General features: G+C 34.1%; 5 protein-coding genes and 1 long non-coding RNA gene across 11 annotated transcripts in view; 2 read left to right on the forward strand and 4 right to left on the reverse strand.

Annotated features, from left to right (window-relative positions):
- The window catches only part of LOC105763029 (embryogenesis-associated protein EMB8), a 4,871-nt gene extending 2,771 nt beyond the window's left edge, over positions 1 to 2,100 (reverse strand). The window contains exons 1-7 of one of the 2 annotated variants that reach the window (XM_012581051.2): positions 1,695 to 2,089; positions 1,498 to 1,587; positions 1,367 to 1,428; positions 1,160 to 1,266; positions 994 to 1,083; positions 737 to 859; positions 123 to 200 (exon numbers count right to left, since the gene is read on the reverse strand). In XM_012581051.2, the coding sequence (XP_012436505.2) occupies positions 123 to 200; positions 737 to 859; positions 994 to 1,083; positions 1,160 to 1,266; positions 1,367 to 1,428; positions 1,498 to 1,587; positions 1,695 to 1,948 (804 nt within the window). In that variant the 5' untranslated portion in view covers positions 1,949 to 2,089. Of the gene's footprint in view, positions 1 to 122; positions 201 to 736; positions 860 to 993; positions 1,084 to 1,159; positions 1,267 to 1,366; positions 1,429 to 1,497; positions 1,588 to 1,694 lie in introns of both variants that reach the window. The other variant, XM_012581052.2, reaches the window with a different exon arrangement.
- Positions 2,101 to 25,388: 23,288 nt separating this feature from the next.
- Positions 25,389 to 32,979, forward strand: LOC105763031 (uncharacterized). 5 transcript variants are annotated; one of them, XM_052625028.1, is made up of 14 exons: positions 25,389 to 25,677; positions 25,912 to 26,514; positions 26,671 to 26,748; positions 27,131 to 27,374; positions 28,004 to 28,333; positions 28,886 to 29,122; positions 29,425 to 29,559; positions 29,876 to 30,061; positions 30,420 to 30,805; positions 30,889 to 31,092; positions 31,203 to 31,295; positions 31,391 to 31,498; positions 31,617 to 31,973; positions 32,749 to 32,979. In XM_052625028.1, the coding sequence occupies exons 2-14, from the start codon at positions 26,008 to 26,010 to the stop codon at positions 32,776 to 32,778; spliced, it is 2,895 nt and encodes a 964-aa protein (XP_052480988.1). In that variant the 5' UTR covers positions 25,389 to 25,677; positions 25,912 to 26,007; the 3' UTR covers positions 32,779 to 32,979. The 5 variants fall into 5 exon arrangements, with proteins under 5 accessions (XP_052480988.1, XP_052480987.1, XP_012436512.1 ...); XM_052625027.1 differs by having other exon boundaries at positions 25,390 to 25,677; positions 30,396 to 30,805; XM_012581056.2 differs by having other exon boundaries at positions 25,392 to 25,677; positions 29,879 to 30,061; positions 30,396 to 30,805.
- A 157-nt stretch (positions 32,980 to 33,136) lies between these two features.
- Positions 33,137 to 36,729, reverse strand: LOC105763030 (leucine-rich repeat receptor-like serine/threonine-protein kinase BAM3). The gene is made up of 2 exons (XM_012581053.2): positions 33,897 to 36,729; positions 33,137 to 33,681 (listed from the first exon to the last, which is right to left on the reverse strand). Exons 1-2 carry the CDS (start codon positions 36,460 to 36,462, stop codon positions 33,296 to 33,298), a joined length of 2,952 nt encoding a protein of 983 aa, XP_012436507.1. The 5' UTR covers positions 36,463 to 36,729; the 3' UTR covers positions 33,137 to 33,295.
- A 9,148-nt stretch (positions 36,730 to 45,877) lies between these two features.
- LOC128035303 (uncharacterized) lies at positions 45,878 to 48,127 on the forward strand. The gene is made up of 2 exons (XR_008191667.1): positions 45,878 to 45,948; positions 47,900 to 48,127. It is a non-coding gene; the product is annotated as an uncharacterized LOC128035303 (long non-coding RNA).
- Positions 48,128 to 50,092: 1,965 nt separating this feature from the next.
- LOC105763033 (MACPF domain-containing protein At4g24290) lies at positions 50,093 to 55,349 on the reverse strand. Its single transcript, XM_012581060.2, has 8 exons — positions 55,052 to 55,349; positions 54,286 to 54,572; positions 53,763 to 54,001; positions 53,208 to 53,409; positions 52,480 to 52,548; positions 52,196 to 52,382; positions 51,571 to 51,737; positions 50,093 to 51,129 (listed from the first exon to the last, which is right to left on the reverse strand). The coding sequence occupies exons 2-8, from the start codon at positions 54,544 to 54,546 to the stop codon at positions 50,443 to 50,445; spliced, it is 1,812 nt and encodes a 603-aa protein (XP_012436514.1). The 5' UTR covers positions 54,547 to 54,572; positions 55,052 to 55,349; the 3' UTR covers positions 50,093 to 50,442.
- Positions 55,350 to 56,791: 1,442 nt separating this feature from the next.
- On the reverse strand, positions 56,792 to 60,481 carry LOC105763035 (phosphoribosylamine--glycine ligase). The gene is made up of 4 exons (XM_012581061.2): positions 59,959 to 60,481; positions 59,304 to 59,674; positions 58,503 to 59,033; positions 56,792 to 57,341 (listed from the first exon to the last, which is right to left on the reverse strand). The coding sequence occupies exons 1-4, from the start codon at positions 60,227 to 60,229 to the stop codon at positions 56,925 to 56,927; spliced, it is 1,590 nt and encodes a 529-aa protein (XP_012436515.1). The 5' UTR covers positions 60,230 to 60,481; the 3' UTR covers positions 56,792 to 56,924.
- Between the last annotated feature and the right edge of the window lie 467 nt (positions 60,482 to 60,948).

Genomic DNA, 60,948 nt, shown 5'->3' on the forward strand with positions numbered 1-60,948 from the left:
TTGTATGATAGAATCTAACAAAGAGATATGGGGAGGGGCCATTGGTGAAAGAAGAGGATCGACCTCCAAAACTGAAAACTGCGGATAAAAGAGAGCTAAGAAATACAGAAAGAGACACTAACCAAGAGGTCCCAAGGAGAGCATATGGCTGCAGCCCCGACAAGGGGAGTGTTAGTCCCATCCTCTCCAAGATATTTTACCTGAAAGTGGAACTCAGTCTTAGTGAGGAAAAAACATAAATTTGGGACTGCAAACAACATACAGAACAACTCTTTATATGGAAAAGCAAAATATATTAGAACTTTCCAATATGAATAACAACTTGTCGAACAGGACAGAGTTTCCTGTTTGGAGGGCGAATCAAACACAAAAAAAAATGTGCATTTGCATCTAGACAGCATGAAAAGAGAGAATTATAATGCAACAGATAAAATGGTTTAATTCGTCCTCCAAACAGGAAACTCCAAATTCAACTGAGTCTCAGAATTGAAATCTCCTTTTACTTAACCTGCCAGGAGCATAGCAACAGAAAACTAAACATTAACGTAAAACTTTAAGCACTAACAATTCTGCAAAACTGCATAGATGTTCAAGGCAGAAGCAATAATAAAAGCTAAGTAGAAGCATTACCACTTCCAAGGAAACTTTTCAAAATGACATTCAAGTTCTAAGACTCAACTACATTTATGATGCCCGTGAACATAAAAACCAAGAACATCGGAAAATTTTCCTTTACCAGAATATTGGCACCAATGCTAGCTCCAACAGCGAAAAGAGGAGCTTCAGGATATTCACAATGAATATGGTCAATGAGTTTCCGTAAATCCTCTGTGTATCCAGCGTTATAAAAGCAATCAGACTGAAAATAGATGTAGCAAAAAGTTATGAAACCATGTAATCTAATGGAGTTAACAAATTAGAAGCTGTTAATTTCCCATAAGAATCAGATTAACAGAATCTAGGCAAAGAAAAAAAGTTCCAAAACAAACTCACCGTGAGTGATACACCTCCCAGCCCACGATGGTTGCTTACAACAACATTCCAGCCATTTCTTGCCATGTTGAAGGCAAGATGCTTCGCATACTGTCCGCATAGCATAACTTATTTAAGTAGAACCACATGAGATGAAAGAAAGAAAGAAAAAATGAAATGAACATACAGCGGAAGAAGAATCGCTGGTTAAACCAGGAATCACAATCATAATCGGAGTTTTATCACGTTTAATAGCAGCTGAATCATCAATCACGCGGGAGCGACCCTCCGTAACTGTAATGCACAATACTGAAAATCAGGCCATACTGCAAATCTAAAATAAAATCACGACGAGAAGAACAATATATATATATATATATATATATACACTGACCATCAGAATAAGTTAGCCAGTCGAGAGCAATGGTTCCACCATCCGAAGTAAGGAACAAATGTCTGAGAATAATTAATACTTAGCACGTTAATATCTATGCAAACAACAAAGATGTAAAAGAATTGACCAACCGTCTATAAGTAACCGGAGGAGCCCTTCCAAAAACAGACAAGAAAACTGTCTGAAGATGAGGACCGGAAAGCCATGGAGTCACGGAGTACCTGTTCCATAATTTCACAAAATACAGAGACAAGTGACAAATGCTGTAAATTCGAATTTTTAACGTATCGATGGAAAGATTTTCACGAAATGAGAAGATTAAAATTACCGGCCGCGAAGGATATTACAGTTGGAAAGGAGTGATTGGCAAAGGTGGGAGGAAGAATTGTAGGTCAAAGTAACAGGGTAGCCTCTGAAAAGAGTGAGTAAATCGTGAAGAAAATGAATCTCCAGAAAAGTGTATAAAAAAGCGAGGAATATAAAGAGAGCAGCGAAGAGATAATAGGAGATGGGGATTAAAGCAAGTGCTTGGACGAGACGATCGTAGGGAGAGGCATTTGCCGCCAACATTCCGCTATCCATTGACGAACAGATTTTCAAAAAAAAAAAAAAAATCCAATCGAAAACCAAGACTGAGTTTTTTTTTTCCCTTTAATCTATGCAGAAAGAAATAAGAACACATTTTTTTTTAAAAAAGGAGAGAGAACATGTGAATGTGGGACGTTGGGTTTTGAGTGGCCGTTGAAAATCGATCGAGTGATGAGAAACCAAAAATCAGAAAGTGAAATCTAAGGTAGAGACAAAAAAATTTAATCTACTAATAAATCGAGCTTATGTTCTTGCATAAATATTTTTAAAATTTTAAATAAAAAAATCAATAACTTTGATGTTGTTTCTTTTGAAAAATAATTTTATATAATTATTTTTTTATTATTTTAAATATAAAATATTTATTTTACATCACAAAAGTTAAATATAAATAAAAATATTCGATTTAATTAATATAATTTTTAACTTATAAATTAAAATTATCCAAATACTATAAATTCAAATTGATTTTCGATCTATCCAAAATTATATTGAGTGAACAAATTGTCTCTTGAACTTGCTTGTCGAATGCTATGTAAAGAAGTTTTGTACTTTTTTAATATATATGAACAAAAAAGTGTGTATACTACAGGGTAAATTATATCAACAGTTTCTCAACTTTAGAGTAGCTGACAAAACAGTCACTCAGATTTCAATTCAGTCACTCAACTTTTAAAAAATAACAAAACAAAACAGTCAACACTAACCATTTTTCCTTATGTCTGTAACAGAGCTATTGTTTTCCGTTATTGACTTAACAGAAATGTCACTTTCCATCCCCCTCCCTCTTCCCCACCATCCCTACCCCTATCACAAGCCCCTTTACTTTTTTGCAGACCTCTCCACCATTGTTGTCTCCCCCTCTTCCCCATATTCCTTCTTCACCATCATTCCTCTCACCCTCAGCAGAGCTTCCAATGAATTAAGGATGTTGAAGTATATACACTTGTATTAGTTAACCAACATAACCGGTAAAGACCTTCTGCAACCAATGCCGAAAGGAATGCTTCCCTAGCTTCGTGATTGAGCATGCCTGCAAAAGAGCAAAAAAGTTATCTTCATATGTATATACTACTCATGACCACAAACAAATGCACCATACAGTTTGAGAACTCTAATTAGATAGCTTAACCAGAACTTAAGAGAAACGGTTCTTACGTTCTATCACAGAATTTGAGAATATAGGAAATTCTTCCTCAAGCATAATTACGAACATCATCTGAGTTCTACAATAATCCAGAACCAGTTCCTTTCAAAGTTGTATTTGTTTCTCGCGAACCTCCCTCACTGGCTGCAAACTGCATATAAATCAATCTCGATCCTTGAAAAGCTCGTTAACAATTCAGGTGAAATAAAATGACAAAGATGGTGACAATGGTGAAACTTTTCTAAAGACAAAACTTTTCAGCTCCACTTCTATATCATGTTCTAGTACACATTAAAGAGTAAGAAATATTAATGCTCTGTCCGGAATATACTTTGGACATGGCAGCTTTGCTGAGGGTGAGAGGAATGATGGTGAAGAAAGAATAGGGGGAAGAGGAGGAGAGGGCAATGGTAGAGAGGTCTGCAAAAAAGTAAAGGGCATTACGATAGGGGGAAGGATGGTGGGGAAGAGGAAGGGGGATGGAAAATGGCATTTCTGTTAAGTCAATAACAGAAAAAGATAGATATGTTACAGACGTAACGGAAAATGGTTAGTGGTGACTGTTTTGTTATTTTTTGAAAGTTGAGTGACTAAATTGAAACCCGAGTGACTGTTTTGTTAGCTACCCTATAGTTGAGTGACTGTTGGTGTAATTTACCCTATATTATATTACAAAGTAAACAACTAAAAAAAAGACAATCTTATGTAGCAGTATATAATTCCCACAAGTGGCTGCTCTAATTAATATCAAAACTAAAATTGGATTTTCGAAATTAATCTTTAAATTTTGAAAATTTTTACTTCAATTATTTTTCATGCTTGAATTTTTCAATTAGGTCCATGTAGGTATTAAAACTTTCATTATGTTTGACTATATATGATTTGATAATTAATAATGGAGATTTTGTTTTGTAAAGTGTATATATAATGATTGTTGAATTTTGTTGTAGCATCTTATTACTCGGGTCTGGCGATTGGATCAGGTAAGGGTGTTACATTTATTGGTGTCCATTGAATATCAAAATAATAGTTAGGTTTAGTGGTGAAATTAAAAAAAAATTGGAGCAATAGAATTTGAATTATAAATTTTAGAAAGTTTAAAATGTAATGTCACTATAGTATTAATGAATTTTACAATTTTTAAGGGATTAAATAATAAAAAAATTTTATTTTTGGAGAGGGCATAACTTAATTGTAAATTTTAAGATGTGTCAAAATAAAATTTTATCATTAAATTAACTTAAAATTTTGTAAATACTCAAGGGACTAAAAGGGCAATTTTTTTTATTTTTAAAGGCTAGGGGCATGCTTGCTCCTTGTGTCACGGGTTGTAGATCAAAACCCATGACGAATACATGACAGAACGTCCCATGGAGGTCAACTAATTAAATAAGGCTCATTTGACCCATTTTAACTGTCCCGATTCGTGAAATATATGGAGAAGCCCATCTACGTAAAGCATCGGTGGCCTAATAAAACACCCCACTAAAACTAGAGTTACTAGGGCAATTATTGTAAGTCCTAAGGGATAATATTGTATAGAGTTTAAATCCCTTAGATTCTCACCTTGTAGGTAGGCTTTAATTTTGATTGTTGATGTAATTTAAATTGTACCATTGGATATAGGGGAGCTCGACTATAAATAAAGGTCTTCTCCCTCATTTGTAATCACCCCTTGTACTTCACTTCATTCTTGAGCTAAAGAATATATTTGAGAGCATTTGGTGTGCATCGATTTCTTGTGGCTTTTTTGTTCAATTCAAGCTCCTTTCTCTTTTGAGTTTGTTTCCTCTTCATTTCGATGCCTTAGAGAATTTCTATGAGAATTCTCATATTTCAAAAGTTAGGCTAACTTAGGAAAATTTGAAACAAAGAAATCACCTAATGCCACGTGATTCACTAGACTTTAGTTCTAGCCCTGGGACAATTGGTATCTGAGTCAGTGTTCGAAGACGTCGATTGAGATGACGAAATGAGTAGATGATTTTTCATAATTTGATATGTCAAATTAAGCTCTTCAAAACACTTGAGGAGCTTATTCTCAAGAAATTTACAAGTTTTTTACATACTTTTGTTGACTTTTAATTTTTATCATTAATAATCATGTTTGCTTAGTTTTACTCCTTTCGAGACCCAAATTGGAAAAATGTTGTCATGGGGAACCTAACAATGTGTTTTAGTTATTGAAGGGAGACGACAATGGCCTAACATTGATGAAAACAACATTTAACGTGGGTGTCGCAACATTGATGCTATGGATGTTGTAACATCAAGTCCCTTTGTTTCAAGAATGTAGTACTTGAACGAAAAATCAACCTGGAGCAAACTATCGACAGAGTCACGACATTGAGGGAGTGGTGTCCCAACATTGAGCCCAAAGTCGTGACACCGAACTTCCAAGGTCGCGATATCATTGAAGGTTGTGAAACGGAGAAATCGTGGTCATCACCAAGGTTGTCACGACACCGGTCAGTGGAAGTTGCAACGTCAAGAACACCAAGAGCCACAATTGTGCCACTGTCGAAGGTGTCACGACACTAAAGCTTGGATGTCACGACACTACTGCCTAATGGGGAGAAAAATTTTACAGGGGTATTCTTTTGTCCAACACAAACCAAAATCAACACACACTTTAAAGATAATTTTGTCAATGTTAGGGTTGAATTTCTCAGCTATTAAAAAACCTTTTTTATTATCAACTTAAAAGGAGCCAACTTTATTTCATCTTTTTAGCTTAGTTGTTAGTTTCTTCTCCACTTTTAGGTTTAGGTCATTTATTTTTCTGAGCTTAGTTGGTGTGGTTGGTAGTTTAGTTAGTTTTTACTGTAGCTTCGCACTTTCTTTGCAATTTAGTACTTATGTTAACTTTGTATTTTGATTTCTATTTAAATCCTTCAGTATATTTCAATTTTATTTACTTTCAAAGTATAAAAATCTTAACTTTAGTTGTGTTTCCACCTCCATTTTTGTTGTCAACATCTTCTTCAAAGCATCTATTAAGAAATTCCTAAGCTTTCTCTAACATTGCTTTTGTGTTTATTTTAATGAACTATTTAAGCATGTGTTTGACTATTATTTGCATGATTATGATGAGTGATAACTATTTTTATGGTGGTTGGTTAATGGAAATAAGGGGTGAGCAAAACTCGATTCGACTCGAAAAAATAAAAAAAAATTTGAATTTCGAGTTAAACGAATCGAGTTAATCGAGTTATTCGAATCAACTCGAATTTTTTTTCGAATTTCGAGTTCGAATCGAGTTGAGTTTTCGAATTCGAATAATTTAAATAATTCGAATAATTTGAATATCAAACTATAATATTTTACATTTTTACCCCAAACTCCCAAACCTTTTTACTTTTCCTTCAAAACTTTTACTCCTTCCCACTTTCCCCCCAAAGCTTTTACTCCCCTCCCCTCCCAACCCCCCAATCTACCCAAAATTCATTTCCCACCAAAATTTTACTCTCCCATATACTTTTTCTCAAAATTTTACTCCCAAAAACCCTCAAAACTTTTTATTTTCCCCCAAAATTTTTACTCCCTCTCACTTTTCCCCTAAAACTTTTATTCCATTCCCATCCCACCTCCCATCTATCCCAAACCCTCCCTCCAATTTTTTTTAATATTTTCCTCCAAAATTTTACCCCTATTTACTTTCCTCAAACTTTTATTCCCAAAACTTTTATTTTTCCTCTAAACTTTTACTTCTCACCATTTACTCTCAAATAAAAATCAAAATTATCCCAAAAAATCACTAAACATAAATAGTAATAATTTTATTTATATCTACTATTTATATTAGTAAATTAAATTTCACATTTTATGTTATTTATATTATTGAATTGTTTAGTCATATTGAATATTTATATTAAAATTGAATTATTAATTATGCCATAAAATATTCGTGTTAAAATTTTATATTGGTATCAATTTCACATTTTATTTTTAAAATAAATTTTATTAAAAATCATATTTTTACATTTAATATATTTTTAATTCCAAAATACTTAGTGACAAGAATCTAAAGATAATCTGAAACAACTAAGCAAGCAAAGAAGCTAACCAGTATATAAAAAATTAATAAATAAAACATGAGGTGATGAAAGTTAATAAAAAATTTGATTAAGGTGGACAAATTTTATTACGATGGGTGACAATGATTACAAGGATCCAAAATTATTTTTTAAAATTTAACTCGAACAAATATATTCGATTCGATTCGAATTCCATCTCACTCGACTCGATTCGAGAAAACTTCAAATAAAGTTAGGATGATAAAATGAGATTCGAAAACTCGATTAACTCAAAATTTTTTGATTCGATTCGATTCGATTTGATCGAATGCTCACCCCTAGATGGAAATGTTGCTTGGTTAGTTTTTGGTAGAGGGACTAAATCGTAAAAGTTGGACTAAACCAAATAAACTTCAAAACTTAGAATTGACGAATCTAAGTGAATATTTAAGTAGGTTAAACCGACAGGAGAGCCTATCGAGAACCAATTTGATTGTCTCAATTTAGTTTGATGAGGTTGAGAGATAAACCATTTTAAATTGTCTAATTTGGTAAAATGGTGACGAAGAGGTAAAATGGAACCAATTATAATTTTAAACATTTTAGATCCCTAATCCAACAACTAATCATCAATATGGAAATCAACCAACCGCTTGTGTTTATTCAATTGTTAATTATGTAATTTTCACTATTTTGTAATTTAATCCTTATTAGTATTAGCTAGTCAATTAGTGTAATTACCCCCCTTAAATAGGATTTTTCATAATATGATACTTAACGAGTAGTTGGCTAGACTTCCTTTTTGCATATTTTTTCCACATTAATCACTTTATCCCCGAACTCTCTTGGGTTCGATCCTTGGAATACTCGAAGTTTTTCATTGTAACACTTAAAAATATTACAACTGACCTGTCACACTTGTAGTACACCACTAGATTTTTTATTGTATTTGTGTTCATTCATAACCTTAGCACACACACGCTAGGGCATGGTCAATAGACAAGCAGGTTGAGCCTAAGGAGACATGTGGTAAGGGAGGCAGGAAAGCTAGCAAATCGAAGGATATGCTGTCAGCTTTAAATGGTAGGGTTATCAAACTCGAAGAATCCATAGGTGATGTAAGGGAGACCCTTGAAAAAGTTGAGGGACATACCACAAAACTAGAATCGAGATAAGATTAGCTCAAAGGGCAGGTGGCATAAGCCTTTAGTGCTAATATAGATACGATGCAAGGGATCCTCAATACCAATGTGGATGAGATGACTGAGAATAATGATGCTCTCAAGGCCATGGTGTCGGTCTTGAAGGAACATATTCAAAAGCTCAAGGGGGAGCTCATTATCTACAAAACTGCTTTGGGTAATGAAGTGTTGGCTACGACACCCAAGCTTAAGGTAGATGTCTCAAAGCTGAAAGAGTTTAATGGGATGAGGTCTGCAAATGATGTGGACAAATTCTTATGGGGAATGGAATAATACTTCCATACCAAAGACATAATTGATTATGCTGCTAAGGTAAATACTACTACTATGTATTTGACTAATGTTACTTTGTTATGGTGATGTCATAGGTCCATAGATGAGAAACGGGGTAGAGCTACCATTGGGACTTGGGAGGAGTTCCAAAGTGAATCCAAGGGGCAATTTTACCTAGAGTATGCCAAGGATGAGGCTCAAGCTAAGTTACGTTGACAAAGCATAGTTAGGGAGTATATGAAGGAGTTCAATGAACTGGTGTTCCAGATTTTTGATTTGGGTAAGAAGGAGGAATTTTACTCCTTAATGAATAGGTTGAAGCCTTGGACAAAAACAAGAGTTGCAACGTCGAGGAGTCAAAGAACTTACAAAAGCCATGGCCATAATGGAGTTCTTAATTAGTCTTGTTCCGAGGAAAGACAAGTTCAATTCTTCCAAACCTAATGAGAAGGGTAATGGTGGGGGAGATAAAGAATGACAGGTTAAAAACGGTAATGGTGGTAATGGGAAACCACATAATGGGAAGTGGAAGTCCAACAACAAATCGAATGGGCCATTAGGATACTTTCTTTGTAATAGTCCGCATATAGTGAGAGACTGTCCAAAATGATCTGTGTTTTCTGCCATTGAAGGAGAAGTTGATGTTAGGAAATGTACCCATATTGTGTAAACATGTAATTATTTTCTATGCATTGAACGATGAATAAATAAATAAATTTAATTTCACATTTCACTATTATGTCTATTATGTTTATGTCTTTCATGTTTTGCATGTATAGCAAAATTGTGAGAAGCAAATATTAGCTCATTGATTGTCTAAGTTCAAATTGATGATAAGTGGCACTGTAAGAACGTTTACATTATGAAAAAAACAACTTACTTTGATAGATAATCTAAACGAGTCCGTAATCGCGTAAAAAAATCAAAGTGAGCTTTTGATTCAAATACTTAGAAGGATTATTATGTCGTCTGCAATTCCAATTGGGGAGATGACTAGTCTTGACTATCGGAGCGATTGACTCCAACGATAGAAACATAGATGTATTCATTTGAATAATAATACATTGGACTAGACCCAAGTTGAATTAATTTTGAATCCATTTTTGAATTAATTCACTTGTGACGTTCATGATGTGATTTACCTAAATCTTGAGTTAGTCACTAACCATGCATATGTAACTCATGTGCTTTAATATAAATGGAGGCTTATGCTCTAAAGATGATCGAGTTCATAGTCAATATGTTGGGTACATGACTTTTGTATGGCATGGCTTTACTAACAATAATAGAATTCATAGTTCGATTAAAGAGTTAGCGATATCTTCTCATTGGCATTGTGTAGATTGATAGATATGGATGGTCACGGGTTGCTTATTCTCGAACGAGAAATTTATCACAGTCATTTATTGATAGTGATCATATTAATCATTAAGAAGACACAATGGTGACAATGAGATAAAATAGGATTGTATTGAGTGAACAAATTTAACTCAAAGGAATCAAAGATATCATATGATGGTAACACACACATGATAAGGTCAATGGACAAAGTAGTTGGATGAATTGCTTTCGTAAAGAGTACACAATAAGGAGTTTTCAATCATGGCACTTCTGGTGGACTGACTCCATGATTATATAAATTACAAATTATCGGAACGATGCTTCTGGACATAATTCCAACTACTAAAGCCTAATTGTATATGTCTGATTACTCTCTCTACTAGCTCAAAAAAAACTCGATCGAACTACATTTGAATCAAAAGGAAATTCTACAACTTTGGAAATAATTTAATTGAGTCAATTTACTCGGTGAGGAACTAAATAAGGCGGTCGTGAGAATTATTTAACTAGAGAATTTGATTAAAAATTTTCTTGAAAATTAATTTAGAAAATCTTAGTGATTTTTGAGAAAATTAATTTTGATCACATAAAATTAAATTAATAAAATTAAAATTAATATAATATTTTTGGAAATTAATTTTCAAGTTAGAGAATTGGCCCAATGGGTAATTGAATATGAAAATTGGACTTGAGAGCGAAAATTGAAACTGAAAACCTAAAATCGAGACTGAGACTCAAAAATTGGTCAAAGCAAGCCTGGTATGTGAAACCAGGTTTACAGTCCAATCGATGGCAGGATCGGACTAGTCGGGCCATCACTGGCCCGGACCGAACCGACAACAGTCGAACTAGTTTGAGGTGTCGTGAGGGTGTCACACTTGCGATGGCATCATTGGACACGATGGTGCCGACGACGGCGACGGTGACATTCCGGTGGTCGACAGGTGGTCCTTTGATGGTTGAGTAGTGGAGAAATCACACTCCTACTGGGACTCTACTGGATAATTTGATTTCAGATTAATTATTTTAAAAATAATATTATTTTAATAAATTTAATATTTAATTTAATTTAATAATTATGTTGATAGTATTTTATTAATTTGATATTAAAGTTATTATCTTAATATTAAAATTAATTTAATATTTATCTTGTAGATAAATATTCTATTAATTTAATAAGACTTAATATTAAATTTAATCTAATATTTATCTTTATAAGTATTATATCAATCTAATATTATAGTGATTAAGTTTAATTATAGTTGAACTTTCTAAACTCTTCCTATATAAAGAGAGTCATGAGTCATATTTTTCACACACTTGAATTAAAGAAAATTTGTGTAGAGAAAATTATCTAAAGAAATTATTTAAGAAAATTTCTAGAGATATTTTTTTATTTACAACTTAACCCCAAAGTTTTAAGAAATTGTGAAACTACCCTACTGTTAATTCTGTGAAAATTTTTCTGATTCAAAACGAGCCCACACTCAGCAAACGTGAGCTTGAGGATAGCGGAGAAGACTACTCGGTCGAAGCATTAATCCTAGATGAATCAATAAGGTACACTTTTGATTAAGTGTTTATTACTTTAGATATCATAACCAAGTTCTTATTTTTGGAAAAAAAATAACTCTATTTTTTTCCTTAAATCTATTTTTCGTTATGTTTTCCAAACTCATTTTTCTAGCAATTGGTATCATAAGCCAAGTTGTGCTCTATCTATAAGTATAAACAGATAATCAAAATAGATTTATCTTCTTCTTGAATGATTTGATTACATAGAAAGTGACTTTTTAGATCTTATGCATGTTTTGAATTATATATAGGAATGAATGTGATATTATATATTTGTTATATAATTATTATTTTTTGTCAATGTTGTGGTTCTTAAAAAATAGATCGTGGATTATTATCTCCGCATAGGATTGTTTTTTTTAATTCATAGAATTCTTGTGAGCCAAAAATAGACAAAGGACTTAGATGTAATTTTTCCAAAATGAGCCCATAACGAGGAGAAGATGAAGCGATGGCAGTTGAAGACCTAAGGAATATCTTGTGGTGAAAAACTGTGTAACTTTTTTCATTTATTTTCTAGAAATAAAACCTTGGAAACCTTAGCTGACAATTTTATTTTAATTACTCATCTCCTTATATATCTGTTTTATAATTGTTTATAATATTTATATTATGTAACGTTATAATTGTGATATATATGTATGAGATGATTCATAGTTGATCGATTAAAGATAAGAAATGTGGTAATGGGAAGGTGTATGTCTAGGATTGGCTCTGGTAATGAAAGGCTTGATTTTTACGCAGTCAAATAAGACTCACCTCCCTTTCTTGTGACCCTACCTGGTGCACGGTTCACATTCACTTCTTCGATCATATAAGAATCAACATTGTTTATTTTTATAATTGATTGATTCTTATGAATGAATGAATGAATGTGAATATTATTAAATTGCCATCGTATCTAATGCATATATTGGAAGCATGTCATATAGATTAGGTAAGAACGTCACTAGGACTATTGTATGATCATTCTTAAAAACTAGTATAAAAACCTTGCATATTTTTAAAATATTGAGTGGGAGAATATGCCTAAACAAGACCTATGGCATTCATTGATGGTCTCTAAGCGATAGTATGATAAAGTTTCAAGCTGGTTCCAACCTTGGCCTCACCCGAAGGTAAACTTTATCATGTGGGTTCATTGGATGAGATTTTCTTTTAAGAATAACTAGTCATGCGTGACTCTCAGTGAGATTGTCCCAAGAGATGACTCACAAATGAAAGTATGTTCATGATGGGCATTGAGTCAATGGTTACACACTCAAGATCCTCTCCTATTAAATAGTTTCCTAAGAAACAATATTTAAGTTAGAGATAATGGTCAAACGTTAAACGACCATTGGTTCGTGTGGAGTCTTGAGAATTAAGATTCACAAATTGATTGGATGTAATTCATGTTCTTGTTATTTAATCATGAGACCCTAAGATGACATGATTGATGGGTGTGAGAATAATCATAGCAGTGAAAAAAATATTTTTCAAGGTTTTAATACAAGACACATGCATCATACTGCATTCTTGATATATTGCTAAAATTGAAATATTTCTCAATAAAAAAATAGTAATTAGTGAATCTTTATTATTTTTTAGTTCAACTATGTCTCATACTCTTCTTATTAGCATTCTTACTGAGAATAAATTGAATGGGGATAACTTTCGGGAATGGAAACAAAACTTGCTGATTGTTCTCAGCTATGTGAAACACAAATTCGTCCTTGAAGCTTAACCCAAAGCGAGAAATCGCTGGAGAGATTCTGACTCGATTGCTCTATGTTATATGTTAGCGAGCTTGAGTAGTGTGCTGCAAAAGCAACATGAGAATTTTCATACTGTCAAAGAGATCATGACAAATTTGGAGGATTTATTCGGGGGCTAAGTCGTATTGGCTTAACAATCTATTATTACAAATTTGATGAATTCTTAGCAAAAACTTGGCACTCCGATCAAAAAACATATGCTTAAGCTTATGGGATTGTTTGCAGAAGCAAAGGACAATGGGGTTAACTAGACATGAACAATCAAATTAAAATAGTGTTCAAATCCTTGACCATGTAGTTCACTGACTTTAGGCACGCTTATAACTTAGGGAACAAAAAACTTACCTTGACTTAAATCATGAAGGAATTACAACCCTTTGAGTTGATGTTGAATGGTGGTAAGCAAGTTTAGAAGAAAACTAAGGCAAACTTAGTTATGGGCCCTTCGTCCTTTAAAGGGAAACAGAAAGCTAAGGGAAAAAAGAAACCTACTAAGTCTTCAGTTCCACCTCGTGTGGATAGGAAGAAGACTAAGAAGTCAAAAGATCTTTAAAAGATCAAATGTTTCTTTTGCAACTGGAAAGGACACTTTAGATCAAATTGTAAGAAGTATTTGGATTGCCTAATCGAAAAGGGAAAAGGTATGGAACTCTTTGTGGTTGAAGCTTGCTTAGTGGAGAATCAATCAAAAATTAGGTTATTGATTCTGGAGCCACTAACCATGTGTGTGTTTCTTTACAGGGGTTTAGCGAAATGAGAAATTTGCGTGACAAAAGCCTCTCATTGCAGACCAGGGATGGGATCTATGTTTCAGCCAAAGCAATGAGAGAAGTTATTTTACATTTTGATAATTTCAGGAAGATTGTTTTAAATGGCATGTCTTATGTACCTTATTTTAAGAGGAACTTAATTTTTGTAGCATGTTTATTTAATGACGGTTACTCTGTGACATTCAATAAAGGGATTGTTATTCACAGAAATCATTCTTTAATTTGTAATGGATGGATGGAAAAGAATCTTTAATTTATCAAGCCAAATAACTACTCGATGTGTAATGCCCCAGAATTTTTATTTTGTTCTTGCAAAGGTGTGACACAACTGTGTATCTACTTCAGTGGTTAAGTGTTCTAGGTGTGTGTGAGGTCCCAAGTTCAAGCCAGGACTTAGGCAAATTTTGGTATTTTTATGAATAGGCCCTATCTTTGGTCAGTATGCTTTTAAGTAAAAGTTGGCAAATAATTAATAGAATGGGCCTGCTGGTCTGGTGGATAAGTGCAGTGTTGGTGTGAAGGAGGTCCTGTGTTCAATTCTCTGTGATGGTGTGGAGACAGTATTTTTGCTCCAATTTTGACTAAGAGTTGTGTTGGGGAAAATTTTTGAGTTGTTGTGTTTTAGTGGGTTAATAGGGAGTGATTTTAGTAGATAATGGGGAGAGGTTATCAGAAAATAATTTGATTATCTTTTTTGTTGCAGAAAAAAAGTAGAGTTTTGGTTTTCTCTCAAATTACCTAAATTTTTTCTGACGTTTTCTTCTTCTTTTTTCCCTCCCCTGCCGATTCTTTCCCCTAGTTGCTGTCGAAATTTCCATTATGTTTTTCCCCCTTCGTTTCTTTCTTTATTTTCCAATTGATATGGTTGTTCATCGTTGGTTGCGTGTGTTCGGTAAGTAACGGTTTTGTCTATTGTTAATCGTTCTTGGTTAATTTCTGAAAGGGGGATTCCTTTTTGGTGTTTAGGAGTTAATCAAGGGGCTGGTGGTTTTGAATCGACCCTGTGATTGTGTGAAGTCGTGGTTACTCAAGCGAGGTTCTGGAGGCTTAGGAGTGCTTACGTATCAAAAACGATACTAGGTGTGTACCCGAAACGCAGAAAATGGGATTTGGCAAAAAGTAGAAATTGCTTGCTATCGAGAAATAAGAGAAAATGATGCGAAAAATTGTAGAGAAAGGAAATAAGGGTGTTATAAACTTGGAAATCAACATTCTGCACTAAAATAGTTTTGGATAGCAGTAGTAGTCTAACTTTGAAAAATCATCAAAAATAGTGGGAATTGAGTTAGAGGTTGAATAAAATACGAAATTAAATTTTATTGGGTCTAGTTTTTCGTGGAAGAAACAATGTAAGCAATAAAATTGTAAGTTACGAGATATAATGAATTTTGTGAGACAAGGTCAGAATGGGTTCGGGTTCCCCTGTTCTAACTTTGGAAAAATCATCAAAAAATGTAAAAATAATAATTAGGGGCTTAAATTTATATGTTTAAATCCTTAACGAGTCTATTTTCAAGAGAAACAAACGGAAACATCATCCGAATTCCATACTAAGAGATAAATAATTTTTAGTAAGGAAAGGTTGAAGCTGTCAAACAGTAGAATCGAGATAGATTTAAAGATTTTACTGTACTTATTTGATAATCTATGAAATTTAAAATTTTTATGTAGAAAGGTATTTGAGTCTAGTTTCAAAAACATCAAGCGGATCTTAATTTGGAATTCTGTAGCTCAAGATATAAATAATTTAGGGATAGTGACTCAAGTAGACAGCTTTGAATGAACATATAAGTAAATAGTGAAAACATATATGAATATTTAGCTAGCATGGGTTACATTAAAAAATGGATCACACGGCCAAGGCCAATTTGGGCCGAGTGGGCCACACGGGCACACACGGGAGTGTGGGCCCATTTTTACCGAAATGTTTCTAAGGTTGCACAGGTCGCCCAATTCGACTGTGAACCTACTGTAAGGTCGGTAAACGCTACTTAAACCCCTAAATATGTGAAATTGACTGAATGATATTTATATTGAGCATGTTAATATCTGAACCGACTATATGTACTGAAATTGCATAATAGCATATCATCCATTGTATGTTGCATTGCATTGGGTTGGGGGTTGTTATTCGGAGGAAGTATACTAAAAGGCTTTAAGCCTAATGTACTGGCAACTCAGCTGCAAACTACTATTTTATGTCGTATTCGGTACTACTTAGAGTGTAGGGATGGGTGGGTTGATTATATCCCCACATGGAGTGTAGGGTTGGACGGAGATGGTGTGTAGAGGCTGGATGGGTAGGATTTTGCTACTGCATAACTATTACTGCTACTGATATTGTGATGGGGTAAGGCCCTACTGCATTTTTGACACTGTACTGAGATGGGCTAGGGCCCAAACTGTCACTGATACTGAAAAGGGCTTAGGCCCAAGACTGTTCAACTGTGCACTGTGAATACTGATTGTTTGTTTGTTTCTGCAGGATTACACATTGAGTTTACGTAAACTCACCCTTTTTGTTTAGTGTGCACAAGTAATCCCTAGACTTAGACGGATCGGTGCAACAAAGAACTTAGCGGTGACCATAGAAATTTTTGGACTTCATGGTTTTCAATTTACGTTTTATGGTTTAATTATTATTGATTATTTGGGTTGCAATTTAAGGACCCTCTGGGAATTTGGTTTTAAATTTTAGGTTTTTATTTATTTATTTTGCTTTATGGGTTATACCTGCTGGTCATAGGAAATTTGGTTTTCAAAAAGTTAAAGTAGTTTCTAAACGCATGATCACTTAGACTATTTTATTAAAGCTTCCGCAACGAGGGATGTTTCAAAAAAAATTTAAAATGAATAAAGACGATTTCCTAAATTCTAACAAATGTTTACTAAAGATAATAACATGGAATGTTTTCAACGTAACAACGAGGTTTCAAAAACACTATCGTGTGACATTGTTAGATACGGCCATAACGTCTAGGCTGGGTTTGGGGTGTTACACGATGTTTCAAACTGAAATGGTGAATAAGAAGATTAAAAATTCTCACTCTAATTATGGGTACCTATGGCACTTAATACTTGGTTATATTAACTAAAAAGAATCACAAGACTTGTGAAAGATGGTCCTTTAAGCATGGTTAAGAAAGTCAGTCTTTCATAATGTGAATCTTGCTTGGAAGGTAAAATGATTAAAAGAGGTCTTTTAATGCGAAAGGCACAAGGGTCAACCAACCTTTAAAACTTGTACACACTAACGTTTATGGTCCCACGAGCATCAATGCCCAAGGAGGTTACGATTATTATGTGACTTTCATCGACGACTATTCTCGATATAGATATCAATATCTAATGCACCTCAAGAGTGAAACCTTCAATAAATTTTAAAAGTTTCGTACTGAAGTGGAAAAGCAATTAGGTTTATTTATAAATAATCTTCGGTCTGATCGAGGTGGGGAATACTTGTTCAACGAGTTCTTAGGATACCTCATAGAGAATGAGATTTTATCCTAGTTGACTATGCCGAGCAGTTCACAGTAGAATGGCACAACTAAGAGAAGGAATAAAACCTTGCTTGACATGGTTCATTCAATGTTAAGCTATTCACAACTCCCTACTTCCTTTTGGGATATGCAATACAAATGGCTTGTTGTATTTTGAATGACGTGTCAACCAAGTCTACTTGTAAGACACCATATGAATTATGGTATGGAAAGAAACCCGCTCTAAATCATTTTAGAATATAGGGTTGTCCAACATACGTTCTGGATAAGGATGCAAAGAAATTAGATGCATGGACAGAATTGTGCATGTTTATAGGATATTCGAAAGAAACAAAGGATGGATTATTCTACAATTTGAAAGATAATACGATTAAAGTTTCTACTCATGCTACTTTCCTTAAGGAAATCTACATGGATAACTTTAAGCCTCGAAGTAAAGTGCTACTTGAGGAACTTTTGGGAGTTGTAAAATAATTACCAAGTTTAATTCTCGATAAAGTTGCAGAAAGACTTACAAACAATCAACAGTATAAAGGAATCCTTCGTAGTGGTGGAGTTTCTAAGAAACCAAAATTCTTCATCTATGATGGTAGTATTTATAATACAGAATCCAATCATGAGGATGATGATCCACTCACTTAAAATGAGGCTATGCAGGATGTTGATTCCAAGCTTCAAAAACATGTAATGGATGACGAGATGGATTCTATGAAATCCAATACGATGTGGGAACTTATAGACTTGTGGATTCTATATGGTGTAAGTAGATCTACAAGAAGAGAAAAATGTGGAAAGAAAAGTGGAAACACATAAAGCTAGACTTGTAGGGAAAGACTGCACAAAAAAAGAAGGCATCGATTACGATGAGACTTTCTCTCTGATAGCCATGCTCAAGTCTATCTGCATACTCTTATCCATTGTCATTGCTCTCAGTTACGAGATCTGGAAAATGGATGTCAAGACAGCTTTCTTTAATATCTATCTTGATGAGACCATCTACATGGCTCAACCTGCAAACGGATACAACATGAACAGCCTCGCGTAGAAACATCTCATGATCAATCCAATTACGGTGCATCTAAACTCCGCATAAAGACATGTGGCGGATAGCACATGCAGATATACATATTTCGAATAGTCTAAAAAATAGACTTATAACAATTTGACTTGGCGGACTCATACATACACAATGTTGTTGGAAAAACGGGTTTAAAAAACGTAATGAAAAATAAGTTTAGGGAAAACTTAGAGTTCTAAATTTTTTTTCCAAAAACAAGTACTTGGTTATGATATCTAAAGTAATAAACACTTAATCAAAATTGTACATTTTTTATTCGTTTAGGATGAATGCTTCGACCGAGTAGTCTTCTCCACTATTCTCAAGCTCACGTCGTTCAAGTGTGGACTCGCTTCAAATCAAAAAAATTTCCATAAAATTATCAATTGGGAAATTTTGCAATTTCTCTAAACTTTTAGAGTCAAGTTGTAAATAAGAAAAATATCTCTAGAAATCTTCTGAAACAATTTCTTTAGAGAATTTTCTCTCTACAACTTTCTCTTAAATTCAAGTTTGTGTAAAATAATGACCCAAGACTCTCTTTATCTAGGAAGAGTATAAAGAGTTCAACTAAGATCAAACTTAATCACTTTAATATTAAATATTAACTTTAATATTAAATCTATTAAATTAATAGAATATTTATCTACAAATTAAATATTAAATTAAATTTAATATTAAGATAACCACTTTAATATTAAATTTAAAAATTACTATCAAATAAGTATTAAATTAAATTTAATATTAATTTATTAAAATAATATTATTTTTGGAATATTTAATCTAAAAACAAATTATTTGGTAGAGTCTTAGTAGGAGTGTAATTCTTCCACTCCTCAACTACCGAAGAACCACCGCCGCCGACCATCCATCAGCTACCGAAATGTTGCTGTCACAGTCACCGGCACCGCAATGCTCGGTGGTGCAGGTGCGACATCCTCACGACACCTTAAGCTGGTTCGTCTATTGCCAATTCAGACCGATCCAGCCACCGATAGGACTGTCGGCCTGGTTTCACATACCGGACCTGGTTCGACCAATTTGGTCTTGGTTCTAATTTTTGATTTCAAGTCCAGTTTTCAAGTTAAATTATCCATTGGGCCAATTGTCTTTCTTGGAAATTAATTTCCAAAAATATCATATTTACTTTAATTAATTTGATTAGTTTAATTTTGCTTGATCAAAATTAATTTTTCCAAAATAAAATTTTCAAGAAAATTCTTTAATCAAAATTTCTAGTTGAACAATTCTTACGACTGCCCAATTTAATTCCACATCGAATAAATCAACTCAATTAAATTATTTCCAAAACCGTAGAATTTTCTTCTGATTCAAATGCAGTCCGATCAAGCTTTTGTTGAGCTAGCGGTATGACCGATCAGACATATACAATTAGGCTCTAGTAATTGGAATGATGTCCAGAAACATCGTTCCGTTAATTCACAGTTTACTTAATCATGGAGTCAGTCTACAAGAAGTACCATGATTAAAAACTCCTTATTGTATACTCTTTATGAAATCGATTCATCCAACTATTTTGTCCAATGACATCATCATGTGTGTGTTACCCTCATATGATATCCTTGATTTTTTTAGTTAAATATGTTCACTCAATACAATCCTATTTATCTCATTATCACTATTGTGTCTTCTTAATGATTAATATGATCACTATCAACAAATTAATTACTTGTTCGAGAATGATCAACCTGTGGTCACGTTTCATAATTATCAATGCACACAATGTCAATGAGAGCATATCCTTAACTCTTTAACTGAAGTATGAATTCCATTGTTGCTAGTAAAGTCATGCCATACACAAGTCATGTACCCAACATACTGGCTATGGATTTGATCATCTTTAAAGCATAAGCTTCCACTTATATCAAAGCACATGAGTTACATACGTATGGTCTGTGGTTAACTTTGGATTTAGGTAAATCACACCATGAATTTCACAAATGAATTAATTCACAAATGGATTTAGAATTAATTCAACTTGGATCCAGTCCAATGTATCATTCTTCTAATGAGTACATCTATATCTCTACCCGTGGAGTCAACTGCTCTGATAGCTAAGACTAGCCATACCCACAATTGGAATTGTAGACAACATAATAATTGTTCTAAGTATTTGAATCAAATGCTCATTTTGATTCTTTTAAGGAATTACGAACTCGTTTAGATTATCTATTGAAGTAAGTTGTCTTTCTCACAATGTAAATGTTCTTATAGTGCCACTTATCATTAGTTTGAACTTAGACAATCAATGAGCTAATATTTGCTTGCTAAAATTTGGTTATGTATGCAAAACATAAAAAACATAAATAGAAAATATATAACAGTGAAATGTGAAATTAAATTTATTTATTCATCATTCAAATACATAGAAAACAATTACATGTTTACTACAATATGGGTATATTTCCCAACAAAAGCATCTGCGGACTGTTTCACGAACCGTAAGTGGCAGACAGTTAGGTGAACATATAAATGGCAGACTATCATGCGAATAACAACCTGCGGCTTATCACGCTGACAGTCCAACAATGGACAATTTATTTATAAATTCAAACCTAGTACATCTAGATGGTTACATATCAAAATCTACAGCATGTAAAAACATATATACACAAGATTAAACAATCCATTCGTATTCAATCATGCCATAACATTAATTGCTTATACATTTACCATATCGATACCAGATTAATATGTCATATTTTATCAATTGAAGCAAGATCAAATACCAAAGGTGTGTATGCAGATACATGATTCAGCTAACCAAAACACAACAAAACTATTAACCATTACACCTATTTATATGTCACTTATAATTGGCCAAAATGGTCAAAAGATAACTGAAATGATGTGTGGATAGTATAAGCTCTGCAAATGATTCGATGAACTTGTTCCGCAAAATGTCAACTATAGAAAAAGAAAATGAAACAAAGTAAGCATTAAATATGTTTAGTAAGTTTATATGAAATTTACTTAACCTACCTTGATATTCAAAGAATCTAAGCAATTAAAACATATTGAAATTAAGCATGAAAATCCTTTGGCATCCTATTACTTTTATATGTACATCAACAAATATTCGAGATTAGTACGTTCTTATCATGAACTTATATCATATTCATACAGAATATAACAGTCTATCATATAGCATATACCAATTCAATCATGCTTCAATTGTTACATGAATAATTCCATTCATATCAATCTTTCAATCATTTACTACCATATAATGTTATTTTTGTTTCTATCTTTCACCCGAAGGCTACAATAATTTAAACTTAATTACATGGAACTGATTTACTTACATATACAGATGTATTTGAGCTGATAACACTAGCTTCAGATCAGGATTGCTAACACTAGTTTAGTTCAATGTTGCTAATACTAGCTTCAGAGAATCCGCAACATATGCGAGACCTCAAGCCATCGAATTAATTCCTAATCACAACACCCATTTATTCATACAAACTGATATACTCGGGCCGCTAACACTAGCTTCAGATCAAAGTTACTAACACTAGCTTAGTTCGATGCTGCTAACTCAAGCTTCAGAGAATCCGCAACATATGTTGGATCTAAAGCCATTGAATTACCCTTGATCACGACGCTCGTTCTCCCTTTTGGGAGTTTAATAGCAAGCCATTTACATCTCAATTGTTTACTAAATTCACACAGCTTGATATCAAATTCGTATCGTTTATTTTCTATAACTGTATATACTTTTCATATTTCAAATAGTAATTCATATACCCATTAAACATTATAACATCATCCTGTACATATCATTCATTCATATAATAATTCCCCATTTATTCCATAATGCATATCTATCTCAGTATTTATAAAAAATATCACTTTTCCATTTTAACTATTTAGATGCTATAAATCATTAAAATTTTACATGTATGTAATTTAACAAATATAATCTAACAAATATAATCATACAATTCAAACATAATATAAAATAACATAGTAAGTTCTATATAAACTTACTTGGAAATACGGCAATAAATAAGGCGTTAGGGATTACTTCAAATTTTCTCTTTTTTCTTGATTACCTACCAATTGATTCGAATCCCAATCTATAGTGATTCATTACTATTTATCAATTTAACACTAAAAGCTTTAATATTCTACAATGGCAACATCTCAAATCTTTAACAGTTTTGAAAATCAACGTACGGGTTACCTAGATTAAGTTACAATGATTTGAAAAAAAATAAAATTTACGAAAAATAGGTTAATTTAAACTTACCATGCATGAATGGAAAGCTTGGTCGAATTCCTTCCCTTCAACAATGGTGATTTCGGTGAAAAGAAAAGAAATATCAAGAAGATGACCACTTTTGGTCATGTTTTAATGTTTTAATATTTTAATACTAAAGCTTAACTTAATACCAAATGAAATCTCCACTTAAAAACATGCACAAACCGTCTACTATCAAAATAAATGGCCTAATTTCCATTTTAGGCCTTAACTAAATTTTATTTAACCCTATTATCAAATAAAACCAATAGAAATCAATTTTTACAATTTTTATGATTTAGTCCTTATACACTAATTAGCCATCCAATCACTAAAATTTTCAAACCAAAAATTAATATAATACTATTTACTATCTCGATCATTGGAATACGGATTTTCAAAATTGTCGTTTTTGGTACCACTGAAAAGCGGGATATTACAAACTCAACATCCAATTTGTAGCCCTCAACTAAAAAATGTTTGTATAGTCCCTTTTTAATTTTGATATATGGCATGTACCCAGGTTTCGGAGTCAGACTTATATCAATATGGTCATATTGAATTTAGGATTGGCAATGTAGTTTAATTTTAGTGCATATCTTCTTAAATACATATATATATATATATGTATATGAAATTAAAATAAGTGGATGGAAATGGTTTAAATGATTTGGTACGTGGAATGTCATATGTGTTAAAGTTGGGATAATGAAATTGTGTAAGGTATATGTATCTATGATGCTAAAGGCTAGAATTAAGTAAATGGGAATGGTATTCTTTAATGAAATGGTACAGTTGTGGCATTGGTTGTTTGTATAGGTGATGCAATTTGGTACCATTTGGACTATTTGGAAATAGACGGTCACATTGCGATGTCAAGCCCTTTAACTTCGCGATGAGATCAAGTCAGTGACCTCCAAACTCGCGATAAAGAACCTCTGAAGTCGTGACGTCAACTCGATATTTTGAAATTTTTATAGTTTGGTCCTTATTTGACCTTAAGTCACCTTAAAAACTTTTGTAAGCTCGTAAAGGACCCAAAAATGAAGGTATAACATATTGTGAATGAGTATTATGATTAATAGCATGTTTATAAGGTTAAATTGAATCGTAACAGTGAATGTGACATCTTGTAGCTCGAACCCTACGCTCAAGTCGGGTATGAGGTGTTACATGTGCTTGGCAACTCATTCTGTTGTATGCATATATGTTAGTTTCATATTACTATGGTCTTGATATTGGATTTTATGTTATTGATGTGTATGCTTAGTTTTTAATCTATCCTTGGTCATTGTTTGCTTTGATGTATGAATGTGTTTTACTGTGAGTTGCCATGATGTTTGTTTAGGGAAATTTGATGCTATGACGTGTTTTGAGCTTGATTTTTACATGGTTTTATAAGAACTTTTGAGTATGTTATAAATTTACTTGAGAAATAAGTGTTTTGGAGTGATCTACAATGTTTTAAACTTGAATTTTTTTGTCTTTTACTTCAAAGTTTCAATATATTCCCTTTTGGTATCGAAATATTGAACTCAATTTTAGCTATATAGGTTCCAAATATTGGTACATGGCTTGGATGTAGCTGAACATCCAAGTCAATGGCTCAAAATCTATAGTACCTCCCATATGTATTGAAACCTCTACTCTAGATTTGGGCCAAGGCACCGCTTTGGTCCATTTCGACTCTGATTAAAGCCATCTAATTGTCTTAAACTTGATTTATTGAATTTTTGTAATTATTTTAATGAATGATATTTTGAGAGTTATAAGTTTTGAGTGTTGTTCTTTTGTTTTGATAACATTTTCTATCCGTACCAATCATCAATGTGGGTAAGAGAAGTTATACTGGCGGTTCAATCGTTGATTTGGTTTATGAAAACCTTAGAAAAAATACCATATAACACCATTATATATTTAAATACTGCATACACAAAAAATTATCTACAATAAGAAAATAAATAATTTATTTATTAAAATATTACAAATAAATTAAAAAGCAAAGTCACATGTGCATATTTGACAATCAAAATTTTATGTTCATAATTGCACAAAATCAAAATTTACAAATCAAATTATTGGATCAAATTTGAAATTTCCCCTAGTGTCACTATTTTTTCCCACTTTACCCTTTCTCCAATTCGTGGGTAGACTTGATATGGGTCGAGCCAGGTTGGGTACAAGTTGGGATAATGCAGAATTTTAAGCCAAGCTCTATCTAAAAAATAGGCCTGAAATTTTATCTAAGCTTAACCTATATTAAAAATACTAAAATCGGACCTAACTCGGCTCGACTATAATATTTTTTTAGATTAATTTTTATATAAAAAATTAAAATATATAATACACACGTGACACGAATCAGGCCAAGCTTAGGCTAAAAAAATTATACTCGAAAGCCTAACCCGTTATCTTATTTTTTACCCAAATATATTTTTTACTCTATATTTCTACTCGAATCTTTTTTCTTTTTCCGACAGGTCTTCGAGCCTAGAATACTCGCGTGAGCCATGATGAATTCCACTTTGGGTAAAGAAGTTGTCGCTAAAAGAAGTGACGTTAGAAAACTGAAAGAATCAATGACGACCGTAGGATTTTTGTCTATTGGTATGGAAATAATTGCTCCGAAAGTGTCGCTAAAGGCTTATGCAGATATATTGGTTTCTTCCACTTTTAGCGGCGCGGTTAATCGATAATCGTCACGATTATCAGCTGAATTCTACTCTCGCTTACCCTTCAAGTTTGGGGCAGACGATTTCTCCTAAAATATTAGCTCATTCCTCCCACCTCAGTTCGACTTGAATTTCATAAGACAAAGGTAACTACTCTCTCAATTCAATCTAAACCTAAATAATCACTGTGATCGCTCGGTTATTTAGTTTAAGGACAATATTAGCGAGAAACTAGTGCTATTGAAAGATTTGGGTTTGTGTGTGTGTGTGTGTGTTTTTTTTACAGTTTTAATATTTTAGAATAATTTATTTTTTAATCAAATTTTGCTCTAGTTTAATATTTTCCTATTATCTTGTTGATTGTATTGTTGGTTTTCTAGTTTACAACCATGAGCTGGAATTTAAAGTAATCTGCTTTCTGTAACGATCTTTGGCGTAAAAGAGAGTGTTTGGAGCTTTTAATTTGTTGAAAGAGAATGAGGACCAAGCGAAAACGAGCATGCAAGAAATCCCCAGCCAGAAAATCAGCTGCAGTGGCCAGAAATGGAAAAGCAACGAACCAAAGTGAAAAGGCAGTGAACCAAAATAAGGAAGCATTTTTAACTTCTATTAACAAAATTAACAAAGAAGACTCTGTGTCTGCAGACTCTAACGATTTGGAAGTAACTGATAAGTGTGATTCTGACCCTGATGATGCCAAGAGAAATTCATCATCATCGTCCTCTTCTAGTGACAGCGATGAGTCATTTAGTGCTGAAGATAGTAGCTCTGGTGACTCGCAATCAATTGATAGGAGATCTAGGAAATCAACTAAAGGACATGGTAATGGAAAGCAGAAAGCAAGTAAATTGCCAAAGAAAGGGAGGAAAGATGATGTTAAGTCATCTAAGTTATTGCGGTCTTCTGGTAAAAGGCAAGATGAATTTAAGATGCCTCAGCAGGATCCTCGCTACAATAAGAAAGAATTGGAAGCTGCATTGGAGGTATGCTGACAATCCCTATCAGTACCAAACTTCAGGCATTTGAGAAGGAAATATAATGTAGTTACAAATTGCTAATGGAACAATGCCTGTTGTTACTGATCTGCTTTTGAGGTTTTATGCATTTTGTACTTACTGTCATTTTTCTCAACTTATTAGGTGATAAAGAAAATTATGAAGATGGATGAGGCTCAACCATTCAATGTCCCTGTAGATCCTGTTGCTTCAGGGAAACCTGTAAGTATATGATACCTTGAAAGTTGTGAATGTAATGCCAAATTATCTTTAATAACCCCATGCTATGTGTTGAATGATTCTCCTAGGGTCAGCAATTGAATCTAGCCTAAGTTGAAGGCCTGCTTGCTTGTCTTGTCTCTTTATATTTTTTGTTTGATATTCCCTTAGCTAGCATTAAAAATGATATACAAGTTACTGATTCACATTATTCACTCATGTTGCCTTAAGTATAAAATAAAAGATTCACTTGTATGGATATCATTTTTGTTGGCACAGTGCACCTTTGAATGCTTGTCCACTCTGATCAATGATATTGATTAATCTCACTAACTTTCTTTCTCTCCTCCCTCCTCCCTTTTCGGTTGTTGTTTTCTGGAAACAGGATTACTATGCTGTAATAGATACTCCAATGGATTTTGGTATGATATGTAGTAATTTAGAAAGTAGCATGAAGTACTTGAACTCAGAAGACGTGTTTAATGATGTACAATACATTTGGGAGAACTGCTGCAAGTGCAACAAGAAAGGAGAGTATATAGTATATCTAATGAAACGAGTGAAGAAAAAGTTCATGAAGTATTGGACAGCTGCTGGCTTGAGCATTAAACAATCAAGACAGATTAATGGTATGGGTCCTTTATTGTTAATTGTTTCTTACATTCGGATGGTTTTCTCTAAAATTTATCAAGCCCTTTATGCTAGAGATGCAAAAACTATTACACAAGCTTCAGATGCTTCATGAAAAGAGATTTCCTGTTATAACGGCTACTTCATTTTTTTGATATTTTACCTTACTTGATCAACTAACTAGTTCAGTCAGTGTCCAAATAAGTAGCAATCACGATATACATATTGAGTTAATTTCAGGGCTTACTGACATCTAGAAAGTTCCAAAAAATGTGTACATATATATAATTAGGGGAGCTCAAGTAGATACCATCTAGAAAGTTCCAAAAAATATATTCATCTCTTACAATAAGACATTAAACTTCTCATTAGTGAATTATGAAATGATAGCAGGCTAGCAATAAAATGTAATGCAAATTGCAAGGTGCTTATTCAATTGGTAGGTTAATGTTGAGAAATGAAGGTTTATTTATATGCACAATGTTGAGACATCTAATTCAAATGCCATGCTGTATGAATAGAGTAATAAATCTGAGATTTGTCTTGGATTCTCAAATCCAATTACAAATGCATTTTGAGGATTTTGTTTTGGCATTTATGTATTCGTATTTCAATTTTATTTATTCAGTGGGAACTTCGTACAAACCATCTACCACAGACTATGCTACAAGGCATAGTGGGCTTGAGCCCTTCTATCAGGTGAGCAGTGCAGTAGGAGGTGCCAGTCAGATGCAGCAGGATCAATTGGGATTTAGTCAGCCATATGGATATATGCCTCCATTCAGCTATAGCCAACCTCATCAATTACCACAACCTACACCAAGCACTTCATGGCCACAGTTCTCCCCTTTGCCCCCAGTCAGTTATCATCAACATTGTCAGTCACAGCATCCACAGCCTAGCACTAACCAGTCCCAATTCTCCCAATTACAAGCTTGCACAGGCTGTAACAATGCAGGTAATATATTCATCTTTTCTTGGATAAGTGTTTTAACTTTTTATTGTCTATCTTCCCTCTCGGCCTGCTCAATACTAATTTTATTTCAATTTCTAACCATGCCCCTTCAAAAAGTGCTAATTTTGAATTGCTTACCTTTTATTTAAAAAATCATTAAGGCAAAAATTGGAAACTGAACAGTTCTTCATGTAGTCCAATAAATGCTTTCTTTCAATCTTTGTATGTAGCGAAAAAGGATTATAAAATTGTGAAGAAGGGATTATGTTGTTGTGTTTTGAGTTCGCAGAAATGGTTAGCATAATATATAATGAAACCATTTATCATGCCTCAAATCTACTAATGGTTTTCTGTTTTGATGTTATACTTGTAATTGACTCGGTTTTATTTTTTTTAAAGTATACCAATCTTGCATGTGGAACACACTAACTCATGTTAATATTTTTGAAAGAATCTAAATTGTACTCTTTTTATCTTAATTGATCAGCCATCAGTATCTGACAACTACCATCTAGCTATTTTCATTTCTCTTTGACACCAATAATGAATTTGTAGGATATTCGCATTTGCAACCACCTAAAGAAATTGCCCCAAAACACAAAAAGCATGAACCTTCATCAAAACACAAAAAGAATGCAGCTATGGCTCCTACTGCTTCAATATGTGGTGGTGCACCGAGTGATTCCCATGCACAACAGCCACAGTTAAGCAACAAGCAACCATATTTTCTGCGGCAGCGGCAGAGCATCAGCCCACTACAACCCTCTCAATTGCATGCTGCTGCAGATGGTGGTAAGCAAGCACAGCAGTTCAATAATCTTTGTACTGCTTTTTAACTTATAGTCAGTACATGCTCAAATGGTTATTTATTTTGTTCTCTGAGAATCCATTATTACAGCAGGTTCTGAGTTAGGAAGCATGCATTGTTTCTGCATTACCCTGACATTTAGTCCTCTTTGTTCATTTGTTTATATACTTTATTTCCATTTATTTATTTTTTTCATTTGTGACAAATACTGTATAGCTTTTTTCATTTCTATTTATCTCCTTAGCCATTTTCACTGTACTATGTTCATATTTTCATCTTCCTGCAGACATAGCCCCAAAACTCAAAAAACATGCATCTATGTCGAAACACAGAAAGAACTCGTCTATGAATCCTGCAAGCTCCATTCATGGTGGGCCACCTGGCCATTCCCAGACACAATTGCAAGCTGTTGTAAATGGTGGTAAGTGAATAAAGTAATTCAGAACTTCTAATCCTAAATGATCTTGTAATTAGGACACTACATTCTCAGTGATTCTCTATTTTGTTTATTTTAATAATCCATCCTTCTAGGTCAGAGTTCAGAAGCATGCTTCATTTCTGCATTACTTGAAATATTAGATTCTTCATTTATTTGTCTCTTTTTACTCAAGTTTTTCCCCCCAAAGGATTTGTGGTACATGTTTCAATGACATGTAAATTCCATGGTAGAGGAACTTCAACCATTATTTATTCACATTCTTTTACTTCGCTAGTAAAATTGCACTTGCCTCCTCAAGCAGATTATACAAGGTCCAGTGGTTATGTTCCCTTATATCCTGTGGATCCCATGGCTGTCCCTGGCCAATCACATCCCCAACAGTCCCCGTTGAGCCGTAGTGAATCTAGTGAACCTCAGCAACTGCATCCAAAGACAAGCCATTGCCGGCCTCAGTCATCCCAGCTGCAAGATAATTTAGATATTGGTACCATCTATATGCTATTTCTTTGTCACTCTATGAACCATCTACTTCCCGTGTATTTATATAACATTATACGGTTGGCTTTATCTTCTATCCAGTTTGACAATTTAACCATCTGTACCTGCATAAAAGCAGTAATGAAAATAAATAAATGCTAAACATGATCGTCAATATTAGTCTTTATTGACTTGTTAAGTTGCATTGGCTATTATGATGCTTATGTAATGTCAAATTCTATTTTCCTCTGTGCAAGTGCATTGATGTTTTCAGTCTTGATATAAATTTTTATATTAGCTTTTCATTTTGGATGGTGCGTCTGTTTCCCCCCTCTTTGCAGAATATTCACACATGTCACTTACAGATTCTGCCTTGAGGGGTATTAGATGTGCACTTGAGTATTCTGCCCGCCCCACAACCAACAAATCTAACAAAGCAAATCAGGACCAATTGGCCTCTGTCAATCTCCAGCCTGAGCAGACTCCGCAGAGCCCGGAACATCCACAGCGCATAACAAAGAAGAAGAGAGGAAGAGGTCCCACTCGCTGCCACTTCTTGAATGACTTGGCAGATGGTGAGCGGATTTTTGTTCATTTCAACAAGTTTGGACAGCCTGTTGGTCCTGAGTCATCCAAGCTAAGCAGCTTCCTGGGCACTATAGCACGGAATGGACACAAGGCACCCCTTAATTTTGTTCACTGGAGAGCAATGCCAGATTCTTACAAAGAGGAAATGTGGGAGTATGTTCAGGCATGATAAAACATTTACTCATTCCTTTTGTGTCATATTGCTTTCCTTTTGTAGTGACATTTTGCCTCTTCCATGTGCTATAGACAAAGTTTTCCCTTGATCCAAGTGGCAAGTCCTGGGTCATGCAGTCTATTGCTACAAAATGGAGGAATTGGAAGGCAGATCTAAAGGCAACATATTATGATTCTCTTAAAACAGATGAAGAGCGCTTGAAGGTACGTGATCCAAGAGTTGTTCCTGATCAATGGCCAAGCCTTATCTCATATTGGAGCTCTGATGACACAAAGGTATTTACGAAGCAGTGATTGTAAATTCAAGTTCCTTTATTGTGGTGTAAATTTTATTGGTACTTAACTTTAAAAATGTGAAAAATGTTATCTGTATTTTCCGTTGGTAGAAACATTGTGCTACGAATAGGGCTAACCGTTTAAAACAGAGGAGTGGACATTCTTCAGGGACTAAGAGTTATGCAAGGATACTTGAGGAGGAGGTAATTTCTTGTGTTTCTGAAATAATAGTTACATGCGTGTTGCATAGTTTGTTTTGAAAGCTGTATTGAAAGAAATTTTCCTTTTGTTGAAATAGCGAAACAAAAGGCCTGATGGGAAGGAACCAACTAGAGCTGAGCTTTATATCTTAACACATACACGCAAGAATGGACAGCCTGTTGATGAGACTGCGGCAGAATTAATTGTATGTAGATTTAACTCAACTGTACTTTTTTTAGATGTGGAGTTATATGTAAATATATGTGCATCTACCCTCTATCTGATAAATTTTGCAAGCTAAACAATTTGGTTTCTCTTTGCAGTCAAAGATCCGTGAACAGGAAGCTAAGAAAGAGACTACCTCACAATGTAGTGATGAGTCAAATGACACATTGTGTCGAGTTATGGGAGAAGAAAACCATAACCGTGTGCGAACTTATAGAATGCGTTCCACTTGTACTGATCTTTTTGGTCCAATATCTAGCCGTGATGACCTGGTGAGAATGGCTTCTGAGGCCAAAAAGTCGGCAGATGAAGAGGTGCGCAAGATGGTAGTGAAAATGGAGGCTATGGAGGAAAAATATGCACGTATGGAAAACCATATAGCTAGAATGACTTCAAGCATGGAGAAGTTTCTCAAGAAGGTTGGTGGATCTTCAAATACTTTGGGTCTCGAACAGGTAATCTTCTGGTCTACTTTTGTTCAATGGTAGTTGATATCTGTTTTATGTCTACTGTTATGCTGTTTGCGTTTCAGTTTCATGATAATCCCAAATGTCCCTAGCACTCAAAGCAGCTACACGTACACGACATGGATCTGTGTGTTATTTTTTTTTTTTTCTAATTCTTTTGAAGGTTTCTTTTTCTCCTTATTTGTCCTGTACATAGTTAATAGGAATGACCTTCTATTGCGTATGTTAACTAATTAGCCTAGAATTGGAAATGCACCGAGTTCTAATAAAAACACTAATTTGTTGGTGCTGTAGTTATAGTCTGCAGAGTATCTATGGTTAATTGATAGAAAATTAAATTTCAAAAAACCTAGGGACCATATCTCAATTCTTGAGAACAAAAATTGTTGTAGAATAGCACACTATTGGAAGTAGCATTTCATGCATATGTAGTTTGATTTGTAAATTCGTTTTAGTATTATTAGCACATATAACGTGGAAGTTTCGATATATGACATAGAAAAACTGTATTTTTTGAGATTCTGCTGTCCTGTTTCTTGCCTTCCAAGGATACTATGGCCTATTATTAGTCCGTTCAGTTTTGCTTTTGTTAACTTGTCAATGACCCAAGGAAAACTAGTTTTTGTCATTGCATATTGGCCCTTTGAAATCTTTGCACAATGATGGTTTGTCAGTCTGGTTATTCATCAGGGCTTAGATTATGCAAGTGCAGTTCTGCCAATAACTTGAATAAAGCTTCTTTGTTTTCTCCTTTTTTTATCAGGCTGCAGAACCAGAAGAAGATGATGCTTAATGGACTTCTTCACCCACCATTATGTTGAATGTGGCTTTATGCTGATTCTATTTGTAAGTGTTTTAATTTTGCATGTTGAACCTGTGGAACTTGAATCGTTGAAGGAATGCCCTTTCATTATAAATATGATTGGAACTGAAATTATTGTAAAATTGCAACAAATCTGTTTTTCTGAATGATTATGGAAGTTGTTAGGCAAAATGTACGAGCATGCATACATAACATATAATACTAAAAGGGGGGGTGTTCAAAGTATTACATAAATGGCCCCATTCTTAAGGTTTGACGCTTCCTCTAGCTATAGGCCACCCCTTAGAAAGGAGAACCCTTTATATTGTGTCTAATTCTGTATGTCGTGTCATCAAATCTTTTATCCTTAAATCTAAAGGTGAAAGCTTGTGAGACAAATATCTATAATATACATTTTGCAAATGGAAAACTATAACAATCAATTAAAACGCCATAAAACCCTAAATTTGAAAGAAAAAAAGGTTTCAAGTTCATTGAACTCAAATACCTAACTTTTCTGATATTCTTCAAGATTTTCCTGTTGATACTGAATGAATGAAGATGAAGATTGGTACTTCAGAGAATGTCGAGGGAACTCCCATAGCATTTGAACCACCTCTCGCATGGTGGGACGTTCGATGCTATTTTCTTGTACACATAGCATTGCAATGAACAATAAGAGCATTGCTTCATCTTTGGGCACACTTGCCAGCCTTGGATCAACAATTCCAATAACTTCTCTTCGACATTTTGTCACTCCTTTTACCCATTGGACAATATCTACACCTTCACTGAATCCACCCACTGGCCTTCGGCCAGTGATCAACTCTAAAAGTACCACTCCAAAACTATACACATCACTTTTCTCGTCCACTCTCAGTGTGTATGCATATTCTACAACAGAACAAAAGTAACATTAATATTTGGGGGAAAAAGTAACTAATGTTCCAAATTATGTTGGTATCTAATTGTAAATCAACTGATAATAGATTAATACAACAATTTCATAGGAACAAGCTACCAACTTAGATGAATACAAATTTCACAGTTTGACAAGCCAACAAGAGAATAAATTGTAAATATGGAGAAAACTTTTGTTGTAGGCATACCAGGAGCAATGTAGCCATAGGAGCCTGCAATAGCTGACATGCACTCTGATGCAGCCCCATCGATCAAAAACTTGGCCAATCCAAAATCAGCAACGTGTGCTTCAAAGGTTGAATTGAGCAAAATGTTGTTTGATTTTACGTCTCGATGAATGATTAATGGTGAGCAATCATGGTGAAGATAGCACAGGCCTTTTGCTGCTTCGGCTGCAATTTTGCACCTCAAGTTCCATCCCAAGAATGCACCTTTTTTCCCATGTAAAACTTCTCCAAGGCTTCCATTGCTCATGTATTCATAAACCAAGAGATTGGTTTCTTTGTTGGAGCAAAATGCTAGCAACCTGACAATGGTTCTATGTCTAATGTTTCCAAGTGTCTGGATTTCTGCTCTGAAACCGTGATCATGGTTACTAGTGCCAAAGCCAAGAAGTTTTTTTACTGCAATTTCTGTACCATTAGGCATTTTTCCATGATAAACAATCCCTGCACCTCCTCTTCCAATCACATTTCCATCTTTAATACATTCAAGGATGTCAGCAGCTGCAAATTCCAGCTTTTGGAATGTTGTCATCTTCCAAGAATCCGTACCATTTTTCTTGAATGACTTGGCCTTGATTATGGCGGCAGTGGCAAATATTAGAGAGCATATTAACAGGCCTAGTGTGAAGATTAACTTAAAGTTCCTAGGGGCCTTTCTGGGGGCCCTTGTAATGGCAGAGAAATTGCAGGGATTTTTCAGGAGAGAACCACAAAGTTGAGGATTGCCTGCAAAAGATGAAGCGTTAAAGACAGCAAATTGACCGGATTCTGGCAGCTTCCCAGAGAAATCGTTGAAAGAAAAATCAGCAACTGTAAGGCTTTTCATTGAACCAATGCTTCTTGGTATGGCTTGACAAAAATGGTTCCTCGATACATTCAAGTAACTCAGGATATGGACATTGGAAATCTCAGGTGGAATTGAGCCTGAAAGGTTATTCCGGCTCATATCAAGGTATGTTAGATGGACACAATTTCCAATTACTGGTGGAATAATCCCAGAAAGTAAGTTTCTACTAAGATCAAGCTTCAGTACTTGCCTGAGTTCACCTAGAGAAGCTGGTATTGGACCTGAGAACTGATTTCCACCGAGTAGAAGGATTTCAAGAGAAGTGAAGTTGGAAAATGAATATGGCAGTGGACCAGAAAGGAGATTGTTTGACAAATTAAGCAGGCCTAGCTTAACAGGTTTCAAGGAGCTATTCCGATTTTCAGATAATGTTCCTGTAAGGTAATTGTTCTGCAACTCTACTAAGTTTAGCTCAGGCAGGTAGATGAATCCATTTGGAATACCACCATTCAAGTAATTCTGCCCCAGCCTTACTCTACTGAGACTATAACATCTCTCCAGGCCTTCAGGAATGGTCCCAAAAAGGAAATTTTTCATGAGAACTAATACCCTTAACTGATTTGAAGCACACAAGTCTCGTGGGATCGTACCGGTTAGCTTGTTGGAGGACAAATCGAGCAATTGCAGCTTCCCATTTTGACCAAGATTCTCGGGTATCACACCAGTAAAGCTGTTCATCCAAAGCCCCAGAGTTTCCAAATTAGGCAAATCGGCTACATAGTCTGGAATAGACCCATGTAATCTGTTCATGAAGAGATTGAAAAGCCTAAGCTGCTTAAGATTGACCAACTCAGATGGGATTTCTCCAGTGAGTGCATTGTGGGAGAGATCAAGATTCACCAAGTTTGTCAAGTTGCCTAACTGCTTAGGAATTGGACCCGAGAGTTGATTGAGATGCAGATACAGAGTATCAAGCAACTGCAGGTTTCCCAACTCCTGAGGAATTGGACCATCCAGTTCACAACTTGAGAGATCCATGTGAACTAAATTTACCAAATTACCCAACTCCAAAGGGATACTTCCTTCGAAAACATTGTAATACCCCAAGTAAATCTCTCTCAGCTTTATGAGCTTGCCTAACTCACCAGGGATTTTTCCCTCAAGATCATTTCCGGCTAACGAAAGATACTCCAATCCCACTAGTGTTCCATAGCTTGGTGGAATTTTGCCATAGAAATAATTTCCACCAAGGTCCAAGTACTTGAGCTTCTTCAAGCCAACAATCCCAAGTGGCAGTAAAGCAGTGAAGTTATTATTATAAGCATCAAGTACTTCCAGATTGCTGATACTTGCATAGTTCCAATCCAGGTGACCATTGAACTGGTTGTTTGAAATGTTAAGAAATCGAAGGTCACTTAAATTTGCCATCTCAATGCTGCCAGTGAAGTTGTTACATGCAAGAGAGAGGTTGGTTAGCCTATCAAGTCTCGAAATCTGAGGTGAAACAGAGCCGCACATATTCATATATGTCAAGTCCAATGAAACAACTCGCCCCCAGGCGCATTCTATTCCTGCCCAAGAACAAACCGAACTTGGGTTCGAAGAATTCCACGAGCTTAAGAGAGGTTCAGGGAACTGAAACCCTTTCTTGAGCTTGACCAAGACATGAAAGTCATTAACTAATGAAGTTGAACAAGTGGTGCTTAGAAGAGAGAAGAGTGTCAAAACAACGAGAGGGACCATGTTTTCTATGCAAATAGTATGTTCCAAGATGAGTGAGTTTGAAGAAGCTAAGGCCAAAAGATTTTAAACGTTCAAAGGATAAAAGATTTTCTAGGAAAGGAGGGAAAAGCGAAGTGAATCTGAGAAACTTAAAGCCTGTATAGGCTTACGGAATCAAACATTTTCTTACAAAGAGTCTTCATATACAAGAAAGAATTTGAGCCTCTCCTTTTTGGCTCTTCTCTTTTCTCTCAAAGAAGTCAAAGCTGTTAGCCATGATTTTTTTAAACCATGAATTCATGGAAATTGGAATGAAAATTTAAAATTGGATTACAGACTTTTAAAGCTGAGAGTTAAGCTTAGGGGAGGGGAAAAAAAGCAAAGCTGATGCTCTCTTCCTTTATTCATATGACAAAAATGCCCTTTAGCTTTAATCAAAGAAAGGTCTTTATAGCTTTGAATGAGAGATGGATGATGATGATGGAATTGCAGTTTCATTCAATTTTAAAAATGGCTCAATTGTTCTGTTGCTTTTCATCAATTGATGACCATGTAGTCCCATTTTTGTTTTCTCCTAATAAGTCTTTTTATATAATTATCAATGGAAACATGTGGAGATATATAGTAACTAATGCTTGCTATAATTATCATGTTATTGTATTTTTTTGTCTAAAAACTTTGAGAACGATTCAAAAGTAAGGCTCTTTTAGGCTCAAAAGTATATTGAGTTTAAAACGTTCAATTTCTTATTGTACTATCTTTTGATTCTTTGAATTGGCTGAACATCTCGGGATCTTGCTAGTTTCTACATAAAACATCAGAACCTATATATAATTAGCTCCTCTGATTAGGACATGTTAATGAATTCTCACCAATCTCAGAAGAAAATGGTGTTTGAATATTCTCCTAAACTATGGTACATTCGACTTTAGATAGTATAAATATATCCCTAGAACACCATGTTTTAGAGGTCCATGCAAATGTAGCACAAAAAAAAGAAAAAGCTAAAAGAATATGAGAAATCAATGGATAGACTTCTGAGATATGCCGATATGTATATGTATATGTATATGTACGTATGTATGTTTGTATGTCCAAACAAAAGTAAAGAAACTTGCAGCGTGAGAAGCAAATTGTGATGAGTTTGATGACGCCTGTCATGACAACCTGACAGCACCATAAATCTCTTCAACCATAGGTTGGACCAGAAATGGATATAAAGTGAAAATGCAGACATAGTTTTCATTTTGTGAGTATCTGAATACTAGAGGTAGTGAGATGTTTCAATATTTGAGTTGGAAACATGTGCCTGCAGCAGCAAAGAACTGTAAGGAGTAAAAAGATGGTGATTATTAGTATATCATTACAATGTTTGTTGAAAGATCTGTGTATAAAATTATAATTATTGAATGGATAGGTTGCAGGGATGGAGGGTTATTCCCATATCTCTCTATCTCATCTCCTTGCTTGCACTGCAGTGCTGGGACCAACTATTAAGTTACTGCACCAATATTGTGTTTCAGCTTTAATGGAAGATGAAGATGAAGTCTTAGAAGAGTGGACTTAAAAGTAAAAGCAGCAGGGATATCTATCTGCTTTTTTATTTACCACCTCAAAAGAGGGCTCTATTACTGCTCTCTTTCTTTCTTGGAAAGAATATATGGGAAATTTTGTGATAACATGAAACGAGCTTCATTCTTATTCTTTTCCATCTCATGTGCCCCTCCTTCACAGCTACCTGCTTTGTGAATGGGGAAAAGCGATTTGAGCAAGGTGGGTGCTCTTTTGAGGTGTCTTTATCTATCTACCTTCTTCATGCCAGCTCTGAGCCCATTTAAAGCTTCACCCTCCCAATGGCTGAAGAAGATATGCGCGCGCACACACACACACACACACATATAATATATATATGTCCATTAAGTAAAAAAGTAGCGCTCATTCATATAAAATAATAATGATGATGATATTTAGTCATTGATGAAATTTTATCCTCTGAAATAACACTTTCTTTCATCAACTATATAATTGTTTTACCTTTTTTTCTTTGTTTTGTAATAGTAACCATTGCTGTAATGACATTAACTTTGGAGAATCTTATCTGACACCAAAAATCCAAGAGGGAACATATCTCAACTTGGCTTTTGTCTGAATCTTTCATGTAAAGAATATATCAAAATCAAAGCAGCCCCACTTGGCATTACAAATGCTTAGCTTCCCTTTATTGTAATGATAACGGAATTATTGTTAAATGTCCCACTTATGATCCTCGAAAAGGAAAAAAAAACTGATTATTTGTTGGTTTTTGACAAGCTCCTCCTGATCCTCAAACATGGGGCCATTGTAATCACATTTGCTGCTATTATCAGGTGGAAATCTCATTCAAATTGCAGTTTTCATAAGACATATATATAGTAACAATTGATACATACATACACACACACGCACGCACGCACACACACACACACACACACACACACGCACATACATACATGGAACTAATATATATGGTTGGAAAAAGACAAGAAACAGGACAATGTCAGCCCTTTTTGTACTGGTTTTTGATTCATTTACTTCTTGAGTTGGGATAATCAACGAATCATTGGGTTATTGCAATGTGACAAGGAATTACTGGGAGATGGAATTATTGGTGTTTGGTAGCCATGAAAATGAAATATATGAAGCTTCAGTAAGCTAAATGGAAAGACATATTATTGGCTCTCAAATTCGCACTCCTCCAAAGTTCTATCACATCTTCACGAGTCCCATTTATCAGTAGCATTAATGCACAATTCAAGAGCAAAGAAAAAGGGTAATTTAAACGTAATGACTTGGGTTCAAATATCTAGAGGTGTACTTGAGGGTGCCAAAAGTTTGGGAGAACCTGAGTATTCAAAGAGGATAATTTTGGCTTATACTCTTACTATGACACGGCTCGGGTTAGGTCAGGTGATGACAAAAAGATTAGAAGATTGATGAGAATCAACTCATTCACACCCACACCCACACCCGTTGAAATGAATCTGCTGCTAAAGGATAAAGGGGAAAAGTGAGTTTAGAAATGCCAATTCTAAAGCAAAAAGAAAAAAAGGAAGGGAGGAAGAGGGACAGTGAACATGGGTCACACTCTTGGGGGGTAATTAAATGGCAGTAGAATATGAATTTGAGGCACAGACAAGGCTTGCTCTTAGGTGTTGGACGCTTTTACATTTCAACACCTTGGGCGAGCAGATGGTAAAAAAAAACCCCACGGTTACAACCCGGCTCGGTCCGTTAGGGTTGGGTTTTCTTTTTTTGAAAATTCGGATTTGGGGTGGATGAAATCGGGTGAAATTAGAAAAATAATCGGGTCAGGATCCGGTTTGAGGTAAATTCGTTCCGCCCCGCTTTGCCAAATTGTTTTACAAAAATGTCTTTAATATATATACATATATTAAATTTTTCTTTCCATAAATAAATATATAAATAAAAAATATTAAGTTTTAAGTCTATACTAAAAAAATTATTCTTACTTACTTCAAAATAAAAAATAAAATAATTAAAAATATAATTTTATTTTCTTCAATATAAAAAATAAAATAATTAAATTAAATTCGGGCTAATGTAGCTTTTTATTAATTTTTTCGATTTAGTCATTAAATTTTTGAAATTAAATATTTTAGTCACTCTAAGCTGATGTTGACTTTTTTTTATTGGTCTAGTAATAAAATTAATCCTCGATGTTTATACATTCTATAAATTTGATCCTAAATATTAAAAAGTTAAAAAATTAGCCCTCAATGTTTATAAAATTTGTCATTTTAGTTCTAATTCTAAAAAATTAATAAATTTGGCCCTCAACATTTACAAAATCTAGCAATTTAGTCTTAACTCTCAAAATTTTTTAAAAATATTTTTTAAATTTCATTTTTAGCCCTTTATAACACATCGACTAACCCATGTGAGATATTAAAAAAAAAAGATTACCCTCTTTCAAGCCACTTGCAACAATATTTTTAACTATGATTTAGGCTCCACACTAACCGACCCGAAATAGCTATAACCGAATTAACCGACCTTCTAAAATTTTTAACCGTTAATCGAACCGAAATTTAAAAAAAAATTAACCGAACCGAAACTTTTTCAGTTAATTAGGCCGGTTAACCGAAAATTATATGGTTTTTATTTTTGGTTAAAAATTAACCGAATTACCCGAATTAACCGAATTACCCGAATTGAATCATTACATAATTAAAAACATTACATAATTCTTGAAATTAACACATAGTTGAAATGTAAGTCTTTAATATTCTCCATTTATATCCATTTCTTCTCTCCAAAAAATCTTCATTTGCATTAAACCTAAAAAAAAATATGTGTAATTGGGTAGATACTTAAGAGTTAGACTTTAGTTTTATTTTTATTGGGTTGGTAATTGGGTAGACTTTAGTTTTAGTTTTATTGAGTTGGGTAATTGGGTAGACTTTAGTTTTAGTTTTATTGGGTTGGGTATTTGGGTTGGGTTGGTAATTGGGTTTGGTTGGATAATTTTATTTATTAATTTTTTCGGTTAACCGAAAAAATTTGGTTAACCGACCAGTTTCGAACAGAATTAACCGTTAACAGAAAAATTATAAAAAAAATTAACCGACTCTCGACCGAAAAAATTCGGTTAACCGACCGATTAACCGAATTCGGTCGGTTAATCGAATTTTTTCGGTTTTACCCGAATTATGCACACCCCTAACTGGATCAACCAATTGATTTGGAACCTATTTAGAATAATTGACTACATTACTACTCAAACAGATATCATTTTTAATGTCTTTATTTTATTTTGGATCTTAAATTTTTTTTTTATGTTTTATCTGAACTGTTTAGAGTTCTTTTGCAAGTGACTTGAAAAAGAGTGTTTTTCTTCTTCTTCTTGTTTTAATATATCACATGAATTAGTCATAAGGATGACAAAAAAAAACCCGAATCTGACCCGATAGGGTCAAGTTTTTTTTTGAAGTTACGGGTCGAGGTGTAGGGGTGAGCAAAACTCGATTCGACTCGAAAAATTTGAAAAAAAATTCGAATTTCGAGATAAACGAATCGAGTTATTCGAATCAACTAGATTTTTTTTTCAAATTTCGAGTTCGAATCGAGTTGAGTTTTTGAATTCGAATAACTCGAATAATTCGAATAATTCGAATATCAAACTATAATATTTTATATTTTTACCCCAAACTTCCAAACATTTTTACTTTTCCCTCAAAACTTTTACTCCTTCCCACTTTCCCCCAAAAACTTTTACTCCCCTCCCCTCCCAACCCCCCAATCTACCCAAAATCCATTTCCCACCAAAATTTTACTCTCCCATTTACTTTTTCTCAAAATTTTACTCCAAAAACTCTCAAAACTTTTTATTTTTCCCCAAAATTTTTACTCTCTCCCACTTTTCCCCTAAAACTTTTATTCCTTTCCCATCCCACCTCTCATCTACACCAAACCCTCCCCCTCCAATTTTTTTTTTAATATTTTCCCTCCAAAATTTTACTCCCCCTATTTACTTTCCCTCAAACTTTTATTCCCCAAAACTTTTTATTTTCCCCCAAAACTTTTACTTCTCACCCTTTACTCTCAAATAAAAAAATCAAAATTATCCAAAAAAAAATCACTAAACATAAATAGTAATAATTTTATTTATATCTACTATTTATATTATTAAATTAAATTTCACATTTTATATCATTTATATTATTGAATTGTTTAGTCATATTGAATATTTATATTAAAATTGAATTATTAATTATGCTATAAAATATTCTTGTTAAAATTTTATATTGGTATCAATTTCACATTTTATTTTTAAAATAACTTTTATTAAAAAATTATATTGTTACATTTAATATATTTTTAATTCCAAAATACATAGTGACAAGAATCAAGATAATTGAAACAACTAAGCAATCAAAGAAGCTAACCAGTATATAAAAAATTAATAAATAAATTATGAGGTGATGAAAGTTAATAAAAATTTTGATTAAGGTAGACAAATTTTATTACGATTGGTGACAGTGGTTACAAGGACCCAAAATTATTTTTTAAAATTTAACTTGAACAAATATATTAGATTCGATTCGATTTGAATTTCACCTCACTCGACTCGATTCGAGAAAACTTCAAATAAAGTTAGGATGATAAAATGAGATTCAAAAACTCTATTAACTCGAAAATTTTTTATTCGATTCGATTCGATTTGATTCGATTTGATTCGATCGAATGCTCACCCCTATCGAGGTGGAGCGTGTTAATTTTTAAAAACAGTTAGGTCAAGTTTAGAATGAAACCATCCACCCCTCCTCGAGATATTTACGAAATTACTCTCTCTATATATTGAATATTAATTAAATTAAAAATCCCTAAAATTTATCACTACTAGTCTCATTCTACTGCCTCTATACTAGTCTCCTTTCACCCTTGTAAGGTTATTTTCTCCATTTTCTATCTTCTTAATTTAATAATTTATTAAAAAAATTATTTTTTCTTTTTTCTTTTGTGTTGTAATCACAGTATGTGTGTAAATATACATTAGCACATAACTCCAGAGATAAATCATTGAGCAAATCTAATAAGAAATTGTGCCAAAACCTTTCATTTTTTTAAAAAACAATAATTAATCACAATTTTACAAAAAAAATTTAAAAAATTAAACATGAGTCGGATTGGAGTTGAGTATACTATTAATTTTTGGGTTTGAGTTTAGAGTGGGTTAAATTTTTTAAAGTCGGGGTCGGAGCATGGTGGTAGAGCATTGGGTTGGGCCGAGGCAGACAAGAAACCGTTGTATCTTGTTGCCATCACTAGTTAGCTGATGAGTTATAAAGGGTTAAAAATGATTTTTTTTTTTAAAAGAATAGTTTTAAAATTTCTAGAGTTAAGATTAAATTGACAGATTTTTAAATATTGAGGGTCAAATTTATTGAATTCTTTAGAATTAGAACTAAAATGATAAATTTTATCGAAAATATTAATAGTTGGGTCACCAAAATAGAACAAAAAGTATAATTGGGTGATCATTTTATAGTTTACCCATAAAAAATTTCAGCATGTTCCACGTCATTATTTAACAAAAATTTTAACCAGAAACTAATTTGCATGTTTTAAAATGTATAAAAATTAATTTACATACTTCTCTAATTCTTTTAATCCGAATATATGAATTATATAAATTTTAATCCGGATCACTTTGGATTCTTAATCCTCTGTGTATTCTACTTGCGTTTTATATTTGTCTTTGTATAATATTCTTTCTTGCTGGCTTGTGTTTACTGTATAAAAGGTTTGAAAGGAAGTATGTTTGGTTGCTGTGGTCATTGTTGGGAAGGGGGAAGCCAAATTTATGCTTCTAATAATAAAGCAATTCACGATACAACTCTCTCTCCGATGATTCATCATCCATAATTGTATCACAATGAATAATAAAATTTTGTACAAACAGTTGAAAACCTTTTCATTTTGTCAAATTACTCTAAAATAAATAAAATAAAAACTTAATGGTTTTTAACCGTTAATCGACATACATGTAAATTATTACCTAGATGACACGTTAATATTTAATTAAATTTTAAATTTTAAAATTAAAAATCATTAAAATTATTAAAATAATATAAAAATATTAAAAATATCTTTTCAATTTTAAGAAATTAATTAACCACATGACAATCTATGTGTATGTCATATCAAGAAAGTTAACAAATGTTAACTTTTCTATCTATTTTGGATGATTTGATAAAATATATAAGTTCAAAAGTTAAAAGAGACAAAAAATTAAATGAAAAATTAAAATGACTTTTTATTAAGTTTATTTGACGACATTGGTGGAAATCCAAGTCGTATTCCATTAGGATTCTCCACTCCTCGTCTTCTTTCTTTATTTGTTTTTAGATGACGACATATTCAGCATTTGACACATATTAACAGATTTTCAACTATCAATCCTCCCAACTCCCCTGTCCATACAAATTACAATAGTAAATACAAGTCTTAATATTATATCTTAGTACTTAGAAAACTGATCTCGAAGCAAAAATACTTCCTCCATTGAAATTGTACTGTTAAATAATACTTAATATCAAGATAAATTCGTATTTTTAATATATTTATTTTTGATTAATTATTAAATAAAATGCTATTAAATTTAGATTTTTCTTATCAAGAATGAAGTTAGTGTGTCAATTCAAACTCTTACATAAAAGAGCTAAATTGGAACAAAAAGTAAAGAAGAGGGCTTGATTGAAAGATTGAAGATTCAAAGATGACTGGATAAAAATTGAAGGGTTCAAGATTTTTTTTTAAAAGTAGCTGGATAAAAATTGAAGGATTTTTATATTGTTACAATTCGTAATTAGTTTAAATTTAATTTTAAATTTAGAATTATTTAGTGATAACATTTAAGATTATTTAGTGATAATGTTTAGGAAAAATCTAGCTAAATTTTAATATTAAAAATATGTATAAATACCTAGTGACTACAGCCAATTGAACACACAGTTTGCCTTTTGCATTTAATAAAGTCTTTACTTTTTTCTTACATGCGTAAGTGTTATATCTTGGCCAATTTACCAATAAAAGCTTAATTTTTTATAAATTTACCGAAATGGGCCCGGTATTTTATTATTTACCGGAATGAGCCATTTTTCAGAAAATCGCGTCCACGTCAACGCGATGTCGGGGCGATGCGGAAAATCGCGTCCACGTCAACACTTTTGGCGACGTGGCGCGATTCTGACGTAGCGTTACGGGGACGCGATTTGCCCGTTTTTCCCACATTAGGTTTTTGGATTTTAAGGTTTAAGGTTTTTAGGGTTTTGTAGAAAAAAGTAAACAAATAAGTCACGCCCACGTTTACGCGCTTTTACTACAGTAAGTAATGGCCCAAATTCAAAGTTATCGGAATAGTGGTTTCGTAACCACAAATCTGATTTAAAGATAAATTTATTTTAATATTTTTGCATGAATATTGATATGATAGGAAAATCGTATGAAAATATCGATAGAAAAATTTTACCGATTTAGTGGTTAGTTAGAAAAAGAAATTATTGAAGAAATTGGGTAAAAATAAGGTATCGAGACTTTGATCTCGTAAAACCGAGTCAAAAATAATTTTATAAATAATTATGAAATATTAGTAATATGGTATAAAAATTTCGTTAGAAAATTTTAATGTTTGGGTAGTCAATTAAGTGAAAAGGACTAAATTGAAAAAGGTGTAAAAGTTACTAGAAGGATTAAATAGCTCAATTGTTAAATGAAGAGGGACATAAATTGAAAATAACCCCAAAAGGAGATATTTTGGGCGGCATACGCTGAGAAAAATCAGGAGAATTGAAGAATTAAGGGTAAAATTGGAATATTGCAAAATTTGCTTTAAAAGATAGGACTAAAGTGGAATTATCTAGATTCCTCTTTATTTTTCTGCATTCCGATTAGCCAAAAACGTCCTAAGGGTTTCTTCAAGCTGGTTTTTCATAATTTTTGCACCAAGTGAGTTAATCCTTGCCTTTTTCTTGTAATTTTTGCATTTCTAAGACTTTTACAACTAGGTTCTATTACTAAATTCATTAGTTTTTTATTTTATGAATGAATTTTAAAGTTTCTATGAATATGTGCTGGAATTTTATGATGAAATAGGATGAAATTGAAGCTTTAATTTGTTTGTGAGATGATTTTATTAGGTAATTTCAATAGAAATTGATTTGTAGGACCTAATTGTGAAAATGTTTGGAATCAAAGTCTAGTGCTGAAATTCTGATTTACAAAGGTTATAAAGTAGTCTAAACTGATGGGATAAAGTGTTAATTGAGAAAAATCAGCTCAATTGAGAGGTTAATTGAGCAGGGATAAAATTATCATTTATTGAAAGTTTAGGGAAAAATGGTAATTAACATCATACACTAAAACAGTTTTGGACAGCAGCAGTACTCTAACTTTGAAAAATCACCAAAAATTGTAGAGATCGAATTAGAGGATGAATAAAATATGAAATTAAATCTTATTGAGTCTAGTTTCTTATAAAAGAAAAGGTGTAAGCAATGGAATTTTAAATCATGAGATATAATAGATTTTGTGAGACAAGGTCAGAATGAATTCGGGTTCCCCTGTTCTGACTTTGGAAAATCATTAAAAATTGTACAAAAATGATTATGAGTTAAAATTTATATGGTTAGAATCCTTAATGAGTATATTTTCAGAATAAACAAATGGAAACATCATCCAAATTATGTACTATTAGATAATTAATTTTTAGTGAAGAGAGTTCGGAACTGTTGAACAGTGAAACAGGGGAAACTTTAAAGAATAAAATGTACTTATTTGATAAACCAAAAATTCTGAAACTTTTATGGTAAGAAGATATGTGAGTCTAGTTTCAGGGAAAATTAACGGATCTTAATTTGGAGTTTCGTAGCTCAAGATATAAATAATTTAGTGACTGTGACTCAGTGAGACAGCTTTGAATGCACTACAAATAATAATGGAATTATAGAGAATGTCACATATGAACATGAAAAGTATTAGATTAATGATTAAATTTATTTATTTAGATCCGAAAAATTCAAATATGAAGCAAGATCGAGGAAAATAAAAAGTTCGGGATTAGTAGATTTTTGGTTACGAACAAGTGTCGAGGTAAGTTCGTGTAACTTGAATTATATTCCTAAATGCTTGAAATGTTTGTTATTGATGTGAATATGATTTGGATGTTTATTGTATAATAATTGATGAAGTAATGATATTCTTGATGAAAAGAGAAAATAAATCTTGGTTGAATGAAAGGAAAATTCGATGGATCTCTGAAAAGGAATTGACGGTAAAAAGGATCTAGCCCGGACGGGTGATCCTATTCTGATATAGCCCTCCCGAAGAATATGTGGAAAATAGATTTAGCCTCGACGGGTAATCCAATTAGGGTGCAATTTATCTGGATAGTAATTCAGATCCAAGCTCATTAGAGTAATTGTCGTTGTGGGATTTAGCTTTGGACTGGTAATCCCGACAATACTCGTGAGTTTATATTCTGAGGATTTAGCTCGGTGGTAATCCCGCTGTAAGGATGAGGTTCGCGGGAGTGTGCTCTCTGAAATGGAAATGTGCGCACATGAATATGAATTGACGGACCCGGATTTGTACACTAAAGTGTACCTCTGAAAATCCATCGAAATTCCAAGTAGTTCAATGGGATAAATATGGAAAAATAACAAGGAAATGGAAATCATGGAATTGATGAGCTCATTAATCATGGTATAAATTATTGATACATGGAAATTATTGGACTAATTTGAATGTTGAGTTTGTGCATGATAGGGGAATAATGTATGGAATGGGTGTACGAATGTTTATTACATTGTATGGAAAATATTAGGTAAGTATAATTCTTGTTACATGAGCTTACTAAGCACAAAGTGCTTATCCTGTTTCTTTTTCCCCTGTTTTGTAGTGTTAAGGGCTCGGAGGTCGGATTTGGTCGGAGACGCATCACACTATCAACCTCAAATTCTCGGTATATAAAGAAACTTTATTTTAGAAATCAATGGCATGTATAAGTTAGTAAAGTAGATGTTAATGTGAAATGAATGTATGGTTAGCCATTGGTATGGCTAACAAATTTTGGTTTTGGCATGTGATGAGATTATCTTAAGAATACAATAAATCTATCTTGAAAATATGTTGAAATGGATTGGTTGTGTTGGCTTGGTCTCGGTTTAAAATTTGCAGGGAGGATTAGATATTTATAAAGGGGTTATATTGAGTTTTAAAAAAATCGGTAAAATCTGGTAATACCTCGTATCCTATTCCGGCGATGGATACGGGTAAGGGGTGTTACACAGTAGGTCCTGAAAAAATAATTTCGAGTTGACGTTTCTGAGCAAATAGTATAAAATCGCTTTTAGCAGAATGCTGTTTGATAAGAATTTGTGAAATCGCGGCCTCGTGAACAACTTTTGCTACAATAGGTCCTGGAAGAAATAATTTCGAGTTGACGTTTCTGAGCAAATAGTATAAAATCGCTTTTAGCAGAATGCTGTTTGATAAGAATTTGTGAAATCGCGGCCTCGTGAACAACTTTTGCTACAATAGGTCCTGGAAGAAATAATTTCGAGTTGACGTTTCTGAGCAAATAGTATAAAATCGCTTCTAGCAGGATGCTATTTGAGAAGAATTTGTGAAATCGCGCCCTCGTGGACACGCTTTTGCTACAGTAGGTCCTGGAAATTGAGAGGAAATTTTAGAGAGGATTAGTTTGTGAAAAAAAAAAAGGGTATTTATAGTTTTTTTTGACCATGGGGGATTAGTTCAAGCGGGGTAAAATCAGCGGCCACGTCAAGACGCTTTGTCGGCGTGGCAACAAATCGCGCCCACGAGGCGATTTGTTGCCACGTCGACAAAAGCGCTACCGACGTAACGCGATTTCTCGGCATGTCCCCGACATCGCTATTTGAATTGACGCGATTTTCCGGAAAAGGCCCATTTCGGTAAATAATAAAATACCGGGCCCATTTCGGTAATTTAAAAAAAAAGGCTTTTTTTGGTAAATTGCCCTTATATCTTGCCATTTCAATTTTTTTTTCTTTTACTTTCAACCTTTTGGTTTAATTACCTTCCAAGGCCCTTCCCCTTTTCATCACTGACAATTTCACAAATCTATTTTCGAAGCCTGATTTTTTTCATGATTAACTAAACATTTTTTAGTTTTAGCCCGGAAATTACTCCAATAAAACAATCGTGAGATACGAGCCCGCTCAAAAAAACCTCTCAACGCAGTATTTCTATCTCTCCAGTATATGAGATAGTACAAATTTGTCATTTAAAATTGATTCAGTTTTGATTCAAAAAGTACATGTTGGGTTGGAGTTGTTTGGCTTACAGTTGGGGATACGAATCGGCCGTGTTGTGTTCGAATTCCCATGAACAAATTGGCATGTCAAGGTGGGAAAAGCCAGTTGGATTTTGTCAAGGGAGATAGAGATCGGATTTAAACAACCCACGCGGTTGAGGCTGTTGATTCGAGTTGGGCTTTTTAAATCACAAAGCTGTCGAAATCTTATATTGCGAACACATGTATCGCAGTTAGAAATTTGGCAAGAGTCTATTTGCAAATCGTACCGGGATTGACTTCATAAAGAAAAATTGGCGACCGAGACGTTCTTGGTTGATATAACCAGCTTATTATTTAGAAGGAAAAATCTATTTTAAGGATAGATTCAAGATTGAAGTACACCAAAACTAAGGCTAAGCTTAAAAAAATATTTTATTTATGCATTTATTTTATTTTCTTAAATTTATTTATTTTTTTGCATTTTTGAATCTGTTTTATTTTATTTTTTGTATTTTCTTCTTTTATCATCTTAACCAATTTAAACCCCTATTTTTATTTTTATTTTCAACATTTCTACACAAAGGTTATACAATATCTACAAAGTCTAATGTATGAATTAATTACATATGTTCTAGTTTTTAAAAGAAGATACTTCAATAGGAAAACATACAAAGGCAGATTAAGTGGCTGTTTGTGGTGTGAAAAAGGATATTAGATTACATGCAGATCAAGAATGACATGCATCATAGGATTCCTCGTAACCTAACCTAAACACTTTTCAGTTATACATGTATCCAATGTATATTCAAACACTAATGTAAAGATTCAAAATGCATATATGATAAAACATAAAAAACACATATATACCCGAATCGAGAGTCCGTGTAACACCTTACTAGATACATCAACTTGAGGAACCGATATTAGAAACAGGAAAAAAAAAATTACATTATAAGATACAAATTGCAAGCAAGGAAAACAATGATACAGCCAACATCCTCAACGCACACCCAATCATCGTATCACCTTCAACCATCCCTTCTAGTTCTATCCCTGTAAACGTGACCGCTTATGTTTCAATTCTCTTCTTTTTTCGTATTCATAATTGTTTATACATGGTGTGCGAGGAAAAACAAGGTGATAAGAGGTGAGAGAAAAATCTGCTACTGCTCCTCTAAGCCATCTTCATCAGGTAATATTGCAGTCAATAAAGAATACTGAACCCGGAGACGGATCCTTCCCTTCTCAACAACTAATCTTGCCCCCGAAACAACCCAATACCCAGGAGTTTCTTCTGGCCCTCTTGTCAGCTCTGTTGTATCGACGAATTTCAAAAGCTTGGGGACTTGGACAGGTACAGGTGGGCCTCCAGGATAAACAGCAGAGTTTATATTCACATCAGCTGGCCTTGGAGCTGGCCTCTGAACAGTTGTGAAGTGATGACTGATTAGTGTCGATATGAGTCCTGACTTAGGTGCCAACCCAGGTGATCCATCCCATTCTGGCTGCTTAAGAGACATAGCTCCCAAGACAGTTGAAAAGCGTAGCCGTAAAAAGAGAATATTTTTAAAACCATGATTCTCAACCTGCAGTTGTGCTCCAGTTACTATGGAAAGATCCTCTTCAGCCTCGACAGGAGCAGTGCATACATGAGAGTAGTTCTTCCAATAAACTTTCTCATAGTATTTACGATCACGAGACATTTGGCTGAAGTTCTCATTTGGATCATCTACAAGTTGGAAGATTTTTGGAAGAGAGGAAAGATGCTGCAAGTGGATGGCCAAGCGATTACTCCTTTTACCTTCTAGATATAGTCGGAGGCCAGTCACTGGCCTCTTACCCACATCAACCTGTTATGAAACTAGATATCAGCTGTGGTTCCTTCCTTTCAACATGAACAAGGTATAAGACATTGCCAAAAAAAGGCCACAGCTTAAACGATGCAATAATTAATGTTAGTTCTCAACATCACACCCACAATATGGAACAAAGTTGAATTATTTCTCTTTACGATACCTAAAGAAGATGAAGTATCATTGATAGGGGTTCCCTTGAAGCATCCTATATATAAGTATGTAATTATAGATAAATCTTGTCTCATTACAAAATGTTATAACCTTTTAAACGTACAATGCTGAAGAGACTCTAGTGATCATCTATAAATTCAACAGCAGCACACCAACATGTTTTGTAAGTTTAAGAACTACTCAATACATACATGGGCGAAACCTACATGGTCAAACACTCAGATGCATCAAACAAAATATTTCCAACGTTAGAAAATGCTTTACCGGAGTAGTGTTCACAAAAAGCTTGGGCCCCATGAAACTGAATTGCAAAGATGAAGTGCTTTGTTGCTTTCGTTGTGGGCCAAGAGGAAGTTCACTGAAAACTGGCGCCCACTGTCTTGGAAGTTGAAATTCCAAAAACTGGTGGAGTTCTTCAATCGGCGGTTTATCTGTAAGAGTAACAGCTTATGGATGAAACATGCATAGAGACTGTTTGCTATAAAAGAAAGAAATATCATTTGCACTTTGTAGCAGTGGGCAAATGAAGGAAATAACAAATGATCTTGTTTCATGGCAACATCAAATAAAATGCGACCTGACTTCTTGGTTCAAGCACCACTAGTTAAGGATTCCATGACAATAAAAGTGATCTAAGATCACATCCTATTAATGCAATGTTGTATTTACTGAAAACTTATGGTCATTTAACAATTCAAATTCAACCAAAATAAGCTCAGAACTCATGACTTTGATTCTTATAACATAATAATAAGATGGTTAGTGAATTTATAAAAATAAAAATCTGAAACATACTCCTTCCAGAAAATAAATGTATTCCATTGATGAAAGAAACAAAATAGATGTAAAAGTAGAAAACCAAAGTGCAACAGATATAGATCTTGCTTACATCGCAAATACAGATTTATGGCATGGCTCAGAAATCCACTACCAGGGACTCCATTCAACAGAGAAGTAATTGGGATAAAGGACATTGAAATCACATCAGGCTCTGACTGAACTGTTTGTAACCAGTCATTATGAGATAGGTTTCTATTATCACTTCCACCTCTCCTTTTGTAAATGCTTATCATATCCTGCAATTTTTAACATCATCGATATTGGGGGAAAAAATTAACCTTTACACTTTTTAACCGTTCACCAACCACACTATATGAAAATCAGAACACAAACCTCTTTATGTGCATATGAACTTGATGGACTGTTATGGGCAAACCTTAGCCGCTGCTCCCTGATTTCAAACTGAAATAGAAATGATTAGATAAGATACCTTAAAAAGTATCACAAATAATGCCAATGAGTCCACTAATAATTAACTACTGGCACAAAAATTAAACCCAATAACAAACTAAAAAAATAACTTCCACTATTAAAGATGGAAGCAGATCAGAACACACAGGCGAAGAGATATAACTCTACTAACCTACGGCAAGCAATTAAAGCATAGTGTGCCAAAGTAATATCAAACAAAAACAAAATTACCAACATAATTAAAAGACAAAAAAACACCATTCTCATCAAACAGTGGCAAAGCAAAAACAGATTCAACTCCAAGTCCTGGTCCAAACCCTAAACATTTAAAACAGTAGCAGACTTTCTCTAATAACCATTTAACTGGTATCTAACAAGCAGTCATGAAATACCAATATGATGCTGGACTATAACTTAGCATATTAAGAGAGAAAGAGAAATATCCCTTCTGAACTAAAAACAAATTTAGGAGCCAACATGCAACAATTCATAACAATTTCCAAAATAACATCCTGCTTGAAAGGTATCTCATGGGAACCATAAATTGATATAAAAGAATACTGAGTTCATTCCATCAAAACAATAGGCATGATTCATCAAGATATACAACTACAGATTTGAAGTGTATTATTGATAGTTCTATTGCAAACCTTGTCACTCTGGAAAACTTGCTCAGACACTGTTCCATAATGTTCATTGGCATCTAAAAACCTCTTATCAGCCATATCCTTCAACCTTTTCTGGATATCAGCAGGTTGAAGAGTAGAGGAATGCTGCTGTTTTATGTAAATAACATCCTTCCCTCCCATCTTCACACCAACAACAATGTGGGTGCCATAAGTGCCAATAAACCTGGGATGCCACCAAAATTATATAGCAGACCTCAAATACTATACAGAAGAAAGTAAAGAACATAAAATAAAGCAGGCCGTGGAAATCAGAAGATTTATACCAACTAACATAATAGCATTCTACTTATTTTCATCAAGCATATACAAGCTGAACCGGAACCAAAAAGTTTGGAACTTGGTCATTACATTATTCTCCATGTGATAGAAAAATTCAATGAAAAGGGAGAGGAATAAGCATAGGCTGAATTGCTGACACCCAATTTATCAAATGAAGGAAACAACACTACTAGATGCCAGGGTCTTACTTAAGAACTCTGGCGCCAGAGATCAAAGATCAAATGTGTAGAAATTCACCTTGCTAATGCTGCAGGTTCCCATGTAGATGGGACTGCTTTCTTGACATGATCACGTAGCACCATTTGAGATTTCTCCAGTGCAACTGAGTAGAGGGTAATGAACACCCCATCAAAAGCAAGTGTCTTAGTATTGGCAGCATCTCTTTGCCAACAACCAGAGAATTCAAACATGGAATTGAAGAGGCCTGAAGGTATTTTTCCAGTCCAAGATATTTCTTGGTTGAACTGCTCTGACATCTGGAGAAAATAAAAGAAATGAAATGACAAAAAGCAGACTCTCATTACAAACACTGAAAAAACAGAATCAAACCGCAAACATGACTGCCATTTCCTATACATCTTCCACAATAGTTGACTAATGCCACAACCATTGAAATACTAATATGATGATAGAAATAGATTATATCAGCTACTACGCAGGTATCTAGTGGTTTTCCAGTTTGAATGGGTTAGTACGCAAAGAAAAACACATAGAAGCTGAATAAATTGATGGGAAAGCGTCGGACAAAGAATAAAATTACCTGTTGGAAGGAGAGAACATCAGACCTGAATCGTGTGCGCTCCCCTTTATCACATTTTATTGACTTGGACACGTTGGGTACTGAAATTCCACCTGGCAAAACAATCTCACGTCCTCCATCTTCATCGATCTCAATAAGACATGGATCTTTAGAATCCACTTTACAGTATTTGAGCCTAATATCTGTACCGATATCATATCCACATCCAATGGACGCTATAGCAATCTCAGCCGCCTTTGGAGCAGGAACCCTTAGCGCCATTCCTCAGTGCATTACTCTTTTCAACCCTATACATGTTTTGTTTATTCAAACCAAACTTCAGTCCAAGTAAAGCAACATTCTTTCAATCATTTCCGTAAATGAACCTAATCCAAATTTTAGGAACAGCTCAACTCGTCAAAACCGAACAAAAACTAGCATACACACTTTTCTATTTTCTCTATTTTCTTTTTAAGCAATTTTTACCAAAACTGAGCAGATCAGAAACCTATACAAGCGCAAATATTCAAACTAATATCAAATGGAGGCAAATTTCATACTCGTTTTCCACAAACAAGCAGAAATAGACACCAATTTAGCTCAAATTAACGACAAAATGAACCAATTTTCACAAACTGACAACACTGAAAACCCAAATATAGTTCAAATTGGACAAGTATCCTCAAATTCAAGGAAAAAAAATTAGATCCCACAACTGCAAATAGACTAAAAAACAAAAAAGAAAAAAAGAAAGTTACAACAAATTAGACCTAAAAAAAAATCATACGTTTTAGGCAGTGCAAGAACTAAAGTGGAAATCTTGGGTAGGATAGTTGGGGCAGATAGGGAAGCAGAAGAAACGAATGGAAACGAAGGTCATGCCATATGAAGCCGAAAATGCCAATCCCTTGGTTCTATTTCGAGGTGGATGGAAACTGCGAGAGTTTCACGTTGGAAAACTCCAACAACATACCCTAAAACCAGAAAGAAAATAAATAATAAAAGAGGGGTTGCTTGATAGAGAAAAGAAAATAAAAAGAAAAGAAAAGTTAAAAAGAGGGAGGCTAAGGGGGGAAAGAGTTGACAGAGACAGAAGAAGTTAAAATGGGGTTTGACTGAAATAGTGAGATTAGAGATTCTATTGATGATGTGACTCTCTTTCTCTTTCTCTCGCACCTTTTTTTAACTGTGCTTCCAACATTGGCGTTCTTTAAACTTCACAGACCTCACCTGTTATCTCAGTTGCCAATCTACTTTCATTAAACTTCTTTCTTTTTTTGAACTATTCAATTTATCTTGTTGAATTTTCGTCATTTATTCAATTGGTTTTAACCCGTTATAATCGACTCAATTGGTGTCAATTTTGAAAAGAGATATTACTCTAATGATGTGCTATTTTGATTTTTCTTTTAAATTTAATCACTTTATAATACTAATTAATTTTTTAACGAATTATTGATGTGACATATTAATTACATTTAATCAAAAGTAATCAAAATATATCACGTGTTAATCACTCAATGTGTTAACGTGCTATATTAGTAATCCGTTTAAAAACAAAAATTTAACTACGGTGACTAATTCACGCAATTATCTTATTTAGAGTGACCAAATTAAAAAAGAAATTGAAGTGACCAAAATAAAACTGATCCCTATTTTAAAATGACCATGCGTAAAGTTTACCCTAAAAAGTATATGAGAATTAAAGGTAATATAGTATTTAATCTTTAAACTTTGTCATTTTATTAAAATCTCATTTTGGTTTTATATAAATACATTTGTTTCATAATACTATTTTATTTATCTTGCAGTATCTTTTAATTTATAAAGAGGATGTCTCCACTTACACCTATATAAAATTGAAATTGTTTTACACATTTTCTTAAGTTTTTATCGACCAAAAGTTTTTACACAAAACGATCTCTATAAATAAGCATCAAATATGACGGTGAGATTATTAAAATATTAATCCGAGAAGGCTCTAATTTTACACATATTTGAAGGGTTACATAAGTAATTTAATTTAGTTTTAAAAATAAAATAAAAATAACTCATAAAATTTGAATTTAAGTGTATGGCAACACAACAAAAATCTAATTTAGTAAAATTATTTATATATTTTATTAGATTATCGATAATTATTATTTATGAAAAATCATTGGTTAAATATTATTTTATTCCGTAGAACTAATATTAGTAAATTATATGATCAAGAACAACTTGATCCGTCTTTATTGCACTAAACTTAGAAGAATGATTAAATTGACGTCTTTAATAAAATAAAAGTAAGCTGTTGAGTTATTAGATCTTATATTGGTATTTCATTTATGTCGACCTGCTTTAATATTTGCTTCTCTTTGCGTTTTTGTGTTTTTACACACATACATATTCCTCTTTTGCCAAATCCTTTATGTTCTCTCTTATTATATATCTATACAACAAGATTGTTAATTTACAACTAAACAAAATCTATGGATAGTACCATATATATATGAAGAAAATATAATCTGGAAATGCAGAATAAAGGTGAGTCAGACAAGTAAGTTTCTTTTACCTCTGTTTCATGGGTGACTTCAATTTTCAGTTAGTGTAAGAGCCAGTTATAAAGCATCCAACATTATAAGATGTCAAGTAGCCCAGAGTATTATAATGTGAAATAACTAGGCATTTCTAGCAAATTCATTCTGAGGAAGTGCTCTCCATCCGATATCCCACCGGTAGAATCCTCCAGGCCACTTGATTTCTTCAACTGCATCATATGCTCTATCCCGTGCTTCTTTAAGATCTCTGCCCTTAGCAGTAACCCCAAGAACACGGCCTCCTGTGGCAACGAAATTTCCATCCAAATCAAGTGCAGTTCCAGCATGGAATATCTTCACACAAGGAGCCACATTTTCAGCTTCTTCGAGGCTCTGAATCACAGTCCCTTTCTCATAGGAGCCAGGGTAACCTTGGCTTGCCATTACTACCACCATGGCAGACCCAGGGGACCAGTTTAGTGACACCCCTTTCAGCTCTCCTCTACAAGCTGCTAGCAGAACTTTCGCAAGATCAGATTCCAAACGAATCATCAGAACCTGTATGGAAAACCCAACAAAACAATTTATGAATCTAAGATCAATTTATGGCCCAACCAACAATATTATGCATGTCATAAGTAAAAATTAGCCGAGGATAATAACAGTCTAATGGAAAGCTTATACTTATCATATGCCATGTAAGCGCAATCTAATGTCCAATATCAACTTCTTCATCCTTTAGGCCTTCTGTCACATGGTCAGTTTGCAAAACTAGAGACTTTCAAATTCCAACCATCATTTTGTTTCTAACCTTGTTCACTAGGAAAAGAAAATAAATACTACTAGTTATTTCATATCATATGACTTTCAGGCCCTTCAAAATAACTCCAATGCACAAACACTGACTAATTGAAACCTGTAATTTCAGATAACTCCAAAATTTTACTCTACCAATTACTTCAAAGCTATCAGTTAGATAATTAATCTCAAAAATGTATTCCACAACTGTAATAAATGAGAGTTTGGAACAAGATTGTTTGTAAGCAAAGTAGTTATACATAAAGGAATACGGTGTTAGAACTGCCAGGTTGTTCCTAGGGTTTTAAAGGAACATGTCATAAAATTATCCAACGGTGATTCCCAGGAATCTGGTTTCCTACATGATGGTTGTTATGTGCACCACTAAAGTGCATCAGACTACTGACCACTATCCCAAGGAATGGATCCCAGCAATAATATCATAGAAGAACTGAACAAGCAAAGGTATGAGAGAAGAGAAAGTGAAGCAAGGCAAATAAATAGCATAGCGGATGAGTACAAATTCTTATGCCTTTCCCTTGTCACGTTTCCTGTCTTATCTTTTCCTTAATTCCAAGGTAACATAATTACCCACACGTCATTGTTAATAACACGAAATTGTTAACCTAATATGGACAAACAGATAGCAGAACTAACATATAAAGAAATAAACCTCCCAGCATTACATTGAGGAACTTACTGCTAAAGTGCTAATCAAGTTCTCACTTAAAGTAACAAAAAGGGCTGCACTGAATCCTTAAGTTAACAGAATGCAGTTACAGATACCGTGAGCACACAAATTTCATATAATTGACAGTGTTCCAAGGTGTTTATAATGCCTGGTCGAAGGTTTAAAAATATTAAAAGCTTAACTTTAAAACCAAATCATGCATATAAATTAACCAATAGCCTGTAACTGACCTGACACTCTGGATCTCCAAAGCGGACGTTGTACTCAATTAGTTTAGGTAAGCCAGACTTCTTCTCGATCATTAGTCCAGCATATAAGACACCAACAAATTTGCATCCCTCTGCTGACATACCCTTCACTGTTGGGAGAATAATGGATTCCATGACCAAAGATTGAAGTTCTTCGGTTAAGACTGGTGCAGGAGAATATGCTCCCATCCCACCAGTATTAGGACCTGTATCACCATCTCCGACCCGTTTATGGTCCTGAGCAGATTCCAGTGGTATGGCATTCTCTCCATCCACCAAGGCAAAGAATGATGCTTCTTCTCCTTCAAGAAATTCCTCAACAATGACACGGCAACCAGCAGAACCAAAAATACCCTCAACAAGCATCGAATCAACAGCCTCATATGCCTCTTCTAGTGTCATGGCAACAATAACTCCTTTTCCAGCAGCCAGGCCATCTGCTTTGATAACGATAGGTGCTCCTTGTTCTTTAATATATTGCTTTGCAGCTGATGCATCTGAAAATGTTTGATACTGCACCAAAAATTTAAACATAAACATAAGCAAAAAACAGGATAAAAAATCACAACGTTATGATGCGGTAAGGATCAAGAACATTTGCTCAGCTTAATAAGGCCTTTTCTATTCTCGCACAACCCAACTAAAGGTGATAACACTATGCAATTAATACAGCAGCAAACAAGTTCACCATGTAAAGTCTAAGCAACAATATGTACTCACAAAAGAATAGAGGAAAAAATGTCAGCAATTTAAAATTTAGCAAGAATGTGTTATGGAACAAACCTTAGCAGTAGGAATTCCATATTTGTCACATATGCTTTTCATGAAGTTCTTAGAACCTTCCAAAGCAGCAGCCTCAGCTGAAGGGCCGAAAGTTGGAATTCCGACCTTTACCAAATCATTGGCAAGACCTGAAACAAGGGGAGCCTCTGGTCCTACAACAACTAACCCAACACCCCATTTGCGGCAGAAAGAAATTACAGCTGAGCTATCGGAAATGTCAAGCTCAGGAATACAAGTTGCATTCCCAGAGCTGGAAATACCAGCATTGCCTGGTGCACAGAAGACGGCATCACAAGAAGGAGAGCGCTGCAATGCATAGCAAAGTGCATGTTCTCTTCCTCCTCCACCAATAACTAGCACAACCAGACTCTCTGTAGCAGTGGCAAATAACAAGATTTTGAGAAATTTTACTCAATTCAACCCCTTTTCTTCATTTCCCAGTAGTCAGTCACATTGGTAAAATAATGCAAACATGTGCGAACAGTACATCAAATCTCACCAAATCACAATTTAATAATAGAAGGCCAAAAGTAAATGCTATTCACCGAAATAATCCATAATTTTTCCTTGAGTAAATAAAAACGAAAATTCGAACTAAAAGCAAGAAAAATGGAGAAATGGGTAATAGATAAGAATAGAGCAGTTGTTATCCTACCGGAAGCGCCGTTACTGCCGAGGCCATCAACCGGTGATTTCTGGGCAAAGCATCTGAAGGAAGTAGAGGAGCATGGTGAGGCGTTGATGTGGGGGCGACACGAGGTTTGAAGAATGGTGGAGAAACTGAGAGTTGGCACCGAAAAAGAAGTCCCAAGGAACAAATGGGATGATAAAAAAGAGTTGGATAATTGAGAATCGAAAAAGCCTTTGTTGTTGCTAACAAATCTTAGAGAAGGAGATAGATTGAAGGTCGCAAAAGCCATGGCCATGCTTTGCCTGCTATTCTATTCTATTCTATTCTATTGTATCGGAAGAAATAAGAGAAGACAGTAGTAGGGTTTAAGGGTTCTCTTTTCTTTTGCATTTTCCATTTATACAACACTTATTCCTATGGCCGGTGACACGTGAGGTGAGGGGAGATACGTATCTCTTAGCCAAAATTCCTCGGTATGTTGCGGGTTTTCTTTTTTACAGGTACTGGTCATCTTGTGTCTAACCTAATGAGATAGGTTTGATGGTATTGTGTTCAAACATGCTTTGAGAACAGGTAATCAGTCTGCTCACATTTACCTCAATTGGCTTTGTCTACCAAATTCAAGAATGAAAAAATCATGAATTGTGCAACTGATGGTTCCAACATTCTTACGTTTACAGGCTACATAACAAAATGGGCTCTAATCCAAATAATTAAAAGTAGCCCAATTTGGTGAGATCGGAACCTATAAAATTAACACACTCAAAAATCAGTTGTTGAGAGGAGGCCAGACTCGTTTTAGAAGACGTCTTCGAAGTGTCGTCTACCAGGTGTTTATGCTCGATTTTATCTTCATATTTTGTCTTCTAACTTCACGGAGAGCCTCAAAATGTTTGCACATTAGAAGATTTGATAAAGTAAAGGGGTCATTCATGTCATTATCTCGTCTTTGAAAAAGGGATCCGTCATGGCATACTCAAGCTTCTTTTGCAATAGAGTAGCCTAACTTTCAAA

The sequence above is a fragment of the Gossypium raimondii genome, chromosome 12, assembly GCF_025698545.1.
Source record: "Gossypium raimondii isolate GPD5lz chromosome 12, ASM2569854v1, whole genome shotgun sequence".
In the NCBI taxonomy this organism is placed as follows: Eukaryota; Viridiplantae; Streptophyta; class Magnoliopsida; order Malvales; family Malvaceae; genus Gossypium; species Gossypium raimondii.

Excerpts from the sequence above, each read along its gene's own strand:
- LOC105763031 (XM_052625027.1), top strand. The coding sequence starts at position 26,008 with ATGAGGACCAAGCGAAAACGAGCATGCAAGAAATCCCCAGCCAGAAAA. Across the intron at positions 29,123-29,424 it reads GCATGCTGCTGCAGATGGTG|ACATAGCCCCAAAACTCAAA; the intron begins GTAAGCAAGCAC and ends ATCTTCCTGCAG. Across the intron at positions 30,806-30,888 it reads AAATGTGGGAGTATGTTCAG|ACAAAGTTTTCCCTTGATCC; the intron begins GCATGATAAAAC and ends CATGTGCTATAG.
- LOC105763030 (XM_012581053.2), bottom strand. The coding sequence starts at position 36,462 with ATGGTCCCTCTCGTTGTTTTGACACTCTTCTCTCTTCTAAGCACCACT. Across the intron at positions 33,682-33,896 it reads CTATGGCTACATTGCTCCTG|AATATGCATACACACTGAGA; the intron begins GTATGCCTACAA and ends GTTCTGTTGTAG.
- LOC105763033 (XM_012581060.2), bottom strand. The coding sequence starts at position 54,546 with ATGGCGCTAAGGGTTCCTGCTCCAAAGGCGGCTGAGATTGCTATAGCG. Across the intron at positions 53,410-53,762 it reads GAACCTGCAGCATTAGCAAG|GTTTATTGGCACTTATGGCA; the intron begins GTGAATTTCTAC and ends GTGGCATCCCAG. Across the intron at positions 52,383-52,479 it reads GTTCATATGCACATAAAGAG|GATATGATAAGCATTTACAA; the intron begins GTTTGTGTTCTG and ends TAAAAATTGCAG.
- LOC105763035 (XM_012581061.2), bottom strand. The coding sequence starts at position 60,229 with ATGGCCATGGCTTTTGCGACCTTCAATCTATCTCCTTCTCTAAGATTT. Across the intron at positions 59,675-59,958 it reads CGGCAGTAACGGCGCTTCCG|AGAGTCTGGTTGTGCTAGTT; the intron begins GTAGGATAACAA and ends CCACTGCTACAG. Across the intron at positions 59,034-59,303 it reads ATGGAATTCCTACTGCTAAG|TATCAAACATTTTCAGATGC; the intron begins GTTTGTTCCATA and ends TTTTTGGTGCAG.